Source organism: Pituophis catenifer, unplaced genomic scaffold (genome assembly GCF_029215685.1).
Source record: "Pituophis catenifer annectens isolate HBS135680 unplaced genomic scaffold, rPitCat1.0.hap2 SCAF_6, whole genome shotgun sequence".
Classification (NCBI taxonomy): domain Eukaryota; kingdom Metazoa; phylum Chordata; class Lepidosauria; order Squamata; family Colubridae; genus Pituophis; species Pituophis catenifer.
The window spans coordinates 15,412,156-15,484,244 of record NW_027256886.1 but is presented as its reverse complement, the minus strand read 5'-3'; the positions used below and the strand labels follow the sequence as shown (position 1 = coordinate 15,484,244).

At 42.2% G+C, this 72,089-nt stretch overlaps 2 protein-coding genes across 2 annotated transcripts in view; one reads left to right on the top strand and one right to left on the bottom strand.

Annotated features, from left to right (window-relative positions):
* The window catches only part of CLDN11 (claudin 11), a 23,157-nt gene extending 13,600 nt beyond the window's left edge, over positions 1-9,557 (top strand). The window contains exon 3 of the mRNA XM_070945738.1: positions 8,749-9,557. Coding sequence (XP_070801839.1) covers positions 8,749-8,981 — 233 coding nt within the window. The 3' untranslated portion in view covers positions 8,982-9,557. The remainder of the gene's footprint in view (positions 1-8,748) is intronic.
* Positions 9,558-23,743: 14,186 nt separating this feature from the next.
* Positions 23,744-62,718, bottom strand: SLC7A14 (solute carrier family 7 member 14). The gene is made up of 7 exons (XM_070945216.1): positions 62,418-62,718; positions 48,595-48,831; positions 47,010-47,227; positions 33,375-33,521; positions 31,244-31,452; positions 28,362-29,239; positions 23,744-24,063 (listed from the first exon to the last, which is right to left on the bottom strand). The coding sequence occupies exons 1-7, from the start codon at positions 62,716-62,718 to the stop codon at positions 23,744-23,746; spliced, it is 2,310 nt and encodes a 769-aa protein (XP_070801317.1).
* Between the last annotated feature and the right edge of the window lie 9,371 nt (positions 62,719-72,089).

Genomic DNA, 72,089 nt, shown 5'->3' with positions numbered 1-72,089 from the left:
TACTGCAAAATCCCCATTCGGTGGTCTTCCAGGTACGCTTCAAGGTGTTGGTGACCACCTTTAAAGCGCTCCATGGCTTAGGGCCGGGGTATCTACGAGACCGCCTTCTGCCGCCAATAGCCTCCCACCGGCCAGTTCGCTCGCACAGAGAGGGCCTCCTCAGGGTGCCGTCGGCCAGACAATGTCGGCTGGCGACCCCCAGGGGGAGAGCCTTCTCTGTGGCGGCACCTGCCCTCTGAAACGACCTACCCCCAGAGATACGCACAATACCAGACCTCCAGACTTTTCATCGGGCCCTGAAAACACATCTATTTCATCTAGCCGGGCTGGCTTGATCCCATCCTTTCAGTTTTAATTTGTAATTGGTTTTAACTGGGTTGTTTTAAATTGAGGGCCAAAATTATTTAATGTCTTTTAAACTGCTTTTAAATTTTATACGTTATGTTTTATCTTGGCTGTTCACCGCCCTGAGTCCTGTTGGAGAAGGGCGGTATATAAATTAAATTAAATAAATAAATAAATAAAATAAATAAATTCCCTCCCCACTCCTGGGGGAAGGATATTGCAAAATCTCCATTCCCATCCCACTCTGGGGCCAGCTAGAAGTGGTATTTGCCGGTTCTCCGAACTACTCAAAATTTCCGCTCCTGGTTCTCCAGAACTTGTCAGAACCTGTTGGATTTCACCCCTGCTCCACGGGTGCTCTCTTTCCCCATTTTGGGGGGAAAGCCCATGGGAAGTTCCCTTATGGTATCTTTTTAAAAATATTTTAATCGGAATATGGGAAGCCAGACTGCTGAAGAATTTATTGTTCAGTGGGAGCTTGGACATTCGCATCTGTCTCTTGGCTACTTGCAATAAAATCAGTTCAGGAATATATTCTGACCATGAGAACTTCACCAAAATGTTTTGTTTCTTTAAAAGAAATGTCAAAATGACATCTTCTTTTTCATCAAATGGAGTAAGAAATGGATTGAAATGGATTAAGATGGCAAGTCTTTGAGTTAGCATCAAATATAATAAAATGGTACAAGAACAGTGGTACGTTTACAATAAAACAATGCTCAGGGAGAGGCAAAGTTAGTCATCTCTTCCTCAATACGAGCATCCATAAATCAGAGGAGTGATCCTGAAAACAACAGAATGGACTGAGTGGTTTCTCCCAGTCTTGCTTCTCCAGGTAGATGAATTTTGGGCTCCCTTTGATTGCAATCTTTAATCAAAGCTTTAGGAAACTTTCATCTTGGCACCTGTTTATTCCCTGGAGATTTCCGTATTATAATTTTCTAAGTTCTAGTTCAAAACGTTTAGCTCAACTCTTGCTACCAGTCCCAGGCCATCCGTTCTGCCAACATAGAGTCTCTCTGGCACTTCTCTTCCTAAGTAGGCATTGTTCTCTAACTTCCAGTTCAAGACATTTAGCTCAACTCTTACTACCAATCTACAGCAAAAGGCACAGACTGAAGGGAAAGGGGCCTCTCCTGATGCACTTTGCAATCTCTTTGTAAGAGCACCAAACTCATGTCCCAAAAACAGCCTGGCTGACTGGCCACATGCAGAGCAGTGAGACATCTTTTAACAGATTAACAGAGTTAGAAGCAGTGGTGGGTTTCAAAATTTTTTACTACCGGTTCTGTGGGTGTAGCTTTGTGGGCGTGGCAGAGGAAAGATATTGCAAAATCCTCATTTCCTCCTGATCAGCTGGGACTTGAGAGGCAGAGAATAGATGGGGGCGGGGCCAGTCAGAATTTTTGCTACCAGTTCTCTGAACTACTCAAAATTTCCGCTACCGGTTCTCCAGAACTGGTCAGAACCTGCTGAAACTCAGTTCTGGTTGGAAGGACCTTGCAGGTCATCTAGTCCAACCCCCCCAAGCAGGAGACCCTGCACCATTTCTGACAGATGGCAGTCCAATCTCTTCTTGAAAGCTTCCAGTGATGAAGCTCCCACAATTTCTGAAGGCAAGCTTATTCCATTGGTTGATTGCTCTCTCTGTCAGAAAATTTCTCCTTATTTCCAGGTTGAATTTCTCCTTGGTCAGTTTCCATCCATTATTCCTTGTCTGGCCTTCAGGTGCTTTGGAAAATAACTTGGCCCCCATCCTCTCTGTGGCAGCCCCTCAAATATTGGAACACTGCTATCATGTCTCCCCTGGTCCTTCTCTTCACTAGACTAGCCATGCCCAGTTCCTGCAACCGTTCATTGTATGTTTTAGCCCCCAGTCCCCTAATTATCTTGATTGCTCTTTTCTGCACATGGGATGAAGCAGGACAGATCTCCTGGGGAAACTCACCTGAACGACATCCTGCACTCCTGTACTGCATTGAGGCTATTTTGGGAACATAGGTTTAATGCACTTCCACAGAAGAGCATTAGACCTGTATTAAAACAAACAGATCCATTGAGCTGGATACATTTTCAGAAATAACCTGCAAGAAAGTTCAGTAGCAGCAGGGCAACCAGGAATGTGGCTAAAATTTCTGTCCCAGACGCACATTTCTAGCTACCAAGCCTATCTGACATTAAAGGTAGTGATTGGTTATTGTTTTTGGTGCCACAGTAATACAGGTAGCCCTTGGCTGACAACCGTTCATTTAATGATTGTTCAAAGTTACAACGGCACTGAAAAAAGTGACCTATGACCGTTTTTCACAGTTACGACCTTTGCAGCATCTCCACGATCATGTGATCAAAATTCGGATGCTTGGCAATTGGTTCGTATTTATGACCATTGCAGTGTCCCAAGGTCATGTGATCCCTTTTCGCGACCTTCTGAGAAGCAAAGTCAATGGGGAAGCCAGATTCATTTAACAACCAGGTGACTAATTTATCAATTGCAGTGATTTGCTTAATGACTGTGGCAAGAAAGGTGGTAAAATGGGGCAAAAATCACTTAAGAATTGTCTCACTTAACAGCAGAAATGTTGGGCTCAATTATGGCCGTATGTTGAGGACCAGCTGTACTGGGCAGGAGGGACAACGCACCAAGTTGCTACACTTTGGGGTTGGGGGGGTTGGACTAGATGACCTACAAGGTCCCTTCCAACTCTGTTAATCTGTAATCTGCAACAATCAATGGAACAAAAGTTGCCTTTGGAAGTTGTGGGAGCTTCATCGCTGGAAGCTTTCAAGAAGAGACTGGACTGCCATCTGTCAGAAATGGCGTAGAGTCTCCTGCTTGGCTGGGGGGTTGGACTAGATGACCTACAAACTCCCTTCCAACTCTGTTATTCTGTATTTCTGTATTTTATTATACTACCTTTAAAAAATGTGAGGGGAGCCCTAGAGACCAGTCTTGTCATTGTGGCAAAATAGGGATTGTTTATTGGGGCAGCCCAGTGTATATCAAGTGACCCTGAAGCATGAGATAAGTTGCATATAAATATAAATAAAATAAATCATTCTTTTCTGGCAACTCAAAGTCTGTAAGAAGGCAAATTAGCCCAGTTGTAAGGAAGAGCCCTTTGTTGGCAGTTAATTAGTTAATGCATTCTTCTGGAAGCAAATCTTTGAAGCCAGAAGAGTGAGAGTTGAGCCATTCATATGAATTCATTTGAAAGAACAATCATACTCTGGTTCCATCCAGCTTCTCTGGGCTGGTATTTCCTAGCTGTGCTTGTCTGCTCAAAATGTATTGGCCAGATAGCGCCAGAAACATCTGGATGTGCGTGATATGGGGTCATCTGGGGTAAAATGGCAGCATGACCAGATGATCAAGGCTGTCTCCTTTTTTATGCGCACGTGATGCCTGCGAGACATGTTAAAAAGGCAGAGAGTTAGCTGCCAATCGTTCTTGTCATTTTGATGCTTTTGACTCTCTGCTGATGTCCTGGTCTGTCTGTCAATCAAGGCTTACCTCATGTGCTGGTGGGACTCTTTCAGGGGTGAAATCCAGCAGGTTCTGACAGGTTCTGGAGAACCAGTAGCGGAAATTTTGAGTAGTTTGGAGAACCGGCAAATACCACCCCTGGCTGGCCCCACAGTGGGGAAGGAATGGGGATTTTGCAGTATCCTTCCCCTGGAGTGGACTGGGGATGGAGATTTTGCAGTATCCTTCCCCTGCCATGCCCACCAAGCCACGCCCACAGAACTGGTAATAAAAAAATTTGGATTTCATCACTGGACTCTTTCCAAAAAACATTAAGAGACCCACCCAACAAAGGAATGCACTTATATTTATACAGCTCAGAAAGGCAGGAGAAATTAATGCAAAGGTAACACATGATGTAAGCATCATAGTCATAGGTAAAGGATCTCAAGTTACTATAGATAATGGAACTCAGGAACACCTTCCTATGCCTGTTTTCCTTCAGAAATCAAAAACAAGGAATAAAGCAATAAAGTAATAAGACAGCAGAAAGAAAAAGTCTATACATGCAGAGGAAGGGGCAGTTTGAGAATGTGCAACTCAATAGGACTGATCTAATAAAGTAAAAACTTTGGCCTTGTATCTCTAAATGGCAATTTGATTTAATTGATTCCACCTATCTAAGTACGGCTTTAGATACAGTGAGAATTGCTAGGTTAAGAGTTGGTTTCCACAAGCTTTTATTTAAGTTTTAAGCTACTGTTAACCCTAGTTTTGAAAACTACTCTTTAAAAAATAATCTACGAGTATTGTGCTATTCCCTTCTACTGTTCGTCTAAGAAAAAAACCACTTCTCAGTGCTTTTTCCTTTTATATACTGGATGAAGAGGGTTATCTTTATTTGGATACAGTCCAGCAGTATCTATAGCCATGATGGTGAACCTATGGCACACGTGCCACAGGTGGCATGCAGCCCTCTCTCTATGGGCACATGAGCCGTCCCCCCAGTTCAGCTCCTGCCGGGCAATTGATCATTGGGTCTCCACCGTGCATGCGTGGGGGGATGGGGCACGTGCGTGGGGGCTGCAGGTGCATGCGTGGCGAGTGGGGGGCGTTTGTGTGGGGCGGGGCGCATGAGGGAGCCACGTGTGCGTTGCATTTTGGGGGTTCAGGTGCCCGCACACACATTCACCCGTGCCTGCACTTTGGGCACTCAGTCCGGAAAAGGTAAGCCATCACTGATCTATAGGGTGTGTGTGTGTGTATGTGTATGTGTATGTGTATGTGTATGTGTATGTGTATGTGTATGTGTATGTGTATGTGTAAGTGTAAGTGTATGTATATGTCTGTGACCAATGGCAATTATAGCTCTGTGAAACTTGTTTTTCAGAATTCCTGTGATCTTGTCCATATCTACAAAAAATGCAGGGCCTCAATTGTGTTGTCACAGCCACAAGTTTGACTTTTTGACACCTTCCTCCCCTGGATATTTCATGAGCATCTGCAGGTGTCCTCTGCTTTTCTCAAAAGGATAGTTTGACCCTTCCCTGAACAGATGCCGCCGGTTCAGCCTTTGCTAAAATCTTTGCAAATGGATGTAGTTAGAACCACAAATCTCAGTTGTAAGTCTGAAATGTTAGCAGGACGAGAAAGAAACACCCTTGGCTGGTGGAAGGGAGGGGGAAAGGCAATGCAAGTTTGCAAAGTGAAACAAGGACAAAGCAAGGACAGAGGGGAAGATGCCGACTGGAACAGTTCGAGATGGAGAATGAAGAAAGAGATACACAGAGATAAAAAGAGGAGAGTGTATGGCCTCATTGTAAAACTGCTGTAGGAGTTGTAGGAAAGTAGATTCATTCATGTTAGGAATTAGGAGGAATCAGGAGATCCTCAGGAGGTCTCACTGTCTACCAGGATATTAGATGCCTAGTGAAGCAGTTTCTTCCCACTTGTCTTAGAGGTCTTCAAACAGTGACTTGAAGCCAATAGAATAGAATATTTGTAGCTCAGGGTTGCACTGAGCAGCCCTTGGTGCTCCCTGAGCTTGGTTGTTTTCTTGCAGATGTTTCATTAACCAATGAGATGACATCTTCAGTGCCAAGTTGGGTATTGAAATGTCTGCAAGAAAACGGCCAAGCTCACAGAGCACCAAGGACTCCAGACCTCTCTGGAACACGTTAGTGGATCCTATACCAAGCAAGGGGCTGGATTAGATGATACCTGAAATCCCGTATTGTTTTATGATGATACGATTTTCTGGCAGGGACATTTCTTGGTTCCAGACACTGTTTTAAAATGTTTGCCCCAGGATTTGACAAAGAGAGTTGAAAATGCAGAGATTTCAATTTCTGGGATCAAGTCCTAATCTTCCCACTTCTGCTCCTCTCTGAAGCTACCTAAATCACTCTGGAATTAATGGAATCCCCAAACAAACACACCCTCCCCATAACATTTCATAGGCTGCTCAAAACCCCTTTTTGTGACAGGGTTGCTCAACACAGTTACAATGTCCATCAGGGACTTGGGTTAGACGTTTGATACCCTGGTTCTAGATAGAAACAACTTGAACTCCACACAGTCATCTGTCCTACTCTTTTCTCTTTTTAACAGCTGCAGTTTTGCTTGTTGCATCCTTGTCCTAGAGCAGTGATGGCTAACCTTTTCGCCATTGCGTGCCAAAAGCAGGAGGAGCGTGGGGGGGGTTCATGCCCACACGTGCCCACACCCATAATTCAGTGTGCCCTGCCCCCCCACGCATGCGCGTGTGACACCCCTGCGCTCCCCCTGCTTTTGGCATGCAATGGCACGGTGGGCCCAGTAGGCCCGTTTTTTTGCCTTCCCCAGGCTCTAGATGCTTTCTTGGAGCTTGGGAAGGGCAAAAACGGCCTTCCCCATCCCCCTGGAGGCTGGAAATGGCCCGTTTGCCAACTTGCAGTGGGACTGGAAGGCCCATTTTTCGCCCTCCCCAGGCTCCAGAGCCTTTCTAGGAGCCTGGGGAGGGCGAAAACAGCCTTCCGCACCCCCCCCCCAGAGGATGGAAATAGCCTGATAGAGCTGAGCTAGGGCAACGCTGATCCCTGTTTTCTATTTTTTATTTATTTTCCTATATTTGCCTTCCTCTTGTAACTTTTAATGCTTTTAATGCTGCCTTATTATTTTTTGCTGTGTGGTCTCTGGGACACCGTAGGTTCTACTAGCGTTCTGTTATTCTTGGGTTCTCAAAGAATTTAAATGATTGAATCCAGTGTGACTCTCCTCTGCAGGCAATAAAATAATTGGCCAGTTCAGTAGTTCTTAAATGTCAAGTTTTTGTTTTTTTTCTTGTAAGTCAAAATTTTGATAGTTCCATAGTGTTGAATTCTTATGGCATAAATGTAAAATAGAATACTTTGGCTCTTTAAAAATCCCTGAACACAGTGGTGTGGGGGCCAAAAAGATCAGGACCCACTGTGTGATCAATGCTACACTTCTGTTTTAAGGGCATGCAATGTGTCACACTCACATTAAAAGAACCCTGTGAGGTTTTGTGTATCTCATTTCAATGCTCCCCTCTCAGGAGTGCTTTCTAATGCCTTGCTGAAATCTGATCTCCAATTTCCACCTTCCTCCCCCAAAAAGGTTTCTATTATTTTGTCTTATTCTCAGGATGATTGAAAATTTCTTTTGAATTTCTCTTAGTGGAACATTTAAACTGACTTGTCTCTTAGAAGGAGGAAAAGATCCTACAGCAATCCTGTATCCTGAAGCTTTTTTGGATGCCCACATTTTCATCTATCTCTATCTCTATCTCTCTATTTCTCTATCTCTCTATCTATCTAAAATTACCATGGAAAATTTATTCTTAATGATTTCTATTGGGATTTAATGGACACATGGAAAGCCAAAGAAACTTTATACAGTTGAAGATTGTAGAATAAAAGACAGATTGTACAATGAAATATTTCCTTCAAAGTAATCACTGATTTTGATGAGCACGCTTAGAATTTTTATTTTATTTCAATATCTAGTTAATTACTCAGGGATCTGGTTCTTGCAAAGCCAAATTATGGAGGGGGGAACTTATTATCGCCTTTTTATAAAATTTTTATTTTCCATTTTTCCAATTTACATAACAATAAGCATTTTTTAACAGCACTATGTCATGTGTCTCTTACAGTTATCTACATTTATTTCTATACATTTTTGTTTCTCTGTTCTAACCACTTATACCACTTATCCCAAACCTCGTAAAATTCTGTTTCTTCTTTGCCTTTTATTTCTAATGTGAGCTTGTACATCTCGCACATTCTAATATCTTATGAATAATCCTCTCATTGGCTGGTATTATCACCTTTTCTTATACCAAAAACACACACAAGAATGAAAAGCATAATGAAAACAGTAGCAGAGAGATGGAAAAAATAACTTACGATAGAATCCTCAATAAAAATAGAAAGGAGTCTATTTCAGGTTCACCAAAGGGAAATATTTCTTCACACAATATATAATGCATTAATTCAGTTTACTACTTCAGACCACTAGGCTTTGGTGTAGTTGAAGAGTGAAGATCGAAGAGTTAGCAATCCCATATTCCGCTTAGCCATGTTTTTGGCTATTTTCAAAAAAGCATCACTCTAAGGTGTCCTAAGTTTCTTTTTGCACCTTGGACCAATGAGTGAAAGACAACTGTTAAGCGCTTGAGCAATTAAGAAATAGTACTTAGTGTATCTGCTTTTTATAGAGAATTCATTCAGAAAAATCAATCAAAGGGCTTACACGACAACACATTCTAATAAATACATGGATATGACTGGGCAATATTCTGGCCTTTAATTTTATCTTAAATATAGGTGCACATTTCAGATGCTTGTTAAATCTAGGATTTGTAAATTGCTGTGGAATTCTAGACTCTGTGATGGGCTACAGTGATTATTTCCCCCCCACCCCAAATGTTTCCCCAGCTCTGTGTGCCATTGTGGCTACCATTTGGTTCCCTGTGAGTGCTCACCGTGAAACCATGATTATGAGCTTTGGATATTCCCTCTACACCGGCTGGATTGGATCGGCTCTTTGCCTCTTCGGTGGATGCATCATTGTTTGTTGTTCAGGAGATGCTCAAACATTTGGAGAGAACCGCTTCTACTATGCTTCTGGATCGAGCTCTCCCACCCACGCGAAGAGTGCCCACGTATAAGAGCTCCTGAAACTTCCCAAGCCTTGGAGAAACTTTTTTTTTTTGGCACAAGTGGAAGGGTTTACATTCAATTTTTGGTCCTCCATCTACTTCCACCTTCCATCTTCTAAGCTGCATCGGTTGTAGAAGATAGAAAGAAACAACCTGGTGTTTGTAATGCGTAAACACCCCATTTCTCCGGAATAGAAATAGCAAAATAAAGATCAAGCTAGGTGCAGACACAGTCTTTTGGTCAGGGCTTTTTCATTCATAATTCTGTCAAAATATTAAGCCTCTTTTTCTTTTTCCCTCCCTCCCTCCCTCCTACTAGGAACAGGATTAACAAATATGTATCTGAATTGCCTGAAACTGATTCTGCAGAATGAGTTACCCCTTCCTTTTATCTCACTCAAGGCCATCTTATCTGGCAGTGCTTACCAAGATACGTGAAAGACTCCCCAGTGTTACAACAATGTTTTCTTTCCCCAAAGATTAAGGGATATGTCTTTGTTTTCTCAGTCTGAAAACAGAACAAGCACTATAAGGAAGATGACCATTTCAGTAACAGTGGTGTTTTTTGTTTTTTTTTTGTCTACATACATCAGTATGAAGGAAATTAAAGAGACCCATATCTAATTGCAAGATAAATAACAAAAGAAAAATTGTATATATCACCTTATATGTACTGTATATGCAATGGGACCGATCCTGCGTGTATTTTCTTCAGTCTCCTTTCTGCCAACTTGTATTTTTTTTTTACTTTTGTTTCGCTTAATTTGTATTCTGACACAAACGATTGAACTATTATCTAAATTTTTGTACTGTAATCAGATGCCAGTTCAAGTCATGTCCTATGAATACTGATGATAACGATGTCTTCTGTTCTGAAGTGAAATACTGTACAATATACTGAAATAAATGTTGAAATTAACGAGTTTATATTCCTCTCATTTTGGCCTGTTGATATCTTCCCTTTCAAACTGTTCTAACCCAGTCATCCCAGCAATTCAGAATGTTGTGTGCAATTTTTGGTGCGGTTGGGGCTTCTAACATAAATGGCATTTAGGCGGGTCAAAAAAAAAATCAAGATGGCAGATGTAACTGTGTAAAGTCCTGCCCTTTATACGTGTGCATGACATTGATGCAGGTAGAATAGAGGTGGGGCTTTGACCATGTAGACATCACTGATTGGAGAATACATGCCTTCCTCCTATTAAAAACGAATATTAATATAGTTTGATCTAGCGATTGAGGGACTTTCCCCACAATGTGCCTAACCCATGGTTAACTTAATACATGGTTTTACTGAATGAACCCATTTTTCTAGGTTCCCACAACACATGAAACCTAAATTTGTTACTTAGGATGTGTTCCCAAAATATGGTTAGTAAAATATTGTATGATGGTCTAATTCAGGGGTCGGCAACCTTAAACACTCAAAGAGCCACAAAGGTCCTAACCGGAAGCCCCTATTCAATTCTGGAGCCAACCAGAAGTCCGGTTCCCACTTCATAGTCTCCTCTTAGCGTGGCGTCCTTTTTCCTCTGCTGATCAGAAGTCCAGTTCCCCCACCATAGAGTCTCCTCCTAGCACGGCATCCTTATTCCTCTACCTGTCCTAACCAAAAGCCCTATCAATTGTGGAGCCAACCAGCAACAGGGAGCTGCAGCAGAGGGATGAAAGAGCCACATGCGGCTCCAGAGCCGCAGGTTGCTAACCCCTGGTCTAGTTAGTGGGCTTGTTGCGCCACCTGAAGCCTTTCTTAGAGTTTAGAACTGGGTGGGTGTAAACAAAGAAGGGATAAAGTAGAAAATGTAAGGCTATCCTTATTCTTTGAGAGCTGGCCATATTACCTGCCTAGTAATTGATGGTTATACTCCAGTCATCATGATCACGAGAAGCCAAGTATATGCATGACTTGTCCAGTGAAGGAAGGGAAGGAAAAATAGGACCTTCTGATTACCCTGGAAAAAAATTACTCATGTGAAAGAGAGTTCCCTTCAAATCAATGGTATAGATATGGTATCAATAGATGGTAACCAAGATTTGTTTGTAGACCATGGATTATTATCCTGAGAATGGGCTCTGAAACTGCCACATACATGTAAACCTCTGGTCCTGGTGATCGACCCAGATTGGATCTTCACACATTCAATTTGACCTGCAAACAAGAGTTACCTAGTTACCGATCTTCAGCCTTGGTGCATCTGATCCCATTGGTTTCAATGGGTGTTGGGAATCTCCATTTCAACAGTGGCTCTAGATATTTGTTAGTTCAAAACACCACCACTTTGGCACTGAACATGTTAGTAGCAAACTGGCTTGGGAGTCAAGCAGATTTAGAACAAAATGTGTATTCTGTCACTCACTGCAATTTGTTATCTTAATTTCATATTGTTTTTCATTCTCTCACCCTCTGACACAATGTTCACAGTGTGAACTCTAATTCCAGAGCATCTTGGCAGAACATTTCTACTCATTACATCACAGGCTCTGGATACAGTTGCTTGTTGTATACCCCCAAAAGAAACAATAACCACTGCCATTGTAATATGTGGGCGCTCTCAAGGAATGTGTAACACACAGCTGTGCAGCTTTGTGAAGACTGGCCCAGGATTGTGGCCCGTGTTGTTTTGGTGGAAGCCACTTTCTGCTCAATGGGTCCTATTGAAAGGCCTGCAAGGGGGTTGAGCAGCTCAGCTGGGGACCCAATATGACTGGAGAGCAAACACTACAAAGATGCTTAGAAGGTAATGGCCATTTTATCTTTGATTATCCTACAATTGATCATAGTGCTTTGGATGGCAAGTGGCATCCAAATTTTGCAGAGAAACTGCAAAATTGAGATTGTTTAAAGATATTTAGAAAATTTATATTGCCGCCCATTTGCACAGGGTGACTCAAGGCGGTTTACAAGAATATAAAGGTAAAAGATAAAGTTTCCCCTTGCACATATGTGCTTGTTGTTCCCGACTCTAGGGGACAGTGCTAATCTCCGTTTCAAAGCCGAAGAGCCAGCGCTGTCCGAAGACGTCTCCATGGTCATGTGGCTGGCATGACTAAATGCCAAAGGCGCATGGAACGCTGTTACCTTCCCACCAAAGGTGGTCCCTATTTTTCTACTTGCATTTTTTACGTGCTTTTGAACTGCTAGTTTGGCTGAAGCTGGGACAAGTGACGGGAGCTCACCCTGTTACGTGGCACTAGGGATTCGAACCGCTGAACTGCCGACCTTTCAATCGAGAAGCTCAGCATCTTAGCCACTGAGCCACCGTGGCCCCTCTACACGAATATAAAAACCTCATATAAAAACAATAAAACTAATAAAATAAGAACCAGAACACATGGAGTGCCTAGTTCTAATATCTGTATTCATGATTAATGTTCTGTCATGATGATCTCATGTTACAATTCTGCTTAGCATTCTTAAAAACCTAATCTGCTTTTCATGTTTCCTAGCTCCATGCCTAACTTTTACTCTATGCAGATATGTATACATATATCAATAGGATGCTTGGTCAGATACTCAAGTTTAGGGATGGAACAACTCAACTGAAATAAGCTTCTGGTCTAGTAGACCACCCAAGCGATGTATCCGAACTCATAGGCATATCTCCTGCTAGCTGGAAACATCTCAGGTAGTATTTCTCAGATTTTTTTCCCCTCAGTTCCTGCTTTCCTTTGAGAAAAATAGATTTCCCTGAAAGGGTCCCACCAGAGAAGGTGTGTTCTGCTTTCCATTGTTACAAGAAGAGGGGAAATAGGAGCCCTTAGAAGCTGATACTCAACAGTCAATTGGAGTAACACAGAAGTTACATTGTGTAGGAAGTTAGCACCCACCCACCTTCCTAGAAGAATGAAATATTCTGGGAAATATTAAAAAGGCAGAATATTATATTTCCCTGGATGAGTAAAGGAGAAACATGTATTTAAAGACAAAGCATCTTCTTGCAGCTCCCTGCCCTCCCCCTGGCTTCAGCTCCAGGGTGATGGGATTAAGACATGGCCCTCAAGACATTATAGGATTAAGCCTCTACCTAGCTCACCACATGGCACCTGGGAAGATTACATCACCCAGCAAGGCTCAACCAAGCCTGGGACACAGACAGCCTACAAAGTTAGCTAAGACCCCCGCTCCCTGGGAGTCTGACAACCAATCAGAATACAAGCTCAAATTCAAAGCCAAAAAGAGGGTATAAATCTCTCTCTCTCTCTCTCTCTCTCTCTCTCTCTCTCTCTCTCTCTCTCTCTCTCTCTCTCTCTCTCTCTCTCTCTCTCCCCCCATGTGCTTTTTGCCCATGGCCTCAAACCATGTGGTCCTGTCCACCATTAAAAACCATCCTTCCAATCAGCCACGTTTCCAGTGTCTTTCTCCCCACTTGGAACTGAACCCAGAAGGATATTTCTTCCAACAATTGTCACTTAGACATTGGCGCTGCAAATAGGAAAGCAGGCCTCAGGTAACAAGTACAGTAGCTGATCTTGAATCAATCACCTCCTCAAATGAATTTTGCACTGCGAATTGCAAAAGAGCACAGAACACTGTATACAGTTTCTTTGAGTTTGGGTGGAGCTACAATAGTATGGTGGTTATGATTCTGGATTAGCACCTCTGGGGATCACCTGTGACAAAAGGGGGTTAAAAATATAAACAAGTAATAACATGTATTTTTAATTTTTTTTAATATATTTATTTTAAATACACTTAAGGGATGATTGTTTTTCTTTTTAAAAAATATTTTAAAGAAACTCAAGGCTTATCCTTGGCATGTTTTCTAATGAATTGTTTTTCTTTTCTGCAAATGTCCAGGCCGGGGATGGGGATAGAAAGCATTATTTGAACAAGCAATGATGCAAGACAAGAGTTTTGTGGCGCTTTTAATTTTTTCAATTAAAATAGTGTAGTTTTCAGAGTATAAAATGCACATTTTCCCTCCTAAAAGAGGGTGGAAATGTCGGTTGGGTCTTATAGACTTAATACGGCCATTTTTGGCCTCCCAAAACCCATCCTGCCCATCCTATTTCGGCCAAAAACGGGCCCACTTTTCGCAAAAACGGGACGTGCAAAGGGTTTGGGAGGTTTGCAGAGTGCTACTGAGGGTTCGGGAGGCCAAATATGGGCCTGTTTTTTGCAAAAATGGAATGCACAGGGGGTTTGGGAGGTCTGCAGAGTGCTCCTGGGGGGTCGGGGAGGGCAAAAACAGGATGTGGGGGGGGGGGGTTCAGGAGGCCAAAAATGGGGCCATTTTTCACAAAAAAGGGATGTGCAGAGGGTTTGGGAGGCCTACAGAGTGCTCCTGAAGGCCGAGGAGGGCAAAAACCAGGCGCACGGAGGCCAAAAACTATTTTTTTTCTTGTATTTCTCTTCGAAAACTTGGTGCGTCTTATACTCCGGTGCGTTTTACAGTCTGAAAAATACAGTAATTTTCTATCTTCATGTCTACGAGGGTATATACATGTAGGTGCAAATTGAATTTCTCTGAAAGGATCATCTGTTTCTTTCGCATACCATTTATCTTTCACATTGTCTTAAATTCTCTGAGAATACTGTGTACAGTAAAGAAGGTATCCTTACACTTGGGTAAGGAAGGGATTAATTTAAATTGAGATCTATTTTCCTTTTCGGAAATAATTGTGTGTATATGTACCGCAAAACATCATAGACACGAAAGGAGATTCTTCCTACAGGCATACTGAAGTCAATGGAACCAGATTGTGGAGCCCAAATTTAGTAGAACAACCCATGGCAATCTTATCTAAGCAGACCCAACAAAATCTTACCATTACATACTAAAGATCATCTCTGTGTATAAAGACAGCCCTGAGGCTTCTGCTTTGTGGTGATTCTCCTCTGGGTCGCATCCCCTGTCTCTTGGGGCTGTGTTTTACGATGGCATACGGACTGCCTGCCTCTGGTGGATGCCTTGTGGGTGGGTGGCATGGGGGAGAAGATAATAGCATTCTTCTTTGTTGCAAACATTGCCCAAACAAGGATGGTACTGTATGCACATACAAGGCTATAAATAGTGTCTATCAGTAGGTCACGTGACTTTCCCTAAGGCTATGCCGAGGCTTAGCAGCTTGGTAGGATCACTGAGGGACATTGTGTGGGCAGGAAGGTCCTTGGCTCTTCAAGTGGAGGAGGGACTGAGTTACAAATGTCTCTAGGGCTCTTCTGCATCACCTCCTCCTCCTCCTCCCTGCCTTGCCAGCAGCTGATGGTGCTAGGCAGGAAGGACTCTTACGTCCTGTCTGTAGCCTCTTCTAATATAAGTCCTTAGGAGAGGGGAATCTTAGTGTGGGGCTTGGTGGCTTTGGGGAAGATGTGACACAAAGCTCACATTGTCAGTGTCAATGGGTTTGGCTTCTATGTGGAAGTAGCATGGATGCTTATCCCAAAGAGACTGCCTGATTTGCCTGAGAGCCCAAGGCAAACTCTCCAACTGGCTAAAATTGGACATAGTTTTCTGTAGCATCCAATCTTCTTCTTGCAATACAGTAATCGCCCAATTTCTGTTCATTTCAGCAAGGACCGCTTGTGGCTGACAAAAGAATTGAATTTCACTTGAGATACCAGACATTCACCAGGTGCCATTCTGGTACCGCAAAACCTATGTATTCATTCCCAAGTCCAAAATGGCAAAGTATGCAATTTCTTCATGGAGATTGCTTTAATAATAATTCAATCTTAGTAAATTTTGGGCAAGAATAATTCTTTTCTGAGGATTATGGATTTTGGCATCCTCATATTAGATATTCCTCATATTAGATATTCTGATATCTCAGCGGCTGCCACAAAGAGACGGGGGTCAATTTATTCTCCAAAGCACCTGAAGGCAGGACAAGAAGCAATGGATGGAAACTAACCAAGGAGAACTAAGGAGAAATTTCCTGACAGAACAATTCATCAGTGGAACAACTTTGTCTCCAGAAGTTGTAAATGCTCCAACACTGGAGGTTTTTAAGAAGAGATTGGACAGCCATTTGTCTGAAATGATATAGTGTTTCCTGCTTGAGCAGAGGATTGGATTAGAAGACCATCTAGGCCCCTTCCAACTGTGTTATTCTGTTATTCATCAAACTCAAAATTGCTTGGGGAAGGAGTTAAAACAGTTGAAATGAAACATTGAATTGAGACAGTGAGAGGATGGAAGAAACAAAGATCGGGAGACAGAGAATGATGGAAATGCCCTAAACATGTTGTTGTTGTTGTTTTCCAAGTTTTATTGCGAAATCTAATACCATTTTCCTTTCCCAACAATGCAAATAAATCCCCAAAGTCAGCCCATTTCAACTACTATTCTACAAAGGACATATTTCCAGGTTCTTAAGGCATAATCTGTTTGTATTTAATTCATTTTAGTGCTGAAAAACACCAGATTTTCTGATATTGGTCATTTTAAGAACTATTTGTATATATATCAGTATAGAGTTTTCTTCTTCTCTTTTTTTGGTTTAATATTTCAATTTAAAACCTATGGACAATTCAGCTGAGATGTTGCCTTTTTTTTTTTAACCCCATCCCTGTTTTTCTGTAAATATAAAGGCACACAATGAAGCATTATGCATCTATTAAAATATAGACATTTGGTAAATATAGATTTCTTTTCCAAGTGTCTTTTGACATCATTATATTTGTATATATTATATAATAATCAACAACACAATCATTCTCAAAGTAAAGGTCACTTCATTAAGATATCTGCATAAACTGTCATCATGACACACCACAAAAGCCCATTGCATAGTACACCAACAGGGTTTGGGAATCACAAAAATAAATAGAGAACAAGTTTTTTTTTCCTTTTAAACAAACACATCGATTTCATAGAAGAAGTGCAAATAAATGTTCACAGCAGGAAATGCCACCTGTAAAACAAAAACAAAAACAACTTCCAAGGAGACAATATTGAGACTGACCGAAATCAATGCAGCAAAGACCATTTTACTAGTTGCATGTTGAATACAAAATGCCTTTGTTTGACACACGGTGACAGTCGTTTTGCAGCAACAAAGCTTGAGTAAAGGGCCTTATGGTTAAATAATTGCAGGATCCCTGCCTCTTTTCCACTGGCTCACTGTGGACACAGGAGTGACGCAAGCAGCTCTCAAGAGCCTTTCATTTGCTTCCAAAGAACAGCCACACGGAATGTGCAGGACAGGGCATGCATCGGGCTTCCTTTCCCATAACGAATACATGGGAAAGAGCATACACAGTATCTCCTGATAGGGCAAACAAATACATAAGTTGCACAGACATGTCACTTGACTGGCATTGACTACTTTGCTTTGTATGTGTGGAACGGATCCCAGGAAAAGCAATGTGCTTGTGATGATGGAAGCTAACATGGAGGTCTTCATTTCTGCCGTTTGACCAGAAATGGCTCACTGGCACATGCAGGCGACCAATCGATGCCACAGTCACCTAAAGATAATCATGCATGTGCAAACCGATTCCATGCTATCAAAATCCATCCAACGATTGATCCATGATAGATTCTCATGGTTTCCTTCATAAAGAGCAGCGGAGCGATATTGAGCTGTACTGTATCCTGTTTTTGGTTGTAGCTTTGACCTTAGAAAGTGTTTCCATGACTTTAGTGGTAGCAGTCACGGAAGACAGGGAGGAAAGCAGTGGTGAAATTCAGACAGTTCTATCAGGCTCGGGCGAACCTGTAGAGCCGGCGGTGGGAGGCTCCGCCCTCCCGCCCAGACGTCATCACATTCCGGTTTTTATCTTCCGCACATGCGCAGAAGGCTCTGCGCATGCATGGAGGAGGCATGCGCGCTTACATTTGTGAACCGGTAGTGAAGGTAAGTGAATTTCACCCCTGGAAGAGAGCCATCCCAATGAAGCACGTCCAAGGCAAACAGCTTCTAACGGTACATCAGGGGTGAAATGCTCCCGGATCGGACCAGATCGCCTGATCCGGTAGCGATCTTGGCCGGTGGTTCGGTGATCCAGTTTTAACCGGGAAGTAATGTGTTTTTTATCTTCTGCGCATGCGCAGGAGGTTTTGTGCATGCGCAGAAGGTCTGCGTGCACATGTGTGTGCACTTCCAAACCGGTAAGGAAGGTAAGTAGATTTCACCCCTGCGGTACATCGTAAGTCTACATGCAAAACAGATTACTTTTCTAGTTGTGAAGTATCGAAATTGGTTATTACATCTTCAAATTAGGGTTTGAACTGGGATGCAAAACTCTGAACAGCAATTATTTGTAATGATGAGAATAGAGGAGATCTATCAATGGTTCTCAAGGTAGGTATGGCCAGTTGAGTTCTAGTGGTTTTATTGAGTTGGTTCTAAAAACTTCTAAATCTGGTTCCAACACAGTTCTGCAAAAAAACTTGGGAAGGGGCTTCATAAAAGACATTTTTTTTTTTTTAAGAGAGAGGAATTTAGTTCAAATCAATATTGGAGCAAGAAAACATTGATAATTAAATATCTGGAACAAACATGACAAAATCTCCAAATTTGTAATTCATGTGTAGTTTAGAAAGTTAAACAGTAGCCATGGCACCACGATCTGAGCTAAAGAAGAATTAATTTATTTTCCTGTACCACAGAACAACAAAGTCTTCACCTATTCCCTAAATCTTATTATCAATAGCATATTAAATTGACATTGATCCCAATAGAAATGACCAACTTCAGCCTAGCTTTATTAGTCTGGATGGGTAAGTGGTGGTTTCACTTGAACTACAACTGCTAGTATTTCTGATCATTAGCCATTTTGGCTTGGGTTGACAACACCAGGAGGGACTCTAGAACAAGGATGGGGGACTGTTGTTCCTCTAGATGTTAGATTACAAATTCTATTATTGTTGACTTTTTGTTGCTTAGGACTCTTGAGAATTTAAGCCATAGAAATGTCGTAGGGTTTCTCTATTCTTGTTCAAAGTCCTATTTTATTATAGCTAAAGAAGAAGATCTTTTGGAGAAGGGTGGCATAGACAGGGATATCTTGTTGCAGCTAAATAGAAACTTGGAAAAAAACCAGAATGAAATGAGTCTCCTACGCGTCTTATGAAAATATTCATTTGAGCTTTGCTTTAGAGTTGCTGGGAGTTGGGCAGCACATACATTCAATAGATGATGACGGGCTTAAGTCAAGAGCTTTGCAGTCTCCTACTTGTGAACTCATGGTTTTCATAAGACTCCAAGTGTGAATCTCAAAGGGATGAAGAAAAGTGAGGCTCATACTGAGTCTTACAGAGTCTTAGTCCTATCAATAAACCTGGGCTACAGAATTTGGTGTAGGGTTAGGGTTAGGGGCTGCAGAAGCAAAGGAATGGAATGGAAAAGAGATGCATTCTCTCAGGTAGGACTGCAAGATAATAGCCCCATTTTTCTATATATTTTTTCAGAAGGAAAGCCCCTCCCCGCTTTTTAGTGGTCTCTTGTTGAGATGATCTGTCTGATCAGCAGAAACATACAGCAGAATAAAAGAGACATTTAGTAGGAGATTTCATAAAAATGACAAGGAACATCTCAGCCTCAGGCAAGGCTCTTAAGAGGCACTTGGGAACTTATTATCGGAACAAATAAATAGAAGAAAACAAGAGAAAACAGAGGAATTTTCTAAGGAAGTTTAGTGGGGAAGGATCATACTAATCTCCCAGAAGGGGAAAAAAAAACCATCAGGGTAAATTTGCCACTCTTTGAGGAAGCCAAATATTTGACAAGCTGTCTATTGGGTGTGCAATGTTATATAATGGTGCTCAATGTAGTGAGCTCTCTGTTTTCAAGAACAAGTCCATTTCTTTGAAACCAAGGTCGCTGAGTTGGAGATGTTCAGAGAGGTATGTAGCCTCATCTCACACTCCGAATGGTAGCTCCTTTGCTATGAAGGTAAAGGGAAGATCCTTATGAAGAAGGACATCATCTCAAGAATGAATAAGGTATTTCTTTTAAAGGGACCTAATCACTGGGTAATAAATTTACATTCTATCATACCTGACTACTTCTCCAGGGATAGGTAGAAGTTTTTGGTTGTGTGCAATTTGATATTAGAAGCAGAGATGGGTCAAGTGATGGATGTATAAATTGCATGTTAATTTGTCTTCTTAATGAAGACTACAGACCAGTGGTGAAATTCAGACGGATCTATCCGGCTCGCGCAAACCAGCAGAGCCAGCAGCGGGAGGCTCCACCCACCTGCCGGAACGTCATTACATCCCGTTTTTGACCCTCTGCGCATGTGCAGAAGAGGCACACGTGAGAAAAGCAACGTGCGCACTTTCACATTTCCGAACCAATAGTGAAGGTAAGTGCATTTCACCACTGCTACAGACATTACGCCCAGTTTTGAGAAGCTGCTTGATATTACTGGGGGATGAAGGTCTGGTCAATGAGTCTCACCAGAGATTGGCTACATTCATGCATTGGATAAGAAGTCAAAATTTCCCAAATGACTATGAATTAACTCTGTTGATCTTGGAACTCAACAAAGGAAAAGCAATCCTAGATTTAATCCACAGTGATGATGACCATGATCTCATATAAGACTTAAGTGTTGTAGAGATGGTAGCAAGCGGTGAACACAATGTTGTTACATAAACCCTACATCCAACTGGGAAATTACTTGCAGGGTTCAATGCAATTACATTTGACTACAAAAGGGAAGAACTAAAGCCAAGGATATTGGTGAATAAAAGATGGAAAGGAAGGATTAAGTGGGTCACATCACTCAATAATGTCTATAAATTATTTAAAGTCATAATAAGACTCAACTAGAATGCATTCTACAATATCAGGAAGGGTCAATCCAGTTCCAGAAGATTTCTAATAATTCCCAAGAGCCTATAAAGCAGGGGTGTCAAACTCACGACCTGCGGGCCGGATGCATCACGCTGACCACACCTACCCCAGTTTAGTGAAGGAGGAAAAGTTGATATGTCCCATGACAGCAACATGTCGTTGCAAGTTTGACACCCCTACTATAATGTTAAGGAGTATAGGAAAAATTAAGAAGGCAGGATAAAGGTAGCCCAAACAAAGAAAAAATAAAGAATAAAAGGAAATAAAATAAAAGGAAAAAAGGAAATTGGAATATATTGTAATGCTTTTATATAACTCCATATTAAATCCACTGTGGACAATTCTGGTGGTCACATTGTAAAACGATATAATACATCTGGACAAATCTGGCAGAAAAGGACAAGCTAAATGACTTGGACACCTGTCCTAAAGGAAAAGAAATTTGGGACCTTACCTTAGCAATAGGAATAGCACTTAGATTTATATACCCTTCACAGTGCTTTTACAGCCCTCTCTAAGCGGTTTACAGAGACAGCATATTGCCCCCAATAATCTGGGTCCTCATTTTACTGACCCCGGAAGGATGGAAGGCTGAGTCAACCTTGCGCCTGGGTGAGATTTGAATTGCCAAATTACAGGTAGCCAGCAGTCAGCAGAAGTAGCCTGCAGTACTGCACTCTAACCACTGCACCGCCATGACCTTAGCACAGAAAACATGCATCTGAAGGTATCTTGCCTAAACTACACAAAAGCAATGCATGCATGGAGACAAGTTGTCCCACACTTTCTCAAAACACTACAGGTCATCCAATGAAGCTGATGAGAAAGAGCGTTTGAAGAGCAAAATTAAGCACTTCCTTCATACAGCAACTCATTCACATGTTGAATTGATTGCCACAAGTCATGGTGATGACTACTGATTTGGATGGTTTTAGGGCAGTGGTGGGTTGCCCCCCGGTTCGCACCGGTTCTATAGATGCATCCAAATATGAATTGCAGAGAAGAATTTGTGGGAGGAGGTGTCTCTATCAGTTGCTTAAGCATCTCGGAAACACCAAGTTGGCCAGTGTGAGAAACAAAATGCTGCACTGAGATACTCCTGGTCCATAAGCTTATTCTTATGATTTTAACAATAAAGTAAGGGTTTTTTTTGTGTGTGCTTAGGAAATTACATGGTAGAAGAGCTTTAATGACATGTCCAATATTGTCCATGCAGGAAAACTTTATTCTGTAAGGAAGTAATCAATTGTGATTTCCACTACCTTAATCTAAACTAGTATAGGATAAAAGAAGAACTGTACTGTGTAATTCTACTGAATTTCAGCATTTGCTGTCAGGCTACTGACTTTTTATTGTCATTGTACAGAATCTGTACTGTTCTGATCTATATAACTTACATCAGAGTATATGGATAACCAAACTTCCTCGTGTCTAAAAAAAAAAAAAAAGACTAAGCTTTTCAAACAAGCCAACCCAAAATTTAACCGAGATGCAAATCTAGTCCTATTCATGTAGTGCCGTGCCATAATTAATCACTTTAGTATCTTCAAGGAATGATCATAATAGTCAAGATAGGCAAGTGTGCTGGTGCAATTGAAGCTCTGCTTGTTTTCATGGGCAATGTAACGCAAATACAAACCAAGTAGAACTTTGGTTGCACCAATTCAGATGGCATCCTGACTTTTATGACCATACTCTTTAGACAACCATGATTCACCAGGAAACAAATTCAAGCCAGTGGGGATTAGCCAAGGTGGCACAAACAAACAAAAAATAAGTATGGAATCAAAATCCAAATGGGAAAAAGTTAAAAGGTGCCAAAGTGCAAGTAATGTTTCGGTATGTGAAAAGATGCACTTGTTTTACCCAACCACTGGATCTCTATTTTCTCTGTGTCCTTGGGAACATACTATAGTTCCCTCCTGAACAATCTTATTCCCTTGTCAATCTTATCTTTATAAAGATCTATTTGCCTATTTGCTTATCTATTTGTCAGATGACTTTGATAGTCACCAGCCTGGGCACAAATGAGCATTTTCTACAGCAAGGGCCTCCAGCCCATATCCTTTGGCCATATTTGCCCCTAGCCCTCTTTCCACTCCCCCAGAACATAACTTTTCACAGAAAACAAATAAAAATCTGAATCGATGTAATTAAGATGCCATTGATTTCAACATATCTATTACAATTAAATTCCAGTGCCTCCAACCCTTCTCCTTAATTTAGCAATGTTGTCGCTTGATCCCCTAGGATGACATCACAACATCACTGTCATGCCATCTGAAGTCCACAGAGGTGAGGAGGAGGAGGAGGAAAAGAAACGTGGTCTTTGAATACAAAAAAAGATTGTCTGCTCCTGTTTGTGAGGAAAGCATTGGAAATATTAACGTTTTCTCTACCAATGGAACCCGATTTAAGTTGCTGATAGTGTGTCGGATGCCTTTTGTGGCAAAAGCTTAAGTCAGTGCAACAACAGGAGGCATTTCATGCATTGGGTTTCCTAGAAAGGCTTCATAAGCTCTTCTAGGTTGTATAAAGGATCAGTTGCTGTCAACATCAAATGAAATAACATCAGGGCTGGGAGGGTGGTGTATAGAGAAATCAGTTTTGATTCCTTTAGTTGGACCTTTGGTGGATTCAGGATGAACCCTTGACAGAACCATCCTGAGCAGTACAGAGTGAGTGAAAGAATTACTGGCAGAAGGATCCAAAGAATGAAGGGTTTCAAATGAGAGCTAAAAGAAGTTGCGGCCTCGATTCACACAACACTCTTAACCGGGTCATTTAAAGACCTAACAAATGCATTTGCACAATATGTTGAGCTTGCTACTAACTCGTGAAGCTTGCCACGTTGTGGAAATGCTTATTGAGTTAGGCCATCATGGTTCATACTATTAGTCCCCCAAATGGGTGAATCCAGTAACTGGGTTGAACAGTTGTTGTGTGAATGCAGCCCCCCCCTGGATTTCAGCCCAAGTGACCAAATAAAATAAAATGACATGGTTGAATTTCTATCGCAACTACTCTGGTGAGTAGTCTAACTCATCATTAGAGATCAATGCATCTGAGTTCGGTTTGTGTTTGGCTTTGTTCTTTGATTTGCTACTTGTCCGACTGCTTTCCTTTCCTTCAGCCATCTGCTGGTAAGAGAAACCTTTATCGTCAGCAGGATCCCAGTCCTGATATTTTTCATTCCCAGCGGAGTCAAGTCCTTCTTCAATGGAGAATGGATCCACATCAACATCGTAACGCTGGTAAGTGCTTTGGTGCAAAGCTTCTTCTCGAGCTGTGATTTCCAGCGTACTGTTCCATATGCCGTAGCCAAAATAAATCAGCAGCCCTAAGGAAAAGAGAAGGGAATTTGGCCCATCAGTGACTATGTTCATGTACCAAGTCCGCCATGTTTTATTTTAACTGTGATGAGTTGACAAAAGCCAGGAGCAAGACAAAAAGTATTATAGCAGTAGCACTTAAGACTTTTATACGGCTTCACAGCGCTTTGACAGCCCTCTCTAAGCGGTTTACAGAGATAGCATATTGCCCCCAACAATCTGGGTCCTCATTTTACCGACCTTGGAAGGATGGAAGGCTGAGTCAACCTTGAGCCTGGTGAGATTCGAACTGCCAAATTGCAGGTAGCCAGCAGTCAGCAGAAGTAGCCTGCAGTACTGCATTCTAACCACTGTGCCCCACGGTTCTTATTTATTTATTTTCTTCTTTTTTGATCCGCCTTTACTAAAGAGGAAGGCTGACCTACATTAGGACTACACAAAGCTTTGGAAGGATCTCACTTTGACAATGTTTGAAGTGAAACAACCCTTCCAAGCTGCTTCAGGTAGTACAGGTAGTCCTCGACTTACGACAGTTCATTTAGTGACCGTTCAAAGTTATAATGGCACTGAAAAAAGTGACTTACGACCATTTTTCACAGTTATGACCTTTGCAGCATCCCCATGATCATGTGATCAAAATTCAGATGCTTAGGAACTGAGAGTTGTTGTGCCCCAAGGTCATGTGATCACTTTTTGTGACCTTCTGAAAAGCAAAGTCAATGGGGAGGCCAGAGTCACTGGGTGACTAATTTATCAACTGCAGTGATTCCCTTAAAAACCGTGGCAGGAAAGGTTATAAAATGGGGCAAAGCTCATTTAACAAATGTCTCAACAACAGAAATTTGGGGCTCATTTGTGATAGTAAGTCGTGGACTACCTGTGAGGCAGGATTCTTCTCCTACTTCTAAAAGCGAGACAAGGCAGCCATATGTCTATGAAGATTCTCCATCATCCAAGTAATGGTTGTCCCATAGGTGCTTTTCCAAAAGGCAACTAGACTTTCTTGGGTTTTTTCCCCCTGAAAACATTGTGCTTCTCATCCAAGGAGCTTCTTCAGTTCTGACTGAATGGTGGGGAATAGAAGGATTTATATTCATTGCCCTCATCTGGTCATTAGCACTCTAAAGCAGTGGTTAACCTTTTTGGTGCCGAGTGCCCAAAGCCTGTGCGTGCGTGAATGCACGTGCGTGCCCGAACCCCCAAAATGCAATGTGAGTACCCCCCGTGCATGCACCCTGCCCCTTGCATTCACCCTGTCCCACCGCTCCTTGTTTTGGCTTCCAGGTTGATGCAGGAGGCTTTCCAGGCCCAAAATGGGGCACAGGGGGTGCTGCGTGAAGGCCCCCTACATCCCATTTTGGGCCTGGAAAGCCTCCTGCATCAACCTGGAAGCCAAATGGAAAGCCTCCTGCATCAACCTGTACCCCCCCCGGTGCATACACCCGCCCCCCATATGCATATTCATGTCTCCCGCATGTGCCTTGCCCCCCACGCCTGCACGGCAGGAACCTGAAGATCAGCTGCCCGGCAGGAGGGACGCGCATATGCGGTAGAGATGGGCTGGGGCAATGGCTGGTGTGCTTGCAGAGAGGGCTGTGTGCCATCACAGCTCTAAAGGTAGCTTTCTGAAAGTCATTGAGGCCACATGGGGATTTATCTGTACCCTCAAGGTCATCTGAATCAGAGTGCACATTTTTTTTTTTTAAAAAAAATTGATTTATATGCCGCCCTTCTCCGGAGACTCAGGGCAGCTTACAATGTGTTAAGCATTGGGTGTGGAACCATTCAGCAGTCCCAAGATGTTTCCACACCCATTTCCATTCTGATTCTGGTGACCCCAAAACAGTGGTGGGTTGCCCCCACTGTTCACTGGTTGCACTGGTTCTATAGAACCGGTAGTAAAACCAGTGGGAGGCCCTGCCCACCGACCCTGACATCATCAAAATGCTTCTGCGCATGCACAGAAGAGCGCACACACGCACAAGCGAAGCAAGCGTGCGCACACGGCCCTGTTGCAAACCTGTAGTAAAGGTAAGTAGAACCCACCCCTGCCCCAAGAGTACAGATAAATCCCCAAGTGGCTTCCACAGAGAGCTAAAAACCAACCTTCTGAATGCTAACTACCAAGACGACTGCAAAGAATATTTAATCCTCCTATTCCCCACCATTCAAGTCTGAAATGAAAAAGCTTCTTGGGTAAGAAGTGAAATGTTTTCAAGAAGGAAAAAAAAAAGACAACAAAGTCTTTTGCCTTTTGAAAAGCACCTTTGGGACAAGGCAGTCATATTGCTTCACTTGGCTTTGCTTCCACGGTCTCTCCGGGCAACCCAATGCCTGGAAAAAGATTTTACACTTCAACAGATACCGAGAGGTCGCTTTAGGCAACTTGAACCGCATGTTGTGTATCTGAGGCAACAAGAAGTGCCTCGCTGCTACAAACTGGGTTACCTCATAGCCTGGCAGAGAACAAGGTCATCTCCTGAGTACGAAGTGCCTAGAGGAGGCAACGCACAGAGGCCCACTGTCTTCACTGCCATAAACTTGAATAGTTTATTTTATAATATTTACAACTCAAGTATGGAATATATATACTGCCCAGTAGTTATATAATTGGCTCAGTTCTGTTGTTCCTGCTTCTTCCACAATGAATTCTTTCTCCCCACCAAAATATGTATTATTTATTGCATTGTTCAGCTACAAAACAAGACACCCAGGCTGAAAAAGCAGAACAATGTTGAAGAAGGACAGACTATTTTTCCTTTTCTTTAAGCTTTCCCACTTGTACCGTGTTTCCCCGAAAATAAGACCCTGTCTTATATTTTTTTGAACCCTGAAATAAGAGCTTGGCCTTATTGCCATGCGCTCAAAAGGCCGATTGGGCTTGTTATCAGAGGATGTCTTATTTTGGGGGAAACAGGGTATGTTTTTCATAAGAAGATGGATCAAAACAAGCTACATGCATCACCTAACTAACTTTTTTTAAAACTTCAGAGGCTACCCATTCTCTCTAGATTATTCAAAAATTAGCCATAGAAAAACAGAGATTAAAAAGAGCCATTCAAAGGAACGATCTGCATAGGCAGTGAAAATGTAAATAATGGATGTGGTTAAACAAGAGGCCATTTTATTAAGGCTCCAATTGTTCATCATGTAAATGTGGTCTTGAATAGTCCCAGATAATTTATTTTTCAACCCAGTGAAGTTATATTTCATTTCATAATTCATTCATTAATGTCATTGTTTAAGTAGGGCTTAATGAGCGGGATTCAGACAACGTAGACTAAGTCATAAATTGTGTTTTATTACCTATATCTGGAATCACTGTATGCCTCAGGATGTTGAGTCAAATGATTTTGGAAAAGCCAATTCAGAGATTTCCTTTCTCTAGGCTAGGTTTCTCTCAGGCTCTGGAGATATGCAGAATGGACAGCAGCTCTCATTATGGACAGCTGACATGGTGTTTCTTCATGGCTTTATAAACTGTGATTTGCAAAGCCAGGGAGAATTGCCTGAACATTTTCACTGTTGGCTTTTTAGGGTTTTGAGGCAAGGTGCTTCCAAATAGTAATATCAATAGCACTTGGACTTATACAGGTATATCGTCCCACGATACTTTATAGCACTCTCTGGGAGGTTTACAATGTCAGTATTTTGCCCCCAACAATCTGGGTCCTCGAAAGGATGGAAGGCTGAGTCAACCTTGAGCCAGCTAGGATCGAACTCCTGGCTGAGGGCAGTTAGCCTGCAATACTGCATTCTAACCACTGCGCCATCACGGCTCCTAACACTGAAGGCACCATCAAATCAAGGAAAACCTTGATGGAGTTGGCTGAAATGGCAAAACTTGACTACTCTGATTATAGAAAAGAACGTAAGTCCTTTTGTTTCCACATGGAGACCGCTTCTGAACTTCGTGCTTGATGTGGAAAAGAATGTAATTTTGACTTTGGGTTTTATAGATCAGATTGATAAGATCTTTATAGAAATGACTTGTTCATATTATTATGGAAAAACAAAAAGTTGTGTTTTGATGCTAATGCCTTATTTTACTGCAACAGAGAGAGTCGGAAGTCAATGCTGCTTTTTTTTTCTTTTCTTTTCCCTACCTTCCCTCACTTCTCTTTCCGCTTTCCCTTCCCTCCTCATTACTCTTTTATTTACTTTTGTATTTTTTAATACCTAATAACTTAATAAAAAAAAACACTTGAGATATAAAGAAAAACCTTGAAGAAGATAGGAATTAAAGTTTCAGTCCAGCATTAGGAAAGGCTGCTTTGATTACTCCCATTTCAAATTCAGGACGTACCCACAAAACACCAGACAGCAAACCGTATCCAAGTGATCTTTGAAAGTTTCAGCATGAGATAGATGTTCACGAGCATAGCAAACGCAGGAACAAAAGGCAGGCAGGGAGCCATGTAAGGCAGTTTTTTGGGGTTTTCTGGCTGTTGAAGGATAACAAAAACCAACATAACGATCAGCAGAACCATGAGGACCACCAGAAGAATAGCCCACCAGCTTTGGTCATAAAGATAGTCCACTCCAAAGATAATGAAAGAGCAGAAGACAAACATAAGGACAAACAGCAAGAGTACACAGGTGGTAACAGTCTGGCCTGTAGCTGCTGTAGGCCTGTCCATTTTCCCTGGCAGCCCAAGATGGATTCTCATAGTGTAATATCGTGGTCCTATCAATTTCTTCAACTTGATGAGATAGATATTTTCAGACTCGTCTGCTTCTATTCCTGAGGTCATGTCAACTGTGCCATAGTTGGGATGGTTGACATTGTAGGTTGGCTTGTCTGATTTTCCAATTAGCATCTCATTGTCACCCAAGGAAGGGAGGTTCTTTGCACCACAGGTATTGGTGAGGGGTCCTGCAAAATCTTCCCCTTCGCTAACCGGAGAACAAACTTCTTTTTCGCAGTCAGCTAAAATCCCTTCTTTCTTTTTGGTGTGCTCTTCAGAAAGGAATTTGACGAAGCCATCGATTTCGCTCTCCGGTTGGTACCGCAGAAGTAGGACACACACGGAGACCAATGTGTAGGCAAGCAGAGTACCAATGGACATCATCTCTATCAGGTCCCTCAGGCTCACTAGCAAGGAGAGAAGCGCTGCTAGAAATCCTGAGACAATGCACGCTACTACAGGAGTCTCAGTATAAGAGCTTACATGGGCCAAGAATCTAGGGAGAAAAGAAGCAAAGTTACTTATCATCAACTCCCTGTTTAATATTAAGGAGAGGCAATGAAAAGAGAGTTGGGTAGGATAGGATTTCATGATCTACTGTCCTTCAAGTGTGTTGAGAAAGACCAGGGGTGTCAAACTCACGGCCCACAGGCCAAATCCAGCCAGCGGGACGCTTAGATCTGGCCCACAGGGAAACAGTGAAGCAAAAATGGAGCTCGTGAGGGCTCTGTTTTTGCTGCAGGATGTCAAGCTGGCGATGCCCATCCTGGCACACCCACCCCAGCCACACCTACTTGGCTCCCTAAGGTCAAACATAACCCCGATGCAACCCTCAATGAAATCGAGTTTGACACCCCTGAAATAAGACTATAAAATTCCCAGTCAGAATAGATCAAAGCTATATTGACTTTGAATTCTATAAGATATATTCTACATGCGTCTGGAGGACAACATGATGAAGAAAGAGACTGTACCATGTTACACACCAGGAGGAAAGTCTGAAAACTTCCTTAAAACTTTCAATGAAGAATAGGGCATAAAGTCAATCCCACCTCCAATATCCCCGTGTGCAGCTCACTTTATTTATTCTATTTGCTTATGGGGCAGGGAAAGTATCTGTAAGGAAAAATGTTGGAAAAAAGAACTCAAATCCCCCAAGTTACATACAGATCTACATTAACATTTAACAGAATGAGACAGTGGGGAAATAGAGAATGATGTCCAGCTATTCCTTCTAAACTTCCTTGTCATTTCTTTTTCTTAGATTTCAGAATTGAGTTTTGCAGATAGCATGCTTTGCATTGCTAATTTAGCTTTTTGCCCTCTGAAAGACCCTAGCGATATTGAAATGAGTCACAGCCCAGTTCAGTTGGCTTCTCCACATCAAATGGCTTGCTCTGCATGTCCCACACACACTCTTGGCATAGTAATATTCATAACTTGGATTCGATGCATGTCCCTTCTCACTGAACCTCTCAACTCTAAAACAAGCTTCTTATATTATTTAGATTTTAGATAGAGGCCAAATATGTTAAAATTCAGTTATATGCTCATTGAACCACAGTGTCTGTGGAATATGGCAACAGACAATGGAACATTGTCCATGAATTCATTCATGATTGATGAATTATGGATAAGAATTGTACTCATATGACTTCTTCTGTGAGCAGAACCCAGTATAAACTAGAATTGCCTTACATTTGAGCCAAAGAACTTAGAGAAGATCCTGACTTATTATCTCAATTATTTAATTAAGTTTTGTAAGCTGCCAGAGTCACTGTTGGTGAGTGGGTGGCCATAGAGTATACATTTTCCAAATAGATAAATAAAATTAGAATTTTCTAGTTTGAACTTAATGGGAAATTTGAATTAGACACAAACCACAACCCTCTCTCCATTGAAGCTGATAGATGATGAGAAGAATATGGGAAGGCCATGGGGCCGTCACATTCATCCCATTGTCTGAAAATAGTTCACACATTTTCTGCATAACTGCTTTGAGATGTTATCTCAGCACTGAAGAAAGCAACTACACAAGAAAAACCTCAACCCTCTTGTCAGGATTTAAAGTATTTTAGACATTCATTTTAGGGACACGATGGCTCAGTAGCTAAGACGCTGAGCTTGTTGATCGAAAGGTCAGCAGTTCAGGGTTCGAATCCCTAGTCCGTGTAACTGGGTGAGCTCCCATTACTTGTCCCAGCTTGTGCCAACCTAGCAGTTCGAAAGCATATAAAAAATGCAAGTCGAAAAATAGGGACCACTTTGGTGGGAAGGTCACAGCGTTCTGTGCGCCTTTCGTGTTTAGTCATGCCGGCCACATGACCACAGAGACGTCTTTAGAAAGCACTGGCTCTTTGGCTTTGAAATGGAGATGAGCACCGCCCCCTAGAGTCGGGAACAACTAGCACATATGTGTGAGGGGAACTTTTACCTTTTAGACATTCATATTTGTTTGCATTGTGGTTGCCAATGTTGTGTGGATATGTTAATATCTTACCTGAAGAGAAGTCCATCACCAGCCATAGCATAAATTATTCGAGGCATTGGGAAGAGAGAGCCCAGCAAGCTCACAGTGAGCCCAGCAACGGATCCAATAGCAACTATGAACTTGGCCGTGTAAAATCCATGAGCTACAAACATTTCCATCAGGGGTGATTCCGTATCGATTTCATTGTATGGCACCATCAGTGTTAAGATAATGCTCACCTAGTGTAAAAAAAACAGGAATACATACGTATAGTTAGAGAGAGGGACATGGATGAAAACAAATTTGGGTTCCACTAATACTGAACTTCAGTATATTGTTTCAAAATACTAACTAATCTAATATGCTAATATGCTAAGTAATCTAATATGGTCAAAACGTGTGTTGAGAACAACAAGAAATTGGTATTTCCAGAGGGCTTGTCAGTTGGATAGTTTTTCCTTTGTTTATATATATTTGTCTTTGAGCTATGCTTGATCTTGTTTTTGTTTCTTGGGTTTTTTTTTTTTTTTGCATTGTTGTTACCTTTTTAAAACTGTGAACCATCCAGAAGGATTAGAAATCAGATGGCCCTTTAAACTGAAGAAATACAAAAATAAGGAAACAGTGAAATGCTAAACTCTGCTACACGAAATTAAACATCTCTTTAGTACTATTTCCTTTTTTTTATAAAAAAAACAGAACTTTTAGTTTTGCAAATTTTAAAAGGAGATAATTCCATACTATAAAAGAAAGTTTAAACCTGCAACAAATGTTAGCTCCCCTTATACTGTAATTTATTGGTGACTAAATTCTGGCTTCATTGACTGAAAAGGAGTCACGTCTTGCCATTGGCTCAGCTACTGAGAAGTTGTGGAATGTTTATGAATATTCCAATAGCTCAGATTTTTTTTTTAAAAAAACATCAGTATGCAAAGCCAAAGGATAAATGGAGTTGTTGGATAAGGCAGCATTTTACAACAACAGTTAACTGTAAGTACATGAAAGATGTGCATGGGAGGATTATTTAAATAGGGACAATATGTAATCCAAGCAGTATGTGCCTTCTGTATGAATAATGAATGTGTGTGTGTAAAATGGAATGTGAATGTAGAATAGGCAAAGACAAAATTAGAAATAGCAAACATATCTCATTCTTTGTTAACAAGCCTGGACTAACATCTTTCACTGCCTGGATAGGACAAGAAATCCCTCCCTCCCTCCCATCTTTCAGGTTATTTTATTTTCTCAGACAGAAAATGTTACAAATGTCTTTCTCTCCTTCCTGTCACTCAAACTGTAATAAAAATAATAATAATAATTAAATTTCCCATTCAATTATCGGTTAAAATTCCTTTGTCTTTTCATAAAAGTCAAAACTAGCTGTTCCACACTGAAGTTGAATACTCTCTAAGGCAGAGATGGCTAACCTTTTCCGGATCAAGTGCCCAAAATGTGTGCTTGCATGCGCGAATGCTCGCATGCATGCCAGAACGGCCAAAATGCAATGCGTCCCCCACATGTGCTCCGCCCCGGCGCATGCATGCATGCATGCCCCCACGCACATGCCCCACCCCCGAGCATGCATGGCAGAGACCTGACAACCAGCTGGCTGGGGGGAGGCATGTGCGCATGCGTGGCAGAGCTGAACTGGGGCGATAGCTCGTGTGACCTAAGAGAGGGCGCTGTGTGCCACCTGTGGCATGCATGCCATAGGTTCACCATCACAGCTCTAAGGGATTATCCCCATATTCGTACAGCAGAATTCCAGCTGGTTTTATAAGGCTTTATAAAGCGGTACTAATACTTCACGTGATTTTGATTCTATGCCTCTGTTTATACAGCCAAGGATTATATTAGCTTTTTTTTGGCGGCAACACTTGTGTTTAAGTGATTGTCCACTACTTTAAGAAAAGCCAATCATTCCGATTTCTTTTTCCTTGGAGATATAAATTATTGTGATGCTAGTTGGGAATTGCGGGAGCTGTAACCCACTGTGTCCTGGTTACCTGGTTGGGAAAATTAACTTCATAGTGCAGTGCTGAACTGAGAAATATTTGAATCAGGGTTTTTTGTGTGTGGAAACAGCTGTCACATGCACCTTTTCTCTCCTGCAAAGCAGAAAATTCCATTGAGAAATTTCACCCAGAAATCCATTACTTACAGATACATATGCCACGAGGCATGTGACCAAGGAAGCAGTGATGGCATATGGGATAGATGTATTGGGACTCTTGGCTTCTTCTCCTGTAGTAGCAATGATGTCGAAACCAATGAAGGCATAAAAACAAGTGGCTGCCCCTTGTAGTACCTGCAAGATATTTTTATAATGTTGCTCATTAATGCTATATGATGATGGTTAAAGTTTGTTGTGTCTTTAGTTAAACGTTTTCTTTGGGGTCCTTGGTGCTCTCTGATCTTCGTTGTTTTCTTGCAGGCATCTCATTACCAAACTAGGTAACAACATCAGCACCATCAGTGCTAACCAAGCTCAGAGAGCACTAAGGACCCCGCAGTTCAAACCTGAGGAAAAAATATTCTCTTCTATCTATAAAAGTTTCCTTCCTGTACTCTCTGCGAACCAATGTAGCCCCCCTTGTTGCATTCTTTCATAAATTTTCCTGGGTTGAGTAGAATGGCTTCATTTACTGCTTTTCTCTTATTCCCTTTAAAAAAAATAATGGAATAGTTGAACTGCATGGAACTAGATGAAACCATAGGCAAATCAAATGTAAAATCTTGCAAACTAGGAATTTTTAAATTAAGAACATACTGTACTTCAGTAACCACTCCCAGTTTGCCAGCAGAAGTGCAATCAGGCTACTGACTATTTAAAGTTTCAAAGTTAGGGGTGCATATTTTTAAGCAACTGCAGCAGAAATTAAGATTCAGTGCCAGGGTGAACTTAACGATAAGTCTAATAATCATACCAGGATGACTACAACATTAGAATGAGGATTTTTCACTGGGAAAGAATATAAGAGAAAACATTAAAGTGTGTTTACATAGGCTACCCATTCAGTTTGCTTTTTGATTTAAAAAAAAAAGTCATGGGATTCAACTTGAAGTACAGGTAGTTTTTATTTGGCAATCACAATTGAGACTGGCAACTTGATCACTAAGTGGGGTGGTCGCTAACTGGAAAATCATATAAGCTCAACTATGTTTACAATTATATTTTAATTTCTTCACCCACCCTTTGGAACATTTACCCCAGTGTTTGCTTAATTACTAAGAGAATTGTAATGTACATTCATCAGCGAGGAAGAGATTACAAGAGAGTAAGCCAGGGGTGGGATTCAGCCGGTTCAGACTGATTTGGGCGAACCGGATGCTAATTTAAATCTGGTTCGGCGAACTGGTTGTTCCAAGGTCTGGCTGACCCTGCCCATCCCACCCTGCCCCTCCCAGGAGTCTCCACGTGGCCCGTTTTGGATGCTAGGTAAGTGCAGGGTGCGCGCGGAGGCTCTGGGAGGGCAAAAAATGGGCCTACTGGAAGTGGGCTTGTTTCCAGCCTCCGGAAGGCCTCTGGAGCCTGGGGAAAGCCGTTTTCGCCCTCCCCAGGCTCCAGAGGCTTTCCTGGAGCCTCCAGGAGGGCGAAAAATGGGCCTACCATAAATACCAGAAGTCTGGAAACGGGCCCATTTCTGGCCCCGGAGGGCACGCAAAGTGAACCGGTTGTTACAACCGGTGAATTCCACCACTGGAGTAAGCCCAAATATGATAGACAAACAGCTGTGCTACTGCATTACTCTCAATGTGTATTCTCCATTGTGTGTCTGTTTACTCTCTTGTAATCCTTTTCTCTCCAATCTTTCCACTCTGTGAGGTGGAGGGACAGAACAACAACAAAAAAAAGGTCAGGCACAGGACAACACATATTGACAGTAATGGCAAACATGTGACTGAGAGAGAAAGATGCTGCAAAGGTCACAAATGCATCCCTTCCTTGCAAAGCCATTTTTTCAGCACTATCATAACTTTGAATGGTGCTGCATGAAGCAATCAGTAAACAAAGTTTACCCATAAGCATCAAGCTAGCAGCATTAGGCAGAATCTAAAGCATGCTGGACCCCACTTCTTTTCTCTTACTCACAAGTGGCCAAATCAAATCTGTTAGGATCTCACCCATTTTAAAGGGATGCATTTTGTTCATTCTCTGGCTGTAAAGTGACAGCCGAAAAAGCAAAGCGGACTTACGACCACAATTGAGCCCCAAATTTATATTGTTAGGTGAGACATTTGTTAAGTAAGTTTTGCATCATTTTACAACCTTTCTTGCCACAGTTCTTAAGTGAATCACTGCAGTTGTTAAGTTAGTAACCCGGTTGTTAAATGAATCTGACTTTTCCATGGACTTTGCTTGTCAAAAGGTGATCACATGTCCCCAGGACATTGCAACCGTCATAAATACGAGTCGGTTGCTAAGGGTCTGACTTTTGATCACATGATCAAACTGGGGATGCTATAATGGTTGTAAGAGTGAAAAATGGTCATTAGTCACTTTTTTTCAGTGCCATTTCGAAAGGTCACTTAATGAACTGTTGTAAATCAAGGATTACCTGTTACCTTCTCTCCCTCCAAAGCTCTGTTTCCAAAGGCATAAAAAATGGGCTCTAGGAAAAAATCCATGGCTGTCCACTTTTAGCTCCAACATGAGCAGTATCTAGTTCATCTGAAATAGAGGCTAAATGTGGCAAATCCATATTGGACAAGTGCACCTGTTGTCCTCTATGCCAGCCAAAAATGGCCAGAAATAAACTCATTTCTACACTGGTAGATGCTGCATCTCTCCCTAACCTCTACTCCTAGCCTAAGTTTTGTTTTGAAAAAGTTGCCGCAGCATTGTAACTTTAACTCTGCCAACAACCTGTGGACCAACTGGAGTAAATATTTATTCTCCCCTCCCTACATCACGTAGGGGGAGTGAATTTTCCAAGGCAAATGTTGGTGTGGGAGTTAATTTCACTCTTACATAGAGTGAATCATTGGACATAGTAAAATAAATAAATACATAAAAAGATTAATCCCACCCTTTCTTCATTCTATCATGAATGTCAAGCTGGTTGGAGAGAATCTCTTGGAAATTAATAGGAAGATATGTTTGTTTATGTTTGTTTATTTGATTTACCAGTATATACCGTCCTACTCCTGAAGGACTCAGGGCGGTGAACAGCCACAGGATGAAAACACATAAATACAAAATTTAAAACTGAATAAAACCGAATTAAACAATTTGGCTGAAGACAGATTTAAAACACCCCAATAAATTAAGAACGAATTAAAATTTGCGTTTTAAAAAGGGAAAAAAGGGAAAAATTAGGCCAGGCCAGCCTGATGGAATAAAAAGGTCTTGAGAGCGTGGCGGAAGCCACAAAGCGAAGGTTGGAGACCGGATGATAATTAGACAACACTGCCAGGTCCAGGGAAGGCTTCTTGAGGAGAGGCCTCACCACCGCCTCTTTCAAGGCGGCGGGGAAGTCACCCTCACTCAATGAAGCATATATAATCCCCTGGAGCCAGCCTCGCGTCACCTCCCGAGAAGCCAGCACTAACCAGGAGGGACACGGGTCCAATAAACATGTGGTTGCGTTCAGCCTACCCAGAATCCTGTCCACATTGTCAGGAGTCACAGGATCAAACTCATCCCAGATAACATTCTCAAGACCTGCCTCAGTTATCCCCCCTGAAACTACCCAGTCGGAGTCCAGACCTTCCCGAATCTGAGTGATTTTGTCATGCAGATACTGTACAAAGTCCTCGGCTCTACCCTCCAAGGGGTCCTCCTGCACTCCCTGGTGGAGCAAGGAGCGGGTCACCCTAAACAGGGCAGCCGGGCGGTTTTCTGATGATGCAATAAGAGCAGCAAAATAATTACACTTTGCTGCTTTTATCGCCACTATGTAATTCTTAATATGAGATCTTACCAGTGTTCGGTCGGATTCAGAAAGACTGGCCCTCCAACTGCTCTCCAGGTGTCTTTTTTGGCGCTTCATCTCCCTCAGCTCCTCAGTAAACCAAGGGGCCAAGTGAGACCAGCGCTGGGTCAGAGGCCGCAAAGGCATGACCCGATCCAAAGCTCCAGTGGCTGCCCTGTCCCAGGCGGCCACTAGGTCTCCAGTCGAGGCGTGAGCCAGAGCCTCAGGGAATGGCCCAAGCTCCATCTGGAACCTGTCAGGCTCCATCAGGTACCTGGGGCGGAAACATCTTACCAGCTCCGCCTCCCTGCGGTGAGGTGCAGCAGTTCGAAGGTCAAGGCGAAGGAGAGAGTGATCCGACCATGACAAGGGCTGGGTGACTATATCCCCTATCTCGAGATCACTCAACCACTGTCCAGAGACAAAAACCAAGTCCAGCGTGTTTCCCCCCGTGTGGGTAGGGCCATGAATTAGTTGGGTCAGGTCCATAGCCGTCATGGAAGCCATGAACTCCTGAGCCACCTCAGACGTCTCACCCACGGATGGCAAGTTAAAATCCCCCATGACCATAAACCTGGGGGTGTCAACAGCCACCACGGCGATAATGTTGAGTAGCTCGGGCAGGGCTGCTGCCACGTGGCAGGGAGCCAGGTACGTGATCAGCAAACCCATTTGTACCCCATGACCCCACTTCACAAGGAGGGACTCACATCCGGCAGTCTGAGGAACAGTGGCCTCCCTTGGCCTAAGACCTTCTTTAATGACAACTGCCACCCCCCGCCCCTCCCTTGTGACCTCAGCTGATGGAATACACAGAAACTTAGTGGGCACATTTCAACGAGGGGGACCTCCCCGCCCAACCAGGTCTCCATAATACCCGCCAGGTCCGCTCCCCCCTCCTGAACAAGATCACAGATGAGGGAGCCATTATTTACAACAGACCTGCGTTGCACAACATCAGCCGAAGGCCCGCGTCCTGAGGATCTGTGCAACCTGGGGAATGAGTAGAGCATTGGGGGCCGGAGCGCGCCACCGCTTGAAGACAGCGAGTGCGTGCTCCCGCAACACGATATGGACCCCTGCTCCCGCCATGCCTGCCCCTCCCACCCACAGTACTGATGGCAAAAACATCATCTGGATAAGCTCTAACCCACTCCTCGACCCCGTAACCCCCACCCCCACAGCCCTAATTCTAATCCGGCCCTCCCCCTCCCTGGAGCCCCTTAAAAGTTTAGCTAAAAATTTATGTAAAAAACCTCTCAACCCCGTCTTCGCTGAGTGCCACCTCTCTGGGCTCCAAAGCCCGTCATCAAGGTAGGCCCTCGATAACGTGGAGGGCCAGACCTGCAAGAGGGGGGAGTCTCGCAGCGCAAGAAGTTTGACGGCCGAGTGCATCCAAAAAACCGGAAAAGGTGGAAATGTCATCTGGCCAGGGTTCCATAGAGTAGTCTAAGACATGCTGGAAACGGAGAGGCAGCAAACTCAAGACGTGGGTAAAACTGGACTCCACTGTCCTCTCACGACAGTGGGAGAAGTCTCGTGCCATTTCGACAAAACTCAGAAGGTGCCCCTTCAGGCCATCCTCTCACGATGGCTAGCCAAGATGGAGTTCGCTATGGAGAGATTCGATAGTCTGTCCTCTCTGGTAGGGAAACAGCAGTCGAAAACCGGACTCCCTCAGAGCCCACATCATATCTGTCCATTCTCCACACAATCAAGGGCACAGGTAGAATAGAGCCAGTCCAGAAGGCAGAATAGCAAACCCGGGGGAGTGGATGATACACGGAAGGAGACAGAAGGAGATGGCTTGCAAGGCAGAAGGCGGCTGGGGTGGTGACCATGATAAGGCCTGCACAGGCCAACAAAGGGGTGGTGGTGGAATGGCCCGAGGCAGCCTAAGGCCAATCCTCGGCCATCCTCCAACCTCTCCCACTCCCTGGGTCTTCCAGCACTTGGTCATTTCATATCCCCAGTCTGCAGCCCCAGTCTCAAACGGGACCTCTGGATTCCTGCAGGAAAATGGGCCAGCAGAAAATGAGCCGCCCCCTAACAGGTCCAGGCTATTCCAGAATAGAAGCCAGCAGCCTCTCACCATGCCGTCATCCTCGGTAGCAGCCGGCTACCGCCCCCTCGCCTCCACCATCGTCCAGCGGCAACCAACACCCCCGCGGCCATTGCTGACGCCGCTTCCACCAGGGCTCCCACCATACTCCAGAGTCCCCAGGAGCCTTAAAAAGCCCCAGAGAAGCCAGGGATCCAGGGGAGCCGCTGTATCACCACCGCTGCTGCTGCCGCCACTCAGAGTTGCCGCCACCGGCCCATGCCAGAGGGAGAGAAAAGTGCCGCCAGCCAAGCCGCTACCGCCGTCGCCCTGTAGCGCCTTCAAACGGCTGTTTCTTCCTCGCCTCGAAGGGCGAAAAACCCCTCAATAGGCCGGGAAGAAGACCCCTTTGTTAGGACTGGGGGCCAGGGTGGACATACTGGCCCTAGGAACCTCCGAAAATCGCCAGGATCACACCATCCTCTGGGAGCATCTCAGGCAAGATCCGCCATCTTGGGCATGCGCAGGAGGAAAATATGGGAGGGTGCTAAAGAGAATTTGACCCATTTTCTGTGCATAAGCCAGGGTGATTTTATAATAAGAGGAGACCTTGGTATGGTTTTATTAGACAACCGTTCCTAACAAGCCTGATTTTTGCTTGTATCACTGATTTTTGCTTGTATCATTGGTTTCAATGAGCAAGTCATCTGCCTTTTGGTGCTATGCAGTGAATCATGCATTGCTTAATTAGTTTGTTAAGTTCCCATCTCTTCAGAGAGCAAGATAATTATGTTTATGAATTGCTAATATCACCCTCCTGAGTAATTCCCTTTGGAGCGCTTTCCATTTTGACAATTTAGGAAAGAAGTATTGTCTTTTGGGTTTACCTGAATGAAATTCAGGCAGGAGCATTACGGGAGGGTTAATTTGAAAATGAGCAGTAAAAGAGAAGCAGGTTTCTGAACATAACAGAAAGGAAAGGAAAGGAAAACATTGAGAAGTGTTGAGGAACTGAGGGGTGTGTGTGTGTGAGAGTCAGGGAATTCCAGACCGGAAAGAATTAATCTAATCTAAACCTGCCAATCTAGATAAAGGAGGGAGATCAGTCTAACCTTGAAAATTCAAATTCTGAGCAACTAATTTGAAGCAGAAAGGTCATTCTCTCTCATAAATGAGCTCTTTTGCCTCAGGCCTTTTGCTTTGCATCACAGGGAGAGGCACCTCATCTGGAGAAAAATTGGAGAATTAGAAGGCAATAATCTAGAACAGGGGTCAGCAACCTGTGGCTCTGAAGCCGCATGTGGCTCTTTCATCCTCTGTTGTGGCTCCCTGTCACTCAAAATATGCGTCAAAACCGTCAATGTGTGACACCCACCGGCACGTGATTTATTGAGCTTTTCAACCCCCGGTAGGCCAACCATGGATAAATCCAAGAAAAGAAAATTTCAGAAGAAAACAGAATGTTTAATCCAACTATATATGCTAGTTTTGTGGCCGCTCAAGAAATAGTCAGGGTTTTGTGACTCCCGGTGTTTTCTTTTCTGTGGGAAACAGGTCCAAATGGCTCTTTGAGTGTTTAAGGTTGCAGACCCCTGATCTAGGAAAATGTGGAACTAGATGAAAATTAGGATCTTTGTATTTATATATGGGAGTGACCTAGCCTATTTTGTTATGACATCGGTTCTATTTCATTTCCCTCTATTATGTGTGGTTGTTCTTGAAATATTAACTAATTACAAATTAAAGCCTGTAAGATCCATTTCCCCCCTTCCTCCTACTGTCTTCAAGCATCAATTACTTCCTTGGTTCAAAACATCTGCTCTTGCCAAGGTCTTGTCCTGATGTCTGAAGGCTGTTGGAAGTCGGAATAGGCTGAAGCTCAACTTTGACAAGGCCAAGTGGCTGTATTTGGACCATTCAGGTCTGAAGATGTTCCAACTTTAGTCCTAAATGGCAGCATTTTCCCCTTATACATTGGTGTATAAATTGGGAGTCTTTTTGGCTCCTAGCTCCTGCTTCAGCAGCACCACAGGGCAGCTGTGGCCAGGAAAGGTTTTGCACAAATTCGTCTAGTATAGGTAGTGCTTTTTCAAGAGGCAACTGGACTTTCTGGTTTTTCTTTGAAGATGTTTCACTTCTCATCCAAGAAGCTGCTTCAGCTCTTACTGGATAGTGGGAAATCGAAGGATTTATTATCATAATGAGTTCATAAATCCTTCCATTCCCCACCATCCAGTCAGAGCTGAAGAAGCTTCTTGGATGAGAAGTGAAATGTTTTAAAAGAAAAACAAAGAAAGTCCAGTTGCCTCTTGAAAAAACACCTTTGGGAAAACCATGACCTGGATGACTGAGAATCTCCATAGACATCTCATATACGTAGTCCTTGACCTACGACCATAATTGAGGGCGCAATTACTGGTGTAAGTTATGATTACAAGTTAGGGTCCATGGCTCAGGACCTGGGTACTTGCGGGACCGCCTACTACCACCAATAGCCTCCCACCGGCCGGTACGCTCCCATAGAGAGGGGCTCCTCCGGGTGCCGTCGGCCAAACAATGCCGACTGGCGGCCCCAAGGGAGAGAGCCTTCTCTGTGGGGGCACCTACTATCTGGAACGAGCTCCCCCCGGAGATACGGAGGATCCCGGATCTGCGCACCTTCCGCCACGCTCTAAAGACCTTATTATTTCACCAGGCGGGCCTGGCCTAATTTTCTCCCTCTTTTATAAAAGATTTTTAATTTTTTAATATCTTTTAGTATTTTATATATTCAAATTTTAAAATTGGTTTTAAATAGTTTGGGGTTTTAATTTGTCTGGGCCAAAACTATTTAATTTGATTTTAATTCTACTTTTAAATTTTGTATGTATGTGTTTTATTGTTTGGCTGAGTCCTTCGGGAGTAGGGCGGTATAGAAATCAAATCAAATAAATAAATAAATAAATAAAAATAAATTAGGTTTAAACAGGTCGTCTCATGACTGTCCCATGATTTTACAGATATCTTGTGGTGGTTTTTAAGTGAACACTGTGATCATTAAGGGAATCTGTTGTTCGTTATGGGATTTTTTTTTCAAGAAACTGGAAGTGAATGCCAGTTGTCAACAAAAATCACAGCTGTGCAAATGGGTACGAAATGTGTACCATTTGCCAAGCGTTCAAAATGTAGTCATGTGACTAACTGGGGCACGGCCATTGGAACTTCAAATCCAGGGCATAAGAAACTTTCTGGGAGTTTGTTGTAACTTTGAACGGTTGCTAAAGCAACCAGTCATAAATCAAGGACTACCTGTATTTCAGTTGCACCCATTTATGGTCATCTTGCATTTGGATTATTGCAAATTATAAGCATGCCACAATATACCCCTCTTACACTTCTGCTTCGTGGCTTGTATGGTTACCAATAAATTTCCAAGAGTAATTCAAGGTGGTTATCACATACAGGACCAGTGGTGGGTTGCCCCCGGTTCGGACCCGGTTTGGCAAGAACCGGTAATAAAACCGGCAGGAGGCCCCGCCCACCGCCCCGGATGTCATCATCGGCGATCTGCGCATGCGCAAAAGCGATCCCGTTGCGAACCGATAGTAAAAGTAAGTAGAACCCACCCCTGTACAAGGCCCTTTATGGCATGGGGCCTAGTTTTTTGTTTTGTTTTGTTTTTTTAATTTGATTTATATGCCGCCCTTCTCCAGAGACTCAGGGCGGCTTACAATGCGTTAAGCAATAGCCTTCATAGTTTTGTATATTTATACAAAGTCAGCTTATTGCCCCCACAAACTGGGTCCTCATTTCACCTACCTTAGAAAGGATGGAAGGCTGAGTCAACCTTGAGCCTTGGAGAGATTCGAACCAGCAAGTAATTGCAGGCAGCTGTGTTAATAACAGGGTGCTTAGACCACTGTACTATCAAGGCTCTAGTTACCTCAGGGATCATCTATCTTTTGTAGTTTTGCTCAGCCTTTACAAACTGACAGAGTCACCTTGCTCCAGGCCCCATACATTAAATACAGTCATCTGATAGCACTCAAAGGGTGGACCTTCTCTTCCATAATCCCTGTCTCTTTGAATGATATTTCCTTACCATACCCAAGCTTTGTACGGCTGCCCTGTTGCCCCACCTGGGAGGGCTTTGGGGTTATGAGGGGTAATAGATTCCTTGTGGGATGTTTGTTAGAAGTTGTATCATTTCCCCAGACATCTGCTTTTTGTATTGTTTTTGTTGCATTGTTTGGAGTGGTTTATATCGGGGGTGTCAAACTCAAGATCCGTGGGCCAGATCCAGCCCGCGAGGTACTTAGATCTGGCCCACAGGGCTGCCCTGGAAACACCGAAGGACCGGCCTGCAGTGCCTCTGCCAGTGAAAAGGGAGCTCTGGAGGATTGCTCCATTTTTGCTGGCAAAAGGTTGCAGGAGGCCATCGCAGCCAAAAATGGAGCTCAGGAGCACGTTTTCACTGGCAGAGCGCTCGGGCTGCCACAGATGACCCCAGCATGAGTGACATCGAGCTGGCTATGCCCCTCTGGTCCCCCCCGAAGTCAAACACAACTCTGATGTGGCCTTCAATGAAATCGAGTTTGACACTCCTGGTTTATATTGTCCAATGCTCAGAATTGTGATGGACTTGGCCAACCTATACATTTACTGAATACAGATAATCCTCGACTTGCAAAAGTTCATTTAGTGACTGTTAGAATGGCACTGAAAAAAGTGACTTATGACCGTTTTTCATACTTACGACCATGGCAGCATCCTCATGGTCACATGATCAAAATTCAGATGCTTGGCAACTGCCTCATAGTTATGACTGTAGCGGTGTCCTGGGGTCATGTGATCACCTTTTGTAACCTTCTAACAAGCAAAGTCAATGGAGAAGCCAGATTCACTTAACAACCATGTTATAACAACTGCAGTATTCACTTAACAACTGTGGCAAGAAAGGTCATAAAATAGGACAAAACCTACTTAGAAATGTCTCCCTTAGCAACAGAGATTTTGGGCTCAATTGTGGTCGTATGTCGAGGACTACCTGTACAAAACAAATTCCTATCATCCCCAAACTCTGGATGTATTAACCAAGGTTGGTAGGTTCTACAGTCCAAGCAATCTCTGAAAATCAATTACGGTCTTACTAGCAATGCTGTGAAATATATTAGGGTTGGGGACCTAACTGACTCCTACTGATAGAAGAAAGCATTTTAATCTCCGAAGCACCCGTCTCTCCAGAGAATATTCTGAAGGCACATGGGATGCTGCAACTGTTAACTGAATCCCCATGGAGGGATGAACAGCACAACAACATAAAATCTAACTAACGATTTGGAAAATCTACCTGCAATTGAAATGAATGTAATTATTATTCCACAGCCCACTGTGTTTTGGACTCAAATGGTCCTTCCAGCGGTGGGTTTCCAATATTCTTACCACCGGTTCGCCCCGTGTGCGCACGCTCACTTCGTGCGTGCACGTGCCTTCCACGCATGTGCTTTCTCGCTCGCGCGTCTTCCGCACATGTGCCCAGCCTCAAAAACGTACCTAAATAGGACAGCATAGCGCCGGGGCAGGTGGCCAGGCCCACCCGCAATCTCCACCAGCAGTTCGCACGAACTGAATGAATACCACCTCTGGGTCCTTCAGGGCATTGGGCATACAATACAGACTCAAGCATAGTGGCTTTTGAGTCCAAAAAGATGAATTGAACACCACTATTTTTATATTTCATTGAAACAACAAAATTGAAATAAATAGGTGGAAGAGAGGCTCTGTGGACATGGAAACAGGCATGATTTGGATTATGTTTTGTAAAATATTGCCTCTGTCAAAATATTGACAGGCTAAAGGTGTATAGCTATAAGATGAGAAGGCAAATTTTGCAGTTCATCCTAGGACACCTTAGGACATTCTAGTACAAATCCAAGTTCAGCTACAAAATTCTGTGATGGTTTAGGCCTTTATATTTAGAAAAAGGAATGGGATATAAGCTGAATGACAAATAAGCCACTTCTAGTGTACCCCAAACCCTTCAGCAGTCTAATTTTGGAGGAATTGCTTTTTAAAGTAATTTATTGTTATTATTGGGCAATTCAGACTCTAATAAGAATATTTGTTATCTAAATGTGGTCAGGGTGAATGACACCTATATTCATTAATTCTCCCATTATATAAATTTTCAAAACATGATTTGTTCTGCTTTGTTCTTTTAAATAAACGCCTATCCTAAAACTTGTTATTGTTGTCATGAGGATGCTGAACATATTTATGCGCAATTTGCATATTTAGTGTATTTTATTCAGTTAATAGTATAAAGGTTTTTTTCTTATTTTTGTAAATACAAATTTGCAATCTTTCTACATTGTCATCTGTATAATTTGAATTATTATGCTTTCTTATAATAATAAACAAAGTCCAACATGTGTCATTTGGTGGATAAAAATAAAAGGCTCCTTTGAATCTCAGTCATTTCACAAATGCTATATCTTACAATTGATACTGTTTACTTAGTTCATGTTGATTGCTTATTTAGTATCCATGACTTTCACTAAGTGTTGTATCCAGTGGTGGGTTTCAAAATTTTTTACAACCGGTTCTGTGAGTGTGTCTTGGTGGACGTGGCATGGCTTGGTGGGCGTGGCTTGGTGGGCATGGCAGGGGAAGGATACTGTAAAATCTCCATTCCCTCCCCACTCCAGGGGAAGGTTACTGCAAAATCCCCATTTCCTCCCGATCAGCTGGGACTTGGGAGGCAGAGACTAGATGGGGGCGGGGCCAGTCAGAGATGATATTTACCGGTTCTCCGAACTACTCAAAATGTCTGCTACCGGTTCTCTAGAACTGGTCAGAACCTGCTGAAGCCCACCTCTGGTTGTATCTAATCTTTTATGATAAATGTATTTTACAATGATTAGGATCAGAGATGATATTCCGCCGGTTCGGGCAAACTAGTAGCGGCGACTGAGGGTGGCCTGCCCACCTGCCCGGATGTAATGCCATCCTTTTTAGGCATGTTTTCAAGGCCGTCCGTATGCACGGAAGGCAGTGGCATGAGCAAACGCATATGCAGAAGGCTGGGCGCATGTGCAGAAGGCGCGCACACAAAGTGAGTGTGCATGCGCATAGCAAAGCGGTGGTTAGTATATGTGAAACCCACTGCTGATTATGATAATGAACTATCACTATTGTTGTATTTTATAATGAGAGCTTATGCACCAGAGACAAATTCCTTGGGTGTCTAATCACACTTAGCCAATAAAGAATTCTATTCTATATGCTCACAGTTTTCTGGACAAAAATAATAGAAGAATTTGCTATGCTATCATGAAGGATGTCTTTTCAATTTCCTACTCTTTCCCTATACCTGGAATTTTCTGCTTGTCTCTCACTGATATACTAGCCAATAAGAATTCTACTTAGGTTCCAAATTCAGACAATCCACGTAACTTTACATTAACATCTCAAAAGGACACCAGTTTTTATGGATCTTTCTAATGGAGAATGGAGTATAGCCATGAGTTTTGTAGCAAAGTCTGCTTAAGTGGGTTATGGATTTTCATTTAATCAAAACCATTGATAATATACTGTCAACTACATAGAGCAGAGGTCTTCAAACTTGGCAGCTTTAAGACTTGTGGACTTCAACTCCCAGAATGCTATGCTGGCTAGAGAATTCTGGGAGTTGAAGTCCACAAGTCTTAAAGCTGCCAAGTTTGAAGACCTCTGACATAGAGCAATTGGCTGTAGAATTCTTGGAACTGAAGTCCACATGATTTAAAGTTACCAAAGTTGAGAGCTCTATCACTATTTCCCAATTTTCCTTCTATCGATTTGTCATAAAATGTTCACTCACCCCTGACCATCCAAATGGCAGGAACTGCCCCTCAGACCAGTATTCTCCATTCACATAGGTAAATCCTGCAATCATGATGAAGATCCACACAGCCAAATTGATCACATTCAACACATTGTTCAGTCCTACTGAGTTTTTCACTCCCAAAGCAACTATGATAGTTACAATCACTGCAATAACCAAAGCTAGTAGATCAGGGTAGGACTCTTCCCCTTTACCTGTGAAGAGAAAAATGATGAGCAATTCCAAAAATCTAGACAGAATCAATATAATGGCAGAAAAAATAATTTCTCAGAAGATTTCTCTATAAGCATTTACTCCCATGGTAGGCTATGCTCATCCATAGTTAACAGGACAGCTACATGACAATGATATCACATAGTTATCCTCATAGCTTCTCTGTGTTTTTCCCCATCTTTCTGTGGGACCTTTAGAAAACTTAGAATATAGAAAAACAGAGTTGGAAGGGACCTTCCATTCAGACAAATGGTTGTCTAATCTCTTCTTAAAAATTTCCAGTGTTGGAGCATTCACAACTTCTGGAGGCAAGTTGTTCCACTGATTAATTGTTCTAACTGTCAGGAAATTTCTCCTTAGTTCTAAGTTGCTTCTCTCCTTGATTGGTTTCCAACCATTGCTTCTTATCCTACCCTTAGGTGCTTTGGAGAATAGCTTGACTCCTCTTCTTTGTGGCAGCCCCCGAGATATTGGAACACTGCGATCATGTCTCCCCTAGTCCTTCTTTTCATTAAACTTTTTTTTTAAAACAACAACAACAAAAACACGTGTCCAAACTCCAACTGTCATTTAATAATTTTATTTTTCCAGAGGAAAGGACAAAGTGATGCCCTTCCCATGCCAAGTGCAGAAGTGGGCCAGAGTAGAAGTTGAATCTTTCTCCAACACTGGTAATAGGGCAACATTCTTTCTGTTATTGAAAAAGTCAAAAGATTCTGTTGAGAGGTACAGATACACCATGTGTAGTGTATACTTTCTGAATCCCAAACCTTGCCATCTGAAGCATCTGTCTCATGCTGCCCAGTAGTAGGTAAAGGTAAAGGTTCCCCTCGCACATATGTGCTAGTCGTTCCTGACTCTAGGGGGTGGTGCTCATCTCCGTTTCAAAGCCAAAGAGCCAACGCTGTCTGAAGACATCTCCCTGGTCTTGTGGCCGACATGACTAAATGACAAAGGTGCACGGAATGCTGTTACCTTTCAACCAAAGGTGGTCCCTATTTTTCTACTTGCATTTTTTACATGCTTTCGAAGTGCTAGGTTGGCACAAGCTGGGACAAGTAACTGGAGCTCACCCCATTACACGGCACTAGGGATTCGAACCACTGAACTGCCGACCTTTCAATTGACAAGCTCAGCATCTTAGCCCCTGAGCCATCGCATCCCTGTCCAGTAGTAGAATTGACCCTATATATTGCATATTAACTTGGAGTCTGCAAACATTGAAATGGAACCCCTGAAATTATTACCAACATCCTGGCATATTTACTTTCCAGCAAGAATTCACTTGCTTTTCAGAGTCCAACTAACATGATCAGGCATAAAAAAAAAAAATTCAGGACATTCTCACCCAATCCATTCAAAGTCCCAACGCTGTCAATCATCCAGTGACTGATGGTGTGATTGGCCAGGGAGTCAAACATGCTGCTGAGAGCACTGGCACCAGCTGCTGTACCAATCAGATATTCGAGGATTAGGTTCCATCCAATAAAAAAAGCTACAAACTCCCCCACCGTCACATAGCTGTAGGTGTAGGCGGAGCCTGTTGTTTTGGGTACCCGAACTCCAAATTCAGCATAACAAACTCCTGAATGGAGACAAGAAATAGATGCAACCATCAATAATTAGAATGCAGACAGAAGAAAGCAAACAAAATTCAAATCCTATCAAATATCTTCTCATCAAAAATGTATAATTTGCAAAGCAATTAGATTTTGGGAAGCACGTGGCATTCTTAAATCAGGTTTTAAATTCTTGTAATGAAAAGGATGTGATACTCACACATAGGCTTGGTCACTTGTGACCTTCTCATCTGAATCTGAGTTACTTCAAATGTAAATTCTGCTATTTTGCTACCCTTACAAGGAACCGGAATGCTCCAATAATGCAAGTGGGGTGGAGCAGCAGGATGAATTAAATTTTAAGGCATTGGGGAGTATTATCTCACAAACATATTTTCTGCACATCATTGGCCTGCAGGTATGCCCCTGAATACAATTTTACATTTAAAAGAACATGGGGTAACAAATAGCCATTTCTCATACAAAATAATGCCATAAATGTCTAAAGCATTATGATTATTTATTTATTTATTTATTTATTTTTTTATTAAATTTGTATACCCTTCTCCTGCTGGACTCAGCCAAAATAAAATACAAAATACAAAATTTGTATACCGCCCTTCTCCCGCTGCACAGCCAAAATAAAAAACATCCCAATACAAAATTTAAAATTTGTTAAAAGAATTACACAACTTTGGCCCAAAATTTAAACCATCCCAACTAAAACCCATAGACAATTAAAAATCTAACATCTCAAAAGGAGGGGGGGTACACCAGCCCTGCTTGGTGGAAAAGAAAAGTTTTTAGGGCACGGCAAAAAGCCCAGAGATCTGGTATCATGCGTATCTCCGGGGGCAAATTGTTATCACGCTTTGGTATACGCATCTGGTATCATGCGTAACTCCGGGGGCAAATTGTTCCAGAGGGCAGGTGCTGCCACAGATAAGGCCCTCCCCCTGGGGGTCGCCAGCCACCAGCCGACACTGTCTGGCTGACGGCACCCTGAGGAGTCCCCCTCTGTGGGAGCGTACTGGCCGGTGGGAGGCTATCGGCAGCAGAAGGCGGTCCCGCAAATACCTTATTATTATGCTAAATTATATATCTACTCTTCTAATAATACTCTCTACTGCCCCATTGCTCCCTAAATTAAATTTTTGGGGAGTTTTTTATCCAATAATAAGATGGAATTCTAGCTATTTTATTTCATCCATTTTTGCAACAAAGCCATTGAATGCGTTAAACGGTGCAGACGTTAATGGTTCCTTATGGTACAAGTTCGTATTGCCAAAGATCTGGGACATTTCAATCTCTTTTTAAATGCACTCTCAGAAATAACAGCTTTCAAAGGGATATTTGAGACTTTTATTTCTATCAGTGATGTTCAGGGACAAGGGAGTTTGAACAAGAACACAGAAACAAAACAAAAAACCCCACCAATTCGCACCACCCCTCACCCACAGCTGACCCTTCAAACCTGGCTTGCATATAAAGTAATATTCAAAGCTGATTAAAAATGCATGCAGTCGACAAATGCAAGAGAGGAACAGTGTCTGAAAGATTTATGAAACAGATGCCACGGGTGTTCAATTCCAGGCTTGGACTTGCTATGACTCAAAATGAAGTTGGCTACTAATTTTTGCCTGGGGGGAAATAAGGCTTAATGAAAGATGAACCTTTTCTGGGTTATATAATCTAAAAAGGATTAGATCTGGTTGGTGCTCTGATGGAAGACTATAAGAAAAATCGTAGAACTGTAGGTTAAAGCTGGGAGGTTGGGAAAAAAGAAGAAAGAAACCCATGGGAGTAGGGTTATCAACTCCTTCTGCAATGTTGCTGAGAAAATTGTGTGGATGATGTAGTTTCTAAAATTGAGCGCTCGTTAAGAAGAAACTAAAGAGCTGGTTATAGTTTTGGTATGAAACATTTGCATAGACTCTTTAGAAAGAATGCAGAGAAGAGCAACAAAGATGATTAGAGGACTGGAGGCTAAAACATATAAAGAATGGTTGCAGCAACTGGGTATGTCTAGTTTAATGAAAAGGACTAGGGGAGACATGATAGCAGTGTTCCAATATCTCAGGGGCTGCCACAAAGAAGAGGGAGTCAAGCTATTCTCCAAATCACCTGAGGGCAGGACAAGAAGCAATGGGTGGAAACTAATCAAGGAGAGAAGCAACTTAGAACTAAGGAGAAATTTCCTGACAGTTAGAACAATTAATCAGTGGAACAGCTTGCCTCCAGAAGATGTGAATGCTCCAGCACTGGAAGTTTTAAAGAAGATGTTGGATAACCATTTGTCTGAAGTGGTGTAGGGTTTCCTGCCTAAGCAGGGGGTTGGACTAGAAGACCTCCAAGGTCCCTTCCAACTCTGTTATTCTACAAGTAGTCCTCAATTTATGACCACAATTGAGTCCAAAATGTCTGTTGCTAAGACAGTTGCTAAGTGAGTTTCATGTAGGAGATGACCAGGCTGAGCCGAAGGGATGGGTCAAATGCATCATCAGCCATGAGTCCCTTCACCTCCACAAGAGATCTAAGTTCCACCCATGGTGAATTCCTTATCTACCACCAAATTGCTTTGATGGTTAGTAGTTCAGATTCTTATAAAGAGCTTAAGCTTACAATAAATCTTTATAACCATTTTGAACTGCCCGGATCTCCTGATTTTCCTGGCGCATTTTACCTCATTTTATGATCTTTCTTGCCAGAATTGTTAAATGAATTGCTGCAGTTGTTAAATTAGTAACATGGCTGTTAAGTGAATCTGGCTTCAACATTGACTTTGCTCATCAGAAGGTCTCAAAGGGTGATCACAAGACCCAAAGACATTGAAACGGTCATAAATACAGTACATGCCAAGTTGCCAAGTATCTGAAATTTGATCATGTGACCATGAGGATGCTGCAATTGTCATAAGTGTGAAAAAATGGTCATAAGTCACTTATTTCAGCACTGTTGTAACTCTGAACGATCTCTAAATGAATGGTTGTAAGTTGAGGACTACCTGCAACCTTCTCTCCCTCAAAAGCTTGTTCCAAGAAATGGGCTCCAGGAGAAAATCCATGCCTGTTCAATCCTTTTGGAAAGGCAACCTGAAAGGGAAAGCTGCAAAGACCTCTCAGCGAACTCAACAATTACTCAAAGTCCATAGGTTGCACGAATAACGAATAAGTAGTTAAAGTAATTTACCATATAAATATAAATAAAGAGATCAAATAATTGTATTCCACTTAAAAGAATCAGACCCAACACATATTTTAGTAAATATTTGGCATCTGGAAGATGTTGACCATTTTGGACTAATTTTGTGCATGTTCAATTAAAGGTGTTGACATCATCATCTTCATCCTTATTATTACCATGGCTAACAATGCACATGGGCCATAGAAGTGGAAAGACACTGAGAGGCTTCTGGTGAAAAATTCAAGCCAACGGAAATAACAGAACAGAAACATTTTCCTCTCCATCACAGAAAGATGCCAGGAGGCTGCCCCAGAAAAGTTGCTTTTGAGCAGAGATCTAAAATTAGTAAGAGAGATGACATCATGCGAGTCTAGTGATAAATGAAAAAAATAAAAATAAAGCAGATTTCCACTGGATGCCTTCGGATGTTAATTTAAAAATTGAATCATGAGTCCATTAGAAGTAGGCAGGAACAAGACAGATTTGGAGACATTGCTGTGTTCAGGTAAAAAGAAGAGAAGGAGAAAACAAGGCAGTCCTTCTTAATGTCCTTTTTCCATACCTTCATTCACCTACATTGGCCAGGGTCACAAATCCTTCCAGCCAGTAGCCATCAGCCATAAATGCCATTTAACTAATAGCAATCAACTTCTAAAAAGAGGTCTGAAAAACTGTACTGAAATAAAAGGGGGAAAGAGAAAAATCTGCATTGTAGTCTGCAACATTGAGATTATGTCCTTGTTCATAGCAATGTGAGGCTACTCATGATTTTGGGTTTCTCTGTCTGACTGCTTTGCATGTGTTCTTGCAGTCTGATGGTTACTCCCCATCTGTCCTAAATAGTCACAGGGGCAATTCATGCAGGGGATCCGGTAGATTACATTGGAAGTATCTCCCACCTCCAAGTGATCTTTGCAAGGCGTAATTTACCATATAAAGAGGAGCTCAAATAATAGCCCAAAGCATACACTTTGCTAGAGAGAAGTTCCTTGAGCACTAGTCCGAAAGCTCGGAAGACTAAACCTCTGGTCCCGGTAATCAATCCAGACTGGATTCTGCAACATTATTCTGGAATATGTTGCCTTCCTTTGTGAATAATTCTATTGTCTATTCCTAAAGAAGCCAAATTAATAGTTATGTTTAGATAAAGCGCTATGTATTTAAAACAATTATCTTCTAACAGAGCAAAAATATGCTTTGACCTCTCTTGGAAGAAGTCTAGTTTCCTCTTTTTCCCCCCTGCTGTGTAAAACAGCAGATTTATGCATCCTGATACTTGGAAGCCTGGCATTATCTGCAAGAAATCCAATTATTCTGCAACCAAGTCATTCGGTGTTATGTGAAAAGAATACAGCTGTTGATTATTAGTTTATTCAGCATTCATGTGGGCTGCGAAGGTTTCTTCCATTTTATTAAAAAAAAACCCAGCAGAGCTTTCAACAAGAGGCTCTAATGTGACTCTGTAATGTTCTTTCGAATGAGGAGCAGATTTGCTCAATATGGCGTCATTCTTTTTTCTTTTTTAACAAGATCAAAACAGACCTTTTAGATCAATTGGTTGGAAATGGAAACCGGACCATTTAAATTCTTTTCCTGTCTCCAATCATAAGCAATAACAAAAAAAATATGGCTGGTATGATAATCAATGTGATAATATTTGGGAACCATAAAAACAACTATGTATTTCGTGGGTTTTTTTTTTTAAATCGAACTGGCTATAACTTTAAAAAGCCCTAGCTTTTTAGCTCCTTAAAGCATTTTCCTCATTTTTCCCCCCCTGGTTCTATGCATCTAAAATTACACCTTAGTTGGCAAAAGGTGCTTTATTGAATATCGGTCATAACATCTTATCATGCAGCTGTGTTCCAGATGTTAGTGATTATTTATATTTCTTCCACTCTTCGAGCCACTTGTCCTCACTTTGTGGGTTTCTTTCCTTTGCAAGATCCATGTTAGACAAACTACAAGGAGGGAAGATAGAGACTCCCATTTCCATCTACATTTGTCAGCTAGTAAAGGAACACATGGCTTAGCCAATATTTCATTAGATGGGGCACCTGCTATTTTATAGTTTCTCTTGTGCATTGCATGTAAGCATAAATAAACCCCTGCAATTTACAGTATTTTCCAGGAGTTCTTTTCAATCTGATGAAAGAGGATTTAATTGAAATTCATTTATTGAAATTCATTTATGTAACATCTTCCCTAGTTGAATGCTGATTAATAGAATACAACAACATTAATGGATGTTATGTGTATCTTTTTTTTCCCAAGACATTTTTTTTCAATGTCTTGTTTGTGGGTCCCCCCCCCCACTTTTTTAAAAAATATTTTGGGGTTTTGTATTTTAACTTTCCTTGAATAAACTAAATCATCTTCTTTTAAAGACCCCATATCCCTTGCAGGGTGGAGTCTTGAGCAATTGAATGGAACTGAGTATTGACTGGCTGGATGCCCTTCCTTTGCCAATGTGGAGTTTTGTTCAGCAGATATATTCTCATTGAGCCCAGAGAGGGAAATATTTGCCTCTACCTAGGATCGAACTCACAGCCTCCTGATTGTGAGGCAAGAGCTCCACTTCTAGGCCACCACACCACTCTCTTGAATAAACTAAATATTATTGCAAAAAGAAATTAATTCAATAGGGCCAGGCTACATACAAAGCTGCCTTTTTTAAGTTATTTTTTTTATTCACTCACCAGATCAAGCAGAGACAGCATGCTCTGCGTCCCCCTCAATTAAATAATTAGGTCTTGTTGGACCCAAAAATCATATCTTCTCTGTGGAAGATGCTTGGTATGTTTTATGATTGGAAGTTGTCATTTATCTGGGACACCTGGGTTGGATTTTAATTTTTGCACACCACCCAGAGTCAATATTGTGAGATAGGAGACCATGTAAAGCAAACAAACAAGTAACAGAGAAGTATTTTCCAAAAGGAGGAGGAGGAAACTTTTGGTAAAATCATCCTGGGTTAACTGATGTGGTTTCAAGAGAGGCAAGGAATGTTTGGGAATGCCTTATCTATCTATCTATCTATCTATCTATCTATCTATCTATCTATCTATCTATCTATCAATGACTGTGTGTGTGTATGTGTATGTATGTTCCAGCATAACTCTGGAACGCCTCGAGCAATTTCAACCAAACTTGGTACACAGATGACTTACTCTCTGGAAAGAAATACTATGGGAGTAAGACACCCCTAACACCCATCAGGGGGTGTTCTGTTAAGATACAACCTGTTGTGCCTTAAAATGGCTTCTACTGTACTGCCTTAAAATGGCTTCTTCAGTACAGCACAGTGGAGTTGCCATGGTAACAGCTTCACAATACTCCAAAAGGGGGCTTCCTCTGGTAAGGGGGAAAATCCAACATTTGAAATTACGTTTAGTTCGGATTAATTCCCGCTGAAATCAGGGCTCAGGGTGAAGTTGCTCTTCCTGTCTAATACAGGATTGGGATAAATAAATATCCAGGCAACACCAGGTTATCAGCTAGTCTTTCATAAAATAAGCATCTTTTTGCAAGTCAGTATTCAGCTTTGCTGGCTGAGGAATTCTGGGAGTTGAACTCCACAAGTCTTAATGTTGCTAAGGTTGGAGACCCCTGCTTTGGAGGCCACATAGACCAGTCCCATCATTGGCTGCCAGAGGACAATCAGCTGCAGTCAATCTGGCAGAATGTCAGAAGTCATTTCCACACTTTTTTTTTTTTGCCCTTGGTCATTGTGTTTCTTTTTGTAGGAAAAGAAATTATCTCTGAAACAATGTCCCAGGGGGTCACCAATTATTTAGTCTATCCTAAATAAAGCAGATTGTCCCGTTCATGATGAATAAAGATCAGCTCCTTGCTATATGACAGCCACCTAGAAGGGGGAAAAATACTTTGCTTTCATCCCTATTTATAGTAATTCTCTCTTGACTATTTATGTTTCATATTTCCCATTAGCATTTTCTCTAGACAAAGGGATGGGGAAGAAGCCTGACATGGATTTTCACAGGAGATACTGGAATATATGATATATGCACAATAGTGTTTCCCACCCCACCTCCCATAAATGCAGGATGAAGGGGCTGCATTTATGAAGGGGATAATACACAAACCAGCCCAGAGAACACCAGAAACATCAAAATGGATCCTCATCCATATTTCTTTTCCACAGCCAGTGCACCTCAATCTTTTAGCCTTTCCTTTATTCAGAGAGAGAGAAAAGAAGTCACCTCTTCACCTGAGCCTACAAATTAAGTAGCTTCATAATGAGAAATTTTAACTGAGTTGAATATGACATCCAGTAATTTCTCCATTCAAAATCAGGTGAAAGAAAAATAATATGTTTTAGGTTCCCCGGGGAAGCCATCCAAGAGTTGTTTTGATAGTTAACATTCAAAAATATGACTCTTAGAATCTGGTTTCTTCTTCAGAGGTGCTTACAAAACCTACTCAGGAATAATTGCGGCATTTTCTGCTAATACTGTGTGTCTCCAGTCTCCAAAACCTTCAAAAAGCAACTCTGCAATTAATCAAACACCTGATTTGTTATTAATGCTCATTTTTAGACAAAACTCTTCTTAAATGCAGCTTCTTTGTAAGAATTGCATTTTTAAGCTCAGTCAAAAGTAATCTTTATTTTGGGGTTTTTTTTTGGTGCTTGGAGCTGCAAATAATCTCTTCTAATTTTTATTTGTATTTCATCTCTGGCACTTGAAGTAGCTAAGTAAACATATAGGCCTCTTTTCACTTACTCATTATTCCTAGTGTTGAAATGCAACACTTTTTAACCTTTCTTATGGAAAATTTCAGTTTCTTCCTTTAAGAATTTGTCTCCTTTCCTTTTTCGCAGATAAATTTGGGAACTATACAAATGTAAATTGTAACTGAATGTATATAAAATCTGCACTTGTTCTAAGATCAATGAAGCTTCCTCTTAGCACTTTTGCTTCCTATAGAATAGGGGTGTCAAACTTGATTTCATTGAGGGCCGCATCAGGGTTATGTTTCACCTCAGGGGAGCCGGGTGGGAGTGGCCAGGGTGAGCATGGCCAGCTCGACATCACTCGACACAGTGTTGGGGGCGGCTGTGATGGCCCAAACACTCTGCCAGCGAAAATGGAGCTTGGGAGGGCTGCATGAGGCCCTCCCGAGCTCTGTTTTCGCTTGCAGAGTCACCGCTGGCTGGTCCTTCGCTGTTTCCAGGGTAGTCCCGCGAACCAGATCGAAGCATCCTGTGGGCCGCATCTGGCCTGGTTTGACACTCCTGCTATAGAAAACCCCATGGTTAATCAGAAAAACAGTACACCTTCAACTATACATTGCATTACAATCCCCTCTCAGTAAAAGCAGCTTTAAATCTGGAATTAAAAGCTTGATTATAACATTTCACTTTAATTTCAGGGTGCCTCTTAAAATCTAACAATACAGTTCACAGCTATGCTTTTGATCCAGTGGATGAAAAAAAGGGAATGCAATGGTCTGAAATGGATGGAGATTCCATTAATTCCTTCCAATGATCAGAAGAAAGACAGTATCGTATGTCGTTTCTTGTTATCAATTGGTTGACAGTTCTATTGTTACCGGGTTCTTCAGTTATTGTTGTCATCATCTATGTTGTGACGATTTGCTAGTGACTTTATCAGGGATATTTAGAAGTAACTGCGAATGTTTCAAGTGTACTGGAGATTTTTAATTGTACAGGTGATGTTTTAAATTGGATGTCTTTGTAGAATGGTTAGTATACAAATGTAACAGATACAGAGATAGACAGATGTAGTTGTAGGGATCAGCCATGAGCTTCCACCAGACATATACAGTGTCAGCCTGAAAAGGGGTTGCCCTTTGAGAGCTGAACTCTGTTAAATTCAGATAAAAAAAACCTTTTGCTTAAATGATATACAAATAAGTGTGTTTTCATAGTGACGCTGACTGTACTTTGGTTGAAACAACCCAGCGGTCATGTGCTTTAATACCTATCAAGCAGAAGAGCCTCGGTGTCGCAATGGTTAGGATGCAGAACTGCAGGCTACTTCTGCTGCCTGCCGACTGCCTGCAATTTGGCAGTTCAAATTCCACCAGACTCAAGCTTGACTCAGCCTTCCATCCTTCCTAGGTTGGTAAAATACGGACCCAGATTGTTGGGGGCAATAAGCTGACTCTGTAAACTGCTTAGAGAAGGCTGTAAAGCACTGTAACACAGTATATAAGTCTAAGTTAGGGGTCTGCAACCTTAAACACTCAAAGAGCCATTTGGACCTGTTTCCCACAGAAAAGAAAACACCAGGAGTCACAAAACCCTTCCTGTGCCTGACTGTTTCTTGAACAGCCACAAAACTAGCATATATAGTTGAATTAAACATTCTGTTTTCTTCTGAAACATTTCTTTTCTGGGATTTATCCATGGTTGGCCTACCAGGGATTGAAAAGCTCAATCAATCACGTGCCGGTGGGTGTCACACATTGACGGTTGTGATGCATATTTTGAGTGACAGAGCCACAGCAGAGGGGTGAAAGAGCCACATGCGGCTCCAGAGTCGCAGGTTGCTGACCCCTGGTCTAAATGCTATTGCTATTGTCCTATTCTTTCATGTATTCTTTATCGTGGCTGGACTCACAAAATTCTTCTCTTCCTTTTTTTCTTTTTTTAGTTTTGACTTAAGAAGTTGTGTGAAACTGGTCTTTCATTTTGCTTTGTAATTTACAATTCATCCTAGGTACAATAAGGCGAACTGAATAGGGATCCGAGTCTTCATATTGTGGCCTTGAGCAACAGTCTGAGATTCTTGTGACTTTAAAATTCAGTGGCAAAAATCAGTGCTGGGATTGTTAGCTTATTTTTTTCCTAGAATGAATAGACAAAATGGATGTGTTAAGCCTCTAAGCCTTTGTGAGCCTTAACACACCCACTTCTATCTTTAAAATCCTTAATCTCTAAATCCACAATTTTTCTACTCGGTATGACAGTGTAACATGAGATCTATCCCAATAATACTGTAAAAAGAAGAGGAAGAGGAAGAAGAATTAGAAGGAGGAGGAGGAGAAGGAGAAGAAGGAGAAGGAGAAGAAAACTCAGGCTGAGAAAGTTTGCTCATCCTTGCTTCATTCAATAACCAAAAGGAGTTATTGTTACAGGAGGCTTCACCTATTATTTATTGCCTGATTCAACAAACCACAATTAAACCAAATATTAATTTGTCGGGAAAATCCAAAAAATGTCTCAAGAAAGGCATTATCTTTTCCACGGTTTAGAATTCTCTTGTCCTTATCACCAGCCTAGCTTGATAAGCACATCTGTTTTCCTGATATAACATCTGGACTCTTATATACCACAGCAAGGTCACCTATTAATGAGAAACCAAGAAATCAATTTACTTTCCTACAAGAAGCAGATGTGCAAAGGAGCTTGCCATTTGGAACAAGTGCAAAAGAAGCAAAACTGCCGGATGAAGGTTCTATCTTATTTTGCTTGGTAGTCTTGTCACATCTACCCCAGCTAATTTCTAATGAGAACTCAAGCCTCAAAAAAAGAGTGTAAAATCCATTTTCATGCACAAAGGCAGAAAAAAAAAAAGAATAGAAAACCTAATGGATTTTTCATGTAGCACACCACTCTTTAGACAGAAGTCTTTATTTAAAAAAAAATCCCAACGTTAGATGAAATATTTTATTATAGTGGTATTTATCATGAACATTTTATTGATAGGTACAATGCAATAGTAGTTGGTATCATACTATGCAAAAGCTCTTTTCAGTATGGCTTGCTTTTTTTGACCTGTATGAGTAGCAGAAATACATTGCCACACCCTTTAACATATAACCATGGTTTGCAGATGAAGGTGTTGTATACCACCCAATTGGGGACACCTAAGCAGTATAAACTTGTTGGATTGGATCAGAAGTCTATCTGGATTGCTAGAAGTTCAAGCAGTGGTGGGATTCAAGTAATTTAACAACCGGTTCTTTGCCCTAATGTTGTTTCTTCCCACTAATAGTGTTTCTTCCAACACCCAGTTTGCCAAACTACTCAGAAAGTTAACAACCGGTTCTTCCGAAGTGGTGCGAACTGGCTGAATCCCACCACTGAGTTCAAGGTATGAATTCTACCACAGTCCTCTCCTTGGTATATCTTTGATAAACCTATATTTTCCAGGCTAATAACTGTTGATAGATCCAACAACAGTACACAAATCCAGTCAATTGCTGAGCATGACACTAATTGGTAGGAAACTTCCCTTCGGCTATGGAAAGTGTTTTGTTTTTTTTTAAATTGACTTTAATCTGGGATTGGATTATGAAACCTGAATTGACCCATGTAAAGGAGAGTACACAGTTTTTAAATTTTCTTGCCTGCTTGTTCTGATAGACAGTCTACAGGACCTTCTAGAGTAGAGTTTCTCAACCTGCGGTCTCTGGACCCCGGTGGGGAGGCATCATATCATCACAGGGGGTCCACAAAAGCTTGAAAATGTTATGATTTAAACCTTAAGTCTTGGGGTTACATGGCCGCAAAAGGTATTTAAAGGGGGCCCCTGGTTGAGAACCACTGCTCTTGTTCTTCTTTTTCAAGATATTGGGGGAGAACATTTGAAGAGCTTTCAGGTGAATAGAGCAGAACTTCAATGACAGAAGGACAGGGTAGGAATGTTAAGACTTATATTTAGGGCAGGGGGTGTCAAACTCGATTTCATTGAAGGCTGCATCAGGGTTGGGTTTGACCTCGGGGGGGGGGCGTGGCCAGAGTCGGCATGGCCAGCTCAATGTCACTCCTGTGATTAAATGCCACTTTTGCTAGTAGTTTGTTTTCATAAGTAATAAGTCATAAGTTTATTTGTCAAGCATATATAAAATAACAGGTAAAAGTATAAACATAATTTGAATACATGAAAAGAGTAAGAGTAAAAAGGAATATCAGGACACGGACGGTAGGCACGCTGGTGCATTTATTCACGCCCCTTACAGACCTCTTAGGAATGGGGTGAGGTCAACAGTAGACAGTTTAAGGTTAAAGTTTTGGGGGTTTGGGGAAGAAACTACAGAGTCTGGTAGTGCATTCCAGGCATTGACCACTCTTGTTACTGAAGTCATATTTTCTGCAATCGAGTTTGGAGTGGTTTACCTTGTGTTTGTATCTATTATTTGCTCGTATATTGTTGTGTATTGTTGCTAACACTCTGCCAGCAACGGAGCCGGAAGGGCCCCACGGGTCAGATCTAAGCACTCTGTGGGCCAGATCTGGCCCGCGGGCCTTGAGTTTGACAGCCTTGATTTAGGGGATTAGAATCAGGATATATTATTCATTTATTTATTCATTCAATATTAATGCTATTTCAATTACAGTATGTGATTCTTGATAGTATACGTATGAATAAAACATCATATGACAATTCAAATCATAATGTAAGCATTTAGAATCAATAATCAGCTTTAACCTAAACTGGAGTAGCAACGAAGAATTCCTACAGTATTATTTTAACTCGCTAAAAAGGCTTTTGGGAAGATCTATCTTAACTTACTTCCAAAAAAGCTAACAGGGAATGGCACAAGTCTGATGGAGTAGGCTTTCTACAGCAAGAAGACCAGGATAAGTAAACCCCTCCTTCTGATCTCAGCCCCGATTTTAAGATTGGAGAAATTCAAAGCACTCACTACTAGAGTGGTCTTATCGGACTTGTTGATTCTACCTGAAGGAGGAGGTTTAAGCATATCTCAGCACTGAGCCACATACTTAGTAAATCAAGTGCATTACCTGAAACATATTTGTACAAGGTTTGTCTAACTAACTACCCTGAGAAGAGCAATTTGCTATGGAATTTGGCAGTGGGATGGAGTAGAGCAAAAAAAGGGATTGCGTGCATGTGCCTCATTGGACTTTAGAAGCCATGACCTATGCAAGTTTTTAGAAAAAACTCATAATCGAGAGATCCCAGAGGTGTAGAATGGAGAAAGAGAGAAGATTAAAATGATGATGTTAATAATGATAAAGATGATGGTGGTAAGCAATTTAGTTCGAAAGACTCGAGGCAGGGAAGTCCTAAATATAGAGTTACACATTTAAGATAAGTGGCCATATATTATTTCTAATTAAATAAATTAGTAAAGAAGAGCAATGGTATACATCCTTCAAATTATGTGTCTTCAAAAAAATACAACATAAACATAAACAACATAAACTATTTTTCAAAAATAATAGAAGAGGCCTCCAGAAGTGTCTCTGTCCCAGAAGGGTAGAATAATTGCGTTGGAAAAAGTATAATATAAATCAGGGGTGTCAAACCTGCGACAACACATTGTCATCACGTGACGTATCGCAAGTTTTTTCCCATTTGCTAAAATGGGGGTGGGAGTGGCCAGCACGTGACGCATCCAGCCTGCGGGTCCTGAGTTCGATACCCTGGTGTAAATGTAGTGTGGTATAGTATATTTAGGAAAGACTCACCAGACAAGATGGAGGCTACAGCAGCAATGATGAAGGAAACGATGACTCCAGGGCCTGCCATCTCCTTAGCAACGAGGCCAGAAACCACATACATGCCAGTCCCCACACAACTTCCAACGCCTAAAGAAACCAAATCCAGAGTGGTGAGTACCTGGGCCAGTTTTGTTCCATGGGTGGTGGTGCCTGTGCCTTCCAGCATGGATTCTACTGGTTTAGTGCGAAGGATTCTTGAGTGCATGGCATACCATGTGGCTCCCCACTGGATCCGCCGGGGGTCCAAGTATGAGAAAATACCACTCATTGTGAGAACAACGGCAAGAGGAAGAACACCAGGTAGAATCGCAAAGGTCAATTAGTTCCAGGAACAAAACTGCACAGCATGAATTTTGAAAGATAAATAATCCACTTCGCCAAAGGTCCAGAGCAATTCAAAGCCACATCCTTGTGAATCTGAGGGGGAGCTTTTCTTACACTTCAGTGGTCACTTCTTCCTTGTAAGCTCCTGCAAGAAGGAAAAAGAAGAACACAGTGAATGGAAAGATACAGAGAGAACAGGTTCAAAAGGGGAAGAACTTGAGAAATGCTCAAATACCAATAAAATTCCTAATCACGTGGAATAATCAAAGTAAGTAAGGTTAGCCAATATTTCAGTATAAGAAAATGTACTTTTGCAGGGGAGGGACCATATCATAATGCTTTGAGCATAAAGTTCCAGTTTTGATCCCTGGAATTTCCAAAGAGCTCCAATTTTAAATCCTGGAGAACGGCAGGTCCAGTTGGATCAACGTAGTGTCTTAAGATAGAATAGAATATAATTCTTTATTGGCCAAGTGTGATTGGACACACAAGGAATTTGTCTTGGTGCATATGCTCTCAGTGTACATAAAAGAAAAGATACGTTCATCAAGAATCATAAGGTACAACACTTAATGACGGTCATAGGGTACAAATAAGCAATTAGGAAACAATATCAATATAAATCGTAAGGATACAAGCAAACAAGATCAGGCATTTCTTACAATCCAATCTACTTAAGTTACAGATTTACAGTGTAGATTTGCTGGTGGTAATTTCAGAAGTAACTTTTGCCAAAATGTTTCTGTCATTCTTAGGCAAGACAAAGGATATTCAGAATACCTTTGTAAGATGCAGGTGGAAAACAATGTTTGATTTATGCATGCTGATCATGATGAGGATGAGGAGTTTTGGTGGGGCACTGGTTACACTGCAGTATTGCAGACTAATTCTGCCCACTGCCAAGAGTTTGATCCCGACTGGCTCAAGGTTGACTCAGCCTTTCATCTTTCCAAGGTCAGTAAAATGAGGACCCAAATTGTTGGGGGCAATATGCCAACTCTTAAACTACTTAGAGAGTGTTGTAAAGCACTACAAAGAGGTATATCACTCTTTGTGCTATTGTTATTGTGATTGCTATGATGATAATAATGATGGGTGTCTGTGGAGGAGTAAAAAAATCCACGATTGCAGCTTCAATCACACAGTGATGATACCCATTTTGATAATTTTATCTTTCACTTTTCTCCCACCAGAACATTCCGGATTATTTGTATTTCTATCTCACTTTTCTTCCTCCAAGATCCTAGATTGCTTTCAAGAAAATACCAACAGCAATCTTATTAAAAAAAAATTCTAATACAACCAATAATTGCTAGCATGGGAAACACAAAAATAAAAAGAGGTCTGTTTTAAAATAAAACACCAAAAGGCAATGTCCAAGGCAAGAAATAAAATTATCTGATCTAGGAATACCCCAGATTTGTCTAGTGGTTAAAGCAACAGGCTAGAAAGTGGAAGATTATGAGTTCCAGTCAGGGGTGAAATCCAGCAGGTTCTGACAGGTTCTTGAGAACCTGTAGCGGAAATTTTGAGTAGTTCAGAGAACCGGCAAATACCACCTCTGGTTGGCCCCAGAGTGGGGTGGGAATGGAGATTTTGCAATATCTTTCCCCCAGGAATGGGGAGGGAATGGGGATTTTGCAGTATCCTTCCATCAGGAGTGGGGAAGGATATTGATACTGCCACACCCATCAAGCCACGCCCACAGAACCGGTAGTAAAAAAAATTGGATTTCACCTCTGGTTCTAGTCCCACCTTAGCCATTAAAGCCAGCTGGGTGACCTTGGGCCAGTCAGTCTCTTTCAGCCCTAAGAAGAAGATGGTAGGGCAAAGCCCTTTCAAAATCTTGCCAAGAAAGCTGCATGGAATTGACCAGGTAGTCACCAGAAGTCAAGACTGATTTGAAGGCACAAATAATTTTGTAGCCCTTGGCTGTAAAAGCATGGTCACTGAGTTGTGGGCTCCCACTCTCTCATTTTTTCCACCAGCATTTCAATCAATTGGATGATTGTAGCCAATATTAGGTAATGAGCATCAGCGTATGGCCACAAACAATTTGAAGTTTGGATGTTATTTCCCCCAAAAAAGTGGGGCAGCCTCTACGACTCCCTAAGCATACATCTTTCATAAATACCACAGCAACATTTAAACATCTGGAACATTTGTCACTGAGTGCTTTCTAATTAAACTGCCAATGTCTAGCTTTACTTAGAAGTATCCTACTGTGGAGCCATAAAAAAAAAAAAACTCAAGGAAGCATAGTGTTCCTTAAGGCTTAAATGCCACAAGTATCATTCATTGCTTCTTGCATGGTAACCAGAGCAAAATGCCATAAAGTCTTTGAGAACCAACTTTATTAAATATATTAAGGGCAGAATGCCTGATTAATAGAATAACAGAGTTGGAAGGGACCTTGGAGGTCTTCTAGTCCAACCCCTTGCTTGGGCAGGAAATCCTATACCATTTCAGACAAATGGTTGTCCAATCTCTTCTTTTAAAACTTCCAGTGTTGGAGCATTCACAATTTCTGGAGGCAAGTTGTTCCACTGATTAGTTGTTCTAACTCTCAGGAAATTTCTCCTTAGTATCTAGGTTGCTTCTCTCCTTGATTAGTTTCCACCCAATGCTTCTTGTCCTGCCTTCATGTGCTTTGGATTAGATAGATGATAGAGATAGTTAGTTAGTTAGTTAGTTAGTTAGTTAGTTAGTTAGTTAGGTAGGTAGGTAGGTAGGTAGGTGGGTGGGTGGGTGGGTGGATGGATGGATGGATGGATGGATGGATGGATGGATGGATAGATAGAGAGATAGAGATAGAGAGATAGAGGTAGAGATAGACGGACAGACGGACGGATGGACGAGAGATAGATAGAAGACATGGGCAAAATTTTGCTTGATTCTGTTTTTCAAATGGAGTTTCAAACAAAGGGCCCTAGTCACAAAAGACAGAGTTTGGCTGTTTCTGAAACTAGAATCAAATGCATATATACCAAATAAATATGCCAGACCTTTAGAGTACTAAAAAAAAAAGAACTCTTTCTCGTTCAAGAACTACAATACTATTATAATTAAAGGGAAACACTTAGTACCAATCTTTTTCTTTATATACTATTTAACTGGTGCATGTTTTATCTTGTATTGGTACATTTTGCTCCTATATTGTTAGGACTGTCTTGAAAGAATCCTTGGAAATGGTAGTTGCTAACATTAGTTGCTATAATAACGGGAGAGCTGGAACAAGTTTTGCATACAGAAGGTACCAGAAGGTCAAATTTCAACATGATTAAGCTTCTGCCTGAAATCCTATAACGTCTATCAATTAGTCTGCATACTGCAGGACATCTCCAACTATGCTCTTTTGAGCGCTCTGGAGTCCTCTCTTCATTGTACTTCAGAAATCAGGCAAGCTGTGGCTTCCTATTGGAATTCATCAGCAAAGAACAGCCAATATTTAAGGGCCGCGAATCAGAAAACTGGAAAAATTCTTGCACATTCCAGGAGAGAGGAAGCAGCTGACTGAATGAAATGCAAGCATTCTCCATGCAAAGTGCATGTGGTCACTTATAAAGTGCAGGAAATCCTTTTAGCAAAAGGGTGACAAGAGTTGGACCATGGTTGTTTGCAGGGGTGAAATCCAGCAGGTTCTGACAGGTTCTGGAGAACCTGTAGCGGAAATTTTGAGTAGTTTGGAGAACTGGCAAATACCACCTCTGGCTGGCTCCAGAGTGGAGTGGGAACAGAGATTTTGCAGTATCTTTCCCCTGGAATGGGTTGGGAATGGAGATTTTGCAGTATCCTTCCCCTGGAGTGGGGAGGGAATGGAGATTCTGCAGTATCCTTCCCCTGGAATGGGGAGGGAATGGGGATTTTGCAGTATCCTTCCCCTGGAGTGGGGAGGGAATGGGGATTCTGCAGTATCCTTCACCTGGAGTGGGGTGGGAATGGAGATTTTGCAGTATCCTTCCTCTGCCATGCCCACCAAGCCACACCCACCAAGCCATACCACACCCACCAAGCCACACCCACAGAACCGGTAGTAACAAAATTTGGATTTCACCACTGGTTGTTTGTCAGGCGGACATGCGTACAGGTATTCCTCGACTTAGAACGATTGGTCATTTGGTGACCAAAGCTATAGCGGCACTGAAAAAAAAACGACTTATGACCTTTTTCATGCTTACAACCATTGCAGCATTCCCCCACAGTCATGTGATCAAAGTTCAGAGGCTTGGCAACTGGCATGGGTTTATGACAGTTGCAATGTCCTGGGGTCATGTGATCGCCTTTTGCGAGATTCTGACAAGCAAAGTCAATGGGAAAACCAGATTCACTTAACAACTGTGTAACTAACTTAAAATTCACTTCAGTAATTCACTTAACACACTGGCAAGAAAGGTTGTAAAACGAGGGAAACTCACTTATCATCTATCTTGCTTAGCAATGGAAGTTTTTGGCTCCATTATGGTCGTAAATCAATGGACTATCTATATATCAATATCCATAACAGAAAGGATCCTATGCAGTGATGAAATTCAAATTTTTTTACTACCGGTTCTGTGGGCATGGCTTGGTGGGTGTGGCTTGGTGTGGTGTGGCAGGGGAAGGATACTAAAAATTCCCCATTCCCTCCCCATTCCTGGTGGAAGGATATTGCAAAATCTCCATTCCCACCCCACTCCAGGGGAAGGATACTGCAAAATCCCCATTCCCTCCCCATTCCTGGGGGAAGGATATTGCAAAATCTTCATTCCCACCCCACTCTGGGGCCAGCCAGAGGTGGTATTTGCCAGTTCTCTGAACTATTCAAAATTTCCACTACCGGTTCTCCAGAACCTGTCAGAATCTGCTGGATTTCACCCCTGATCCTATGTTCCTTTGACTTATGAATGGCAGTACTACTCCAGGGACTCCAGCACAAGGCAGGGCCATAAACTAAAATGTATTGTTCTTTCTTAAATGGCCAACAGAAAGTGCTAGAAAATGATGCATACCGTTTTGAAGAATAAGGGGTATGACTTTTTCCTACATTAATCTTCCTGAAGAATATATACGTCAATAAAACTGTTTGACGCAAGAATATTTTTGAGTTGGAAAAGAGAATGTTATCTTAGATCATCTGTCCATGACCATCTGTCAGACTTGAGCAGTTAATTATTAAGGTAATGTTGGACATGAAAAAATATTAATGGGTATCTATGCAAAACTCATTTTAGCTGTCAGAAAGTTAACTTGTGTTTTTTTTTTCTTACAGTGATGTTGCTTAGTTAGGCTTGGAAAGAAATTACATTAACTACCTTGGACCTAAAAGTAATGATGTGAATGGTAACATGGTATCTGTCAGGTGTGCCTCCTTTCAGTACTCCAGAAAGAAAAACCCCGACTCCATTTTCATAGAGAAAGGTACTTTTACTGAGTATGAACTGAATGCAACCAAAGAAAAGCAAGATCTGAGGCAATAGGCGTGAAAATCGCATATAGAAAGCATCCTTAAAACCCTCCCCCCAATTGTCCAGTCAGGATTATCCAATCCACATCCCCCCCAGGGCAGGGGTGGGTTCTAATTTTTTTTACTACCGGTTCTGTGGGCGTGGCTTATTTTGTGGGTGTGGCTTGGATGTCATGTGACTAGGCGGGCGTGGCTAGCTGGTCAGAGTCATTTCTGGAAGGTCCTCGCACTTACGACCAGTCCTCGCACTTACGACCCGACTCATTTGTTTGCTTTTAACACTGATCAGCTGTAGGACGGCCCTTTGAAGCCCCTCGGCAAGAGTTTAAACAGTTTTTTTCCCTCTAGTCATCATCTGGGACTCAGGAGGCAGCAATAGATTGGGGGTGGGACCAAATAAAAGGTAAGAATAACGTGGGGGGGTGGGAGAGGGGGGGAGAACCGGTTCGGTGACGTCATATCATCACCGCTACCGGCTCGGCCAAACCGGACCGAACTGGGACGAACCCACCACTGCCCCAGGGATCATGTGGGGTGCAGCTTCCGATGGTGCTGTCCTCCTGGTATGCCACGACGGTTGACTTTGAGTGGTTATCAGCGTTCTTCCCAGCTGCATAGAAAACGCTGAAGAAAACTTTCTTGCCTTTTCTCCACCAGCTCACTTTCCTCCTCCCAGCCATTTAAACAGCTCCCCACTTCCCGCCCCCCCCGTTACAATGGCAGCCGAGCAATCAAGCAATAAAACAAGTGAAGGCTGACAGTATCCTTGTGATTTTTGGATACTACAATTTGCCTTTTTAAGTTTTAGAAAACATACTAAGATTTTCTTTGCTTCAGAAGTTATTTAAACATAAATACTGGTCTTGGGAGATAATATTCCAGAAAAGTTTTACCACATACTTCTAAAAACAACGCATATCTGATAAAGTTTAGCTAAATAGAAACACAAATGGAAATTTTTGAGCATAGAGCAAAACTCCACCTGTAGGAGAAGGAATGGCAAATCTTGGGTGTGGAGTAAAAATGTATGTAAATGTAAATCCCTATGTAGCCACAAGAGAACTAAGCCCAACCCCATTGAGTTCTGTTGAACCTTATCTAACTCTAAGCAGGTACCAACCATTAATCGAGAAGATTCCTGTGCAGAGGCTTTTAGCAATCAATCAGCTTGATTAAACCTTTGTGAGTGGACCTGATCGTTCATGCCTGATACACCTAATTCAATACAGTCCCGTTTCTACAAATTTCATATTTATCATCATAAGTCCCCAAACTTTGTTTCTTTATTTAATGTAAAAGCTTAACAAGTGATTCTGAGCAACTCATAATCAATTAAAATAATCAACGAGAAAGAAAGACAATTTAAAAACAGCACATTGTGTCTAGGGTAACTCAAAAAAAAAAACTTCTGCAGCAGCTGCAGCTTCTGAGAGTTCTTCAAAGGTAGAACAATAATCTAAACAGGAGATGATCGAGATATGAGTAGCAGTGAATAGGGTCTTCCGGACTTGGAATGACGTAATTGTTATTCCTGATGATCTGTGCAAAGGCCCTTTCAGGCATTACTCCTCAAATGGCGTTGAGAATCTAGGACAGGGATGTCAAACTCAAGGCCCGCGGGCCAGATCCGGCTTACGGAATGCTTAGATCTGGCTCACGGGACTGCCTTGGAAACAGCGAAGGAGCGGCCCACAGTGCCTCTGCCAGTGAAAACGAAGCTCATGAGGGCTGCGTGTGGCCCTCACAAGCTCCGTTTTTACTGGCAGAGTGCTAGTGAAACAAACTACTAGCAAAAGTGGCATTTGATCACACGAGTGATGTCGAGCTGGCCACCCCCACTCTAGCCAAGCCCCCCTGGGCCCCCAAGGTCAAACACAACACTGATGTGGCCCTCAATGAAGAGCCTTGGTAGTACAGTGGTCTAAGGCACCCTGTTATTAAGCTGGTTATTAAGACCAGCTGCCTGCAATTACTGCAGGTTCGAATCTCGCCAAGGCTCAAGGTTGACTCAGCCTTCCATCCTTTCTAAGGTAGGTAAATTGAGGACCCAGTTGTGGGGGCAATAAGCTGACTTTGTATAAATATACAAAAAGGATGAAGGCTATTGCTGAGCACATTGTAAGCCGCCCTGAGTCTCCGGAGAAGGGCGGCATATAAATCAAATTTAAAAAAAAATGAAATCAAGTTTGACATCCCTGATCTAGGAGGGGTTGTGGCCCGCCAGCGGCTAGCAGAGCTGGTGGCCTACTCAGACAGTGAGGAGGTTGGGGAGGAACATGGGCCAGTCCTGGAGTCTGGGGAAGGTTGTGGTGAGTGCTGAGATGGAGGGCCATCTGACAGTTGTCAGCTGCCTTCAGAGTCAGACATCAGTGGGGCAGAAGAACAGCTGGAGCCTGTTCCCAGTGCACACATGCGCAGAGCTGCCAGGAGATGGGAACAGCTAAGGAACAAAGGTCGACTCAGGAGTAAAGCCACAGGTGGATGGTAAATGGCCCCTCCCATAGGGAATAAAGAGGAGCGAAAGGGGAGGAGAATTTGCAAGAGACAATTAGTTCAATTCATTAGGGTGAAGATCTGTTCCTGACTTCTTGCCAAGTCATTGTTGCTCCAGCGTGGCATTTGGAAGATATCGGCCTGGCAGCTCTCCAAGCCTGATAAAGGTCTATAGTTGTGAAATCTCATGAAAGACTGTTTGTCGGGACTTTGCTGGAGAGGAATTTCCCTTTAACCTAAATAAAAGAGGTTTTATCGGGACTGTTGTGGCTCCGTTGCCTGAGCCTGGGCTATCGACAGATGCAGATTCTGAGAGTGAGGGAGAGGAGTTGGCAAGGCCTCCCTCTCCAGGACCCTCCTCTCTGGCAATGCCTCCGGAGGACATCGAAGGCCAAAAGATAGGCTCAGAGCCAAGCACGTCCCCGCAGCCACAGGTGGACAGCGACGAAGAAGGTAAGTGCTGGCTGGACCCTCGGCAGAGGTGCAGGGAGAAGCGTGCGCAGCAGAGGGGAAGGCGTGCCAGAGATTAGCTGAGTCACTGGACCACAACCCACAGGGTATAAATGTGGGTGTGGTGGCCGGTTCAGTTTGTGATGAGCAAAAACTGGAAATAATCCATGATCTCTGCGTTACTGGACTTTGCCTGCTTTATCGGACTGCATTTGGATTAATCCTTGTATTGTTGAAACACTGCCTGTTTTATCGGAATGCTTGCAGTCTAATCTTTGTTTTGTGTGAGTAAGTCTGAATTGGCAGCTAGCCACTGGGTTGCTGCCAGCTTTATGTTCAAAGAGTTTTGTCATGTGGCTTATTAACTCCGGGCCGTCTATGGGTGTGTGTGTGTGGTACGGGGACAGAACAGGGACGAGGAGTCTGCTTCATGCTCTTGGGAAGCCTAGGTCAGAACAGGAGGATTCTTCCATTGCACATTATTTCTCCATAAGGAACTGGTATCCTATTCAGAACCAAAGATGGTAGGTCCCAGAACGAAAGCCACTCAGTGTAGCCAAAGCTGTCCTTGAGCTTATTCCTCCCCTTCCAGGTTGTCCAGGAATCCCCTTCTCCAGGGCCATCTAACCAGCCTACCTTTCCAAAATCCATCTCCGGAAAGGACGGGTGATGACAGAATGAAAATTCTCGAACACCCTTGTGCTCAGGAATGTCTTCTTAACAAGGAGCCACTGCCCACGTATTCACAGCAGCAGAGCTACAGCTTCACTCAATAATGAATTCCCCTTCCCGTGGATCCAAATATGGGCTTTTCCCCATGGAGAAACCAGCCACCTCTTGAAAAACGTCTTACAGGATTTTCCCTTGTGTCTCCTACACACCAACAATTTACCAATAAATGCTAACGATGGGTTCATTAGCAAGGCTGC

Coding starts and splice junctions, on each gene's coding strand:
- SLC7A14 (XM_070945216.1), bottom strand. CDS start 62,718: ATGAGTGGTATTTTCTCATACTTGGACCCCCGGCGGATCCAGTGGGGA. Junction 47,228..48,594: donor TGGGACTTTGAATGGATTGG/GTGAGAATGTCC, acceptor TTCTCTTCACAG/GTAAAGGGGAAGAGTCCTAC. Junction 29,240..31,243: donor GGTGATGGACTTCTCTTCAG/GTAAGATATTAA, acceptor TTTTCTCCCTAG/ATTCTTGGCCCATGTAAGCT.